Here is a 72,089-nt window from a genome sequence, read left to right as displayed (position 1 = left end):
TGGGATTAAAGAGTGGGTCTTCATAACCAACCTTCAACATAGTCTTATCTCATCCATCCTCAATTACCTCCCTCCAACCTCACCCACACCCAGGAGCCCCCCAGCTCATCTGCCATTTCATGTCTTCTTTAAAAATATTATAAATAGCTCCAATTAATGCTGACCATGTACACGTATGTGTAGCACAAATCCTAATTGGTCTTAACCATAAAAACTTGGAGTCAAATATCGGGGTAAATGTTGAAAGATCAGTAAAGGAGCCAGCCACTTGAGAGACTTCTTACCTCCACCAAATCCTCAGCCTGAAAGAGGACTGAGCTCCTGTCTCCTCCATTTTATATTCCTCTCTCCGCCCAGCCATATCACTTCCTGTCTCCACCTTCCTAGTGTTGGGATTAAGGTGTGAGATCCTCAGTACTGAGATCAAAGGTGTGTGCCACCACTGCCCAGTTCTGTTTCTCTTTTAGCCTGGATCAATCTCGTGTAGCCCATGGTGGCCTTGAACTCACAGAGATCTGTCTACTTCTGCCTCCTGAGTGCTGGGATTAAAGGTGTGTACCACAACTGCCTGGCCTCTGTGGCTAACTAGTGGCTTAGTTCCGCACTCTGCTCTTCAGGCAAGCTTTATTTGTTAGATCATAAACAAAATGTCATCACACATATAGGTGTGGGGCCATTCACTGGGTGTATAGCAAAGCTATCAATGGCCATATCCTCAAAGAAAAGTGACTTTCTGTGTGGTGGTTTGATTGGTAAATGTCTCCCATAGTCTTGGGCATTGGATGTAGCAGGCTTTCATGGACCACCGACCCCCAAATCATGACATGGAGACTTATTATTAAGTATGAATGATCAGCCTTAGCTTATTTTTAGCTATCTTTTTAAACTTAAATTAATCAATTTCTATTAATCTACGTGCTGCCCTGAGGCTTATTTATCCCATCTACATACTGTCCATCCTGCTTTTCTGCTTCCTCCAAGTCTGGCTGGCCCCTCTTTTCTCTCTGCTCCCCAGCCCTGCCTATCCCTCCTCTGCCTAGCTATCGCTTTTCAGCTTTTTATTAAATCAATCAGGTACCTTAGGCGGGTACAGCAACATATCTTTACATAATTAATCAAATGCAGCTTAAACAAAAGCAACACATCTTTACATATAGTTAACCAAATGCATCATAAACAGATGCAACACATCTTTGCACAGTTAGACAAATATTCTATTCCACAACAATTCCCCCTTTTGTCTAAAAAAAAAAAAAAAAAGGAAAGGTCTTTAACTTTAACATAATAAAACTACATACAATACGGACAGTTAGCAAGTAAGAATTACATTTATAATATTCAGGTCCTTTTGCATTTGGCAAATACAGAGAAATCACTCTATTATCTATCTTATCATGATGAGTCCAAAGCTCTGTGCCTAATTTACCTCCTATTATAACTAAGGAAATTGTAACTGTAACTATCTAGTCTTCAACTCCAACAAAGACCAGGAAGGATACACTATTGCCTGAGAAAAAGGGAAAGTGCAGAGCAAGCAACTTCTAAAGAACAGAGACATCTGGCTGCCTGGACAGTCACCCAAATTTCTTCTGCTACATTGGGGTATCCATCTTTGGCCTATAGGTCTAGACTATCTGGCAGGCTTTTCCATGAAGCAGGAATTTTGAAGGACTGTTCTGCCTTGTCTTGTCAAAATTCAGTAGTCTTTTTCCTTTGTGTCCTGCATGTCCAGTTTGGACAGCATACTGTCAGCAGTCGAGGCAAGGGCAGTTTCTTGCCCAAATAGCTAGCTTTGCCACATTGAAAGCAAACTCTATGGGGGTCCTTTAATGCCCATCATCCTTTTATGAAGTAGATTGATGCTTCTAGGAGAAGATGTGTCTTGCTGTCATGAAAAGCCTTAGGTTATTAAACATCTTAAATGCCGTATTCTGTAGGCCTGTTAAGCATTTGAAGATCACCTAGCTATCAAAAATATATCTGTTTAACCTTGAAAACATACCTAACCTGACCACAATCTTGATTGTTCTACATGACTAACTACTAAACTGTATTTTAAACTATATATTACATTTTTAAATGAGCTATATAAGCACAATATTACAACATACATACAGTATAACAAAAATGACTTTAAATTTGCATCAATATACCAAAATCCATGTAAAATTTTTGAGGTTAATAGTTGTCTTTTTATGCTGTATTCCTATATTCCCCCCACCATAAACAATGACAACCATCCATAAACCATTGAATGACCAAACCCACCCACCCCACCACCTCTTGGGAATGTGGGTATTTTGTTCTCTAGACTGCTTCCTGTTGTTTGGGGGTGACAACATCTTTAGGGAACCCTGAAAAAATTGAGAAAATTGTCAAGTCCTGGAAAAACCAGTTGTAACATTTGTTGTCCATTCTCAGAACTGTTCCCATGAAGAGGGATCAGTACATATGTCACCTGTCTTATAGTTTTTCTTGGCTTATTTCTTTATGATGACTTTTCAGAAAGTCTCCCCCAATCAAACCTGAGCTCTAATAACCTCGAAGACATCCACAGCCTTTCCTTTCCTGTGGAAACAAAAGCATAACCCAAAGCAATACATTTTCTGAATTCTGCTGAGGGATATCTTTCTGTACACTGTGAAAATGTGTTGCTATGATTGGTTGATAAATAAAACTGTTTGGCCAATGGTGAGGCAGAATATAATTAGGCAGTACATTCCAACTGGAGAGAGAGGAGAAGAAAGGGGAGTGTGGGGAGATGCTGTGAGCTGCTGCCAGGAGAAGTAAGATGTGAAAGTATCGGGAAGCCACAAAGCCATGTGACATTGCAAAAGTTAATAGAAATGGGCTGAGTTCAGTTGTAAGAGCTAGCCAGTGAGAAGCCGGAGCCATAGGCCATTCAGTTTGTAAGTAATACAAGCCTCTGTGTGTTGACTTGGGTCCGAGTGGCTGTGGAACCAGGTGGGACACAGAAAACTTCCGACTACAGAATTCCATTTTGGAGTATCTAGGCTGGCTTAACTTGGCGGTCTCTTTCACCATCCAGTTCCTATTTTTTCCTATGACTCTCTATACCCATTTTCATTTCTTTCTTAACCACCTACACCTACGCACATTTTTAACACACTGTACCCTGTTGAGAGGTTTTTCTGTCAGGACCTGCTTTACTGTGCACCTGTAGCGTTCTCTGTGAGTCTAAGTTAGACTCACTTAGCAGCTTTGTGCTGGTATCTGACTCTGCCCCACTTGGGTCCACAAGAGTCGAGCTTTACACCCCTTGATCCTGGCTGAGAGCTGAGTTTAACTGGGAGCTGCATTTAACTGCCCCAGCTCTAGGAACTTGGTGCCTGCACTGTGGTGGGCAATTTTACTCAGCTTGCTGTTTCTACTGAACTTACTGTCTGCTTAAGTACTATACTGCAGCGACTCTTAAAGGAGTCGTATCCATCTTTTGTTTGTTTCTTTTCTCTCTGTCTCTCTGTCTCTCTCTCTCTCTCTCTCTCTCTCTGTCTCTCTCTCTCTCTCTCTCTTTGAGCTTTCTCAGGTCCAATGTGGAAATTCAGGCCCCATGTTGAGTTCTAATTGGAATACTTGGTTCCTAACTGGTGATGCTCTTTGGGTAGGTTTGGGAGGTGTGGCCTTGCTGGAGGAAATATGTCACCAGGAGTAAGCTTTGAGAGCTTAAGACCTTGCTGTATTCCTAGTGTGCTCTCTGTTTCCTGATTACGGTTCAAGATGTAAGCTCTCAGTTTTCAACTCCAGTATCTATGCCTCTGTTCTCCCATTGTGGACCATAAGCCCAAATAAACTCTTTCTTCTATAAGTTGCCTTGGTCATGGTGCTTTATCACAGTAATAAAAAAGTAACTACTACATTCTCTCTCCCTGAGAAGCCATCAACTGCCAATAACTCCTCTGATAAGGGTGGGCCTCAGGAGCCCCTCCTCCAGACCTGTTGAATCCTTGGCTGGTTTGAACCACAGTTGCTGTGAGTTGATGTGCATACCAAATACATCATATCTAGAAGGCAGTATTGCACCTCTCTCCTTTTTGTTCTTTAGCTCTTACACACCAGCCCCACTTCTGTGATGTTCCTTAAGGCTTGGATGGGGGCAGATTGGTACAAATGTCTCATCTCTGACTGAACACTCACAGTCACTGATTCTGTTTTTTGTTTGTCTGGGGTTGTTTTGTTTTTGTTTTTGTTTGTTTGTTTGTTTGTTTGTTTGTTTTTCGAGACAGGGTTTCTCTGTGTAGTTTTGGTGCCTGTCCTGGATCTCACTCTATAGAGCAAGCTGGCCTTGAACTCACAGAGATCTGCCTGGCTCTGCCTCCCGAGTGCTGGGATTAAAGTTGTGCGTCACCACTGCCCGGCATTGATTCTGTTTTTTAAGACAGGATCTCTCATCTAGGTAGTGGTGGCGCATGCCTTTAATCTCAGCACTTGGGAGGTAAAGGCAGGTGGATCTCTGTGAGTTTGAGGCCAGCCTGGTCTACAGAGTGAGTTCCAGGACAGCCAGAGCTACATAGAGAAACCCTGTCTTGAAAAACAAAACAAAACAAAACAAAACAAAACAAAAAAACAGACAGGGTCTCTCATTAAACCTGGAAGTTACTAATTAGCTAGACTGGCTGGCAGGTAAGCTCTGGGACTCTGCCTCTTTCTTCTCCCTTCTCTCCTAGCCCCTTTGCACTAGGATTACAGATTTACAAGAACATGCCTGCTTTTTACAGAAGTTCTAAGGATCTAACGGAAGTCCTCATACTTTTGTGGCAAGCACTTTACCCTTTACTCTGAGACATCTCCCTAGCCTCCAAAATGAGTTTTTAAATATATTTTTAAAATGCAATAAGGGACTAGAGAAAAGGCTCAGTTGTTAAAAGTGACCTAAGTTTGGCCCCCAGCACCCACACTGCTTGTGATACCTGTATCTCCAGCTCCAGGTGATCCAATGCCATCTTCTGGCTCCTGAGGCATCCATACTCAAGAAGCATACACACACATAGACATATACATACTCAATACAGATGAATATAAAAAATTAAAATAAATCAAACTTAAAAATACAACGATATATTAGTTTACATGCTATCAATAGTAGATAAATTCATATGAACTAAGATTTCTTTTTCCTTTCTTCCTTCCTTCCTTTCTTCGTTTCTTTGTTTGTTTGTTTGTTTCTTTCTTTCTTTCTTTTTTGGTTTCTTTTGAGACAGGGTTTTCTCTGTGTAGCCTTTACTGTCCTAGAATTTTCTCTGTAGACCAGACTGGCCTCAGCATAAATTTCAATATTGTTATTTACTATTGTAGATAATTTTCATCAATGTAGACTTTTTATTATACAAGTAGATATCTATTGTGTTTATGTGTGTTTTAGAAAGAACACTTAATACTTGCCACTAACAAGTAAGGTGACAACATTATAAACAAAAACATCAGATCACTGGCTTACAAATAGTTATTTCAAATGAAGAAAAAATGAGAATGTGCCCAAAATGGAAGAGAATGTTTGCATAGTAGGACAACTCCTGTTTTGACATTAACCTTCATGCCAGTATTTAACCTGTTTTCTCTGGGGACATTGAACAGGTCAATTTCTAACCATCTTGAGTCTGCTAACAGAAGCAAAGTTATGAAATCCTTAGGTTAGCTTGAATTTGAAATTTCCATAACTCAAAATGCATCATAAATCCTTCTACTATAGCTCTTTATAAAGATCAGTAGGAAGATGTTCCACTGAGATCCTTATGGAGAATAGCAGCAAATGAGGGGGTATGCTAACAAATCTACCTGACAGAAAACAAAGGAATACACATACACTTCACAGTACCAACAGGGAGCTCAGAGCAGGTCAAAAAAAAAGAAGAAACAAAATACCCCCCCCCACACACACAGACCCACCCCACCCCACCTTCACCCCCATCCCCCATCCTGCACAGGCACTTCTAAATTATGTGCTTTTTATAGCACCAATCAAGCTCTGAAATAATTTTATGACTTTGTGCTTTTATAGTTTCCTCCTCTTTAGATGCCATTTATATGCATACAGGTGTTGATCTTGTGAGATACTGGTGTTCTGGTTTGCCTCTGGGCTAGACTACCTGGGAATGAACTGTGCAGGTGCCAGGTACTTAAGCCTTATCTGCCATAAGATCTGGGCCCCAAGGGTAAAACTAGAACAGGTTGCTGGCCACAGACAAGGACAGTGAGCAGGCACTGTAGTGTAGACAACGAGATCTGTCCAAGCAATATGCCAGAGTGAAGAAGTAAGTCAATAAAAGAAGTTCGTTTCTAGACAAATAGAAGAAGGAAACACTTTAAAAAGCAGGATTCCTAAATCTGTAAGGAGTGGCCCAGGGAAGATGGCTCCTTTGAGCTTCATCCAAGAACCAAAATTTAGTATATTATTTAACTAATTCCTGGGGGGAAAAACTTTCTAGATACTTTCATTTGTATCCTGGTGGTTTCCAAGTTGGGGATGAATTTTCAAAAGGCAAGAAAAATGTAGAGACGTTTAGGGAGAAGGACTCCAGAAGACAGTTTTGAGAAGAATCTACCTTGTGCCTGCTATCCAAGCTATGGCTAGAGAAAGGCCTACAAAATATGGAGACTCTCTAATTTATCAGCCAGATATTTTGAGAGTAAAGGGAGATCTGTTGATAACTATAGCAGGATAGCTACTATAAATAAGGACTGTCTCTGGCAACAAAAATGTGGAATTCCCCCAATTCTAAGTATGGCATTATTCCAGTAACACTAAAAAGATCTTAGCTGATGCAATTACAGCTTTGCCCTTCACTTTACCCCAACAAGACTGACTCAGTTTCCACAACATCATTCATTTGTATTTTAACACAGAAGACTTTTTGAATCTTCTCTTTTCCTTGGTTGCCTGCCAGAAGTTGAAAGTCTATCTTTATTGCTGAAGAAACCATACAGTATGGACACACAATTTGCAAGAGCCAAGCTGGATCTGGTCTGGAAGCTTTCTTCCTGAAAATGAGCTCTCATTGCACTGGAAGTTGATATGCAAGCTGCCAGGGGTGGAAAGTCTTACCCAACTGTGATGCCTATGTACCACAACAGTGAACCGCATGGCAATACATACTATAGGAACAATAGTGGCAGTTCTGTCTTGGTAGTAACCAATAGTTGTCTGATTGTACTTAGTGACTGCTCAACAGGAGGGAAATCATGCCTGCTACTGTAAAGCTAGCCAACCACCTATGGCTAGTAAGATTTTGTACCTTAGAGGAGAATGTACCCCTGGCATTTTCCTAGACCAATATAATCCTCAACTTCATCTAAATAGTCACGCCTGTATCACAGATACGAGTAGCTCTCCCTCTCATCAGAAAAAACTTCTTTCTGCACTATGTGGAGACCATGAGTATGCTTTTAGGACTACTGACTGCATGGTCTCCAGTTGTAGTTGATACATTTACAACACAACCCCTGTACCTAAGGGCCAGGGACACTGAGGAAGAGAGGGCAGAAAGACTGTAAGAACCAGAGACTCGGGATGTCTGCTGTGAGATAATAATCTTCTGTACATGATGTGGAAGCTGCATCTGTGGAGTCTCAACAATATGGCTGCGTCAACAAGACCTGAACAACGACAGCACCAGGTGACAGACTACAGCATATGGGGGGAAATCTCATGGGGTCCAAGATGAAGAGCTGCAGGCAATTAACAACTCCTGAGAGAGGGATAAGTAGTCTTCTCCAGGGATTATGCCCCTGAATGGTTATCCGGTACCAACTAGTTAGTCCTAAAATCATATACATATAAGCAGCACTTAACAGACTCAGCAGATTACACTTACATTTATTAGGATATATATGTCACAATAATAATTAAAGAAAATAAGCTCATGAATTTGAGAGGGAGGTATGTTTAGAGAGGAAGGAAGGATGTGGGAAATGATGTAATTATATTTTAATTAAACAAACAAACAAAAGTAACATGTCTAAGTCATTCTCCAAATTTCATTCTGAGTAGAACACAGAGATGGAGCTATTAGCTGCTCCCAAGTCATCCTTCTCCAAATAAGCAAGCAAAGATCACAGGTAGCCAGGCATGTTGTTGTCTGCCTGTAGCCCTAGAACTTGGGAGGCAGAGGTAAGAAGGTCAAGTGTTTCAAGGTCATCCTTTCCTGCAGACAGGACAATTGTTTCTGTAACACCTTTTAGCTACTGATTTTCTTGCCCTCCACAGAACCAACTGGAAGAGCCTGATTGGACCACTGGGTTTTAACAACCTCACATCCCACTCAACATGGTACCATGGGGCACAAGGGAAGATCTGGATAAAAAACCCATAGTTAACCCTACAAAGCATCCTATTGTGCAGAAATAACTGTGACACCATGCTGCAGGTAATGGAGCCCAGTCCACGAAACAAGACTGAGTGTGGACTGTGAGCTTCAACAGGGGAGGCTGCGTACCTAATGAACATGGGAGGCACCCAAAGGATCCAGAGTGTTTTCCATGCTGAAGTGTTTTTTTTGTTGTTGTTGTTGTTTTGGTTTTGGGTTTTTGTTTGTTTTGTTTTGTTTTGTTGGTTTTTTGAGACAGAGTTTCTCTTTGTAGCTTTGGAGCCTGTCCTGGATCTCACTCTGTAGACCAGGCTGGCCTTGAACTCACAGAGATCCACCTGCCTCTGCCTCCCGAGTGCTGGGATTAAAGGCGTGCACCAACATCACCTGGCCATGGCTGAGTTTTTATAAGGGGTAATTGCGTGCAAAGACACCATACAGTCACTAAACCAGGTTTACAAGGACTAGCAGGTTCTACATAATAGTAGTAGCTCATCGGGCAGAATGAAGTGGAGAAGCAGGAATTGAAAAGTATATGGGAACATAACAAGGCTTTCCATCTCAAGATGCCGCATGTTGCAGCTTCCTTGAGATGGAAACAGCTGTTGTACGAATCGTTTTCCTCTGTCCTGTGGGTACCAGGAGTGTTCTTACACATAGAATATTTCTTTCTCAGACAAGTCTGTTGGTAAGCCCTTTTTTTTAAAGCAATTTTACTCTGAGGAAACATATCTCAGGTTTAAGGTGAACTGTATTAAAGCATATTAAAACAACCACAAAATAAATAAGTGAGCAAATTATTCTACCATGTAGTCCATTTTTGTTTAACCAATACTTTCCATCTGCCCCATCCTTGCTTTCCATAGCAGGGTGTATGAGCGAGGCAACAGTCAGTGTCCACTCACATCTTGTGAATCCTCCTACGTGAACTGCAGGATGCCCCTGGAGAAGATTGTAGGTTTTATGTACAGCTGCTTTCAAAAATAAGGTACAAAATAGAACTTGCAATCTGGGCAGAAATCAAATGGCTCCAGGAGTCCTGGATGAGGTGTCCTTGCTCACAACTCTGCCGGGCGAACAAACCTCCCCCAAAGAGAGTTAAGAACGCTACACAGTCTGCCCCAGCAAGGTGTTCTGTGCAGCAGAGCCTTTGACAGCAATGGAAGTGCCTGGCGTCTGTGCAGTCCAGCAGAGCAGCTCATCGCCAGGGCTAGTGGACATTTGGAATTTGACCACCACAGCAGAAGAACCAAGTTTTTCATTTTATTTAACTTCAATTCACTTAAATTCAAAGACTGCTTGTTGGACAGTGCAAAATAAAAGCTAAAACAACAGAGAAAGCAATCAGAAGTCACTTCTGATTCAATGAGAAATCTGGCAATGTTTGATGTGTGTGTGTGTGTGTGTGTGTGTGTGTGTGTGTGTGTGTGTGTGAGAGAGAGAGAGAGAGAGAGAGAGAGAGAGAGAGAGAGAGAGAGAGAATGCATATGTATGTGAGTGCATGTGTGTGTGTGTGTGTTACTCAAGATTGAATCTAGGAACTCTCATATACTAGGCAAGTGCTAATAATCACTGAGCTATCTCTCAATCCTTTTTGTTTTTTTGTTTGTTTGAGACAGGGTTTCTCTGTGTAGCTTTGGTGCCTTTCCTGGAACTCGAATTGTAGCCCACGCTGGCCTTGAACTCACAGAGATCTGCCTGCCTCTGCCTCCTGAGTGCTGGGATTATAGGCATGGGCCACCACTGCCTGGCTCTCAATCCCTTTTTAATTTAAATTTTCAGACAGGGTCTTGCCTAGGCTGACCTTGAACTCGTTCTGTAGCTGAGAGGCAGGCCTTGAATTTGGCAATTCTCTGCCTCTTCCTCCTGAGTAGCTGAGAATTCAGGCCTGTAAACAACTGTAATTGCCGTTGGCATTCCCAAGGGCCTTCCAGGCCCTTCATGGATGGGCTAGCTTCCAGACTCTTCCTGCCTTCTCCCATCAGCTCTAAGACTTTACTTAGTTCCTTCAATTCTCTTCTTTCTCTCTTACTCCCAGTAAAGAGAGCTTTCTGGATTTTTTTTTTTAAAATTCATTGGTATTTTGCCTGCATGTATGTCTGTATGAGATTGTTGTGTTCCCTGGAACTGGAGTTACAGACAGTTGTGAGTTGCCATATGGATGCTGGGAATTGAACCTGGGTCCTCTGGAAGAGCAGTCAGTGCTCTTAACCACTGAACCATCTCTCCAACCCTGGATTCTTTTAAATTGCCCCAACCCCTAAATTTCTAGTGATTGTATTTTATTGAGAAGAAAAGGGCAGTCGGGGAAAAGGTGTTGGGAAATAAACTACAGGGTTCAAAACATATATATATATATATATATATATATATATATATATATATATATATATAATATATATCCTTTGCTGTCCTGATATTAGCTTTACAGACTCTAAGTCAATCAGTAACAAACAAGGAAATGGAGTCTAAAAGTCCCCAAACACTGTGACTTTCCAGTACATTCCTCCACTGCTTTTCTAACCACATCACTTTCCAAGAATGAACTCCATGCTTTTATTGTACTGTTTACACGTTGGGACATTGCTCCTTAAGGGAAGAAGCGAGACAGCCTTTACGTGGTTTGATTGCTCTGACATTCCCCTTTTCTCACTTTAAGAATTGCACAAGGCAGAGGGTCTGAAGTGGGGGTGAGAAAATACTTACCTTTTCCCCCACTAAGATCCTGAGTAATTCTTATCATCAATGTAGCACCATCCCAAGCCACCACGCTATCTGATCACCCTTCTTCCTTTTTCCTCTTAACCTGAAGAGCATCTATGGGTCAGAAAAAAGAAAGAAATCAACCTGTTATTCAATTAAAGGTAAAGAAATTTAGGTAGGAAAAAATCAAATACCCTTCTATCCCTACCACACCCCTGTGTGTGTGTGTGTGTGTGTATGCCTGTGTGTCTGAGTGTGTGTGTGTGTGTGTGTATGCCTGTGTGTCTGAGTGTGTGTGTGTATGTGTCTAAGTGTGTCTGAGTGTGTGTGTGTGTGTGTGAGTGTGTGTGTGAGTGTGTGTGTGTGTGTGTGTGTGTGTGTGTTGTTTTGTTCTTTTGTGATGATGATGATGAGGCTCAGAGCCTCCCACATGCTTGGAAAGCACTTAACACTAAGCTATAGCCCAGCACTAGTAAAGACTTGGTTTTAATCTGGCTTCACAATAGTAGCAATTCTCTAGTCCAACACATAGAAAAATAACTGTAAAATAGCAGAATACACAGTAGAACATGTAAAAATGTTCTAAGACAAAACTATGTCTACTCTGCTCTAAGTACTGAGGATAATATGGACAGTGAGGGAGACACAGCTTCTCCTGCAGTCTCCTGAGAACAGACAGGGAGGAGGCAGGGTGCTTCCTGGAGGAGGGATTGCTGTCTGAGTATCCAAATGAAGTGCTAGGGAAGTTCCAAGGAATCCACCAGGATGACCCCAATTTAGACTCCAAGCAATAGTGGAGAGCGTGCCTGAGCTGGCTTACCCCGGTAATCAGATTGGTGAACACCCTAACTGTCATCATAGAGCCTTCATCCAGTAACTGATGGAAGCAGATGCAGATATCCATGGCCGGGGACCAGGACAGCTCCAGGAGTCCAGTAGAAGAGATGGAAGAGGGATTCTATGAGCAAGGGACATCAAGATCATGATGGGGAAACAAACAGAGACAACTGAACCAAGCTCATAGGAACTCACAAACTTCAGACTGAGAGCTGTGGAACCTGCCTGGGACCAGACTAGGCCCTCTGCTCATGGAAGACAGTTGTGTGGCTGCGTCTGTTTGAGAGGCCCCTGACAGCGGGATCAGGCTCTATCTTTGGTGCATGAGCTGGCTTTCTGGAGCCCATTACCTGTGGTGGGAAGCCTTGCTCACCCTTGAGGCAGTGGGGAGGGGCTTGGCTCTGCCTCAGCTGAATGTACCAGGCTCTTCTGACTCCCCATGGGAGGTCTTACCCTTTTGGAGGAGTGGATGGGAGGGGTGAGGTGGGTAGAGGGAATTAGAGGGGGAGAGAGAAGAGGAATGAGAGGGGGATCTGTGGTTGGTTTGTAAAATGATTTTTAAAAAATTTTAATATAAAAAATAAAATAAAATAAATAGTAAAAAGGGAAAAAAAGAAAGAGGTCATGGAAACTAGGTGTTCCAGGAAGAACAGCATAATGTTAAGTTTAGGAGTCAGCTGCTGGTTCAACAATAAAACTTTGTAATTTGATGTATGCGCTTTTGGGGCTGGGCATAGTGACACATACCTTTCACCTCAGTACTCAGGAGGGAGAGGCAGGCAGTTGAGGGTAAGTCTGGTCTACATCCCTAGTTCCAGGCCAGAGCTACATAGTAACACCTTGAACAGTAACAAAACAAAACAAAACAAAACAAAACAAAACAAAAATGTGCTTTTCATTTTGATATTAGCCAAAATAAAGATAGACAACAAACTGAAGTATATTCATAAAACGGAAAAGTGAAAATTGCTGATCTGTAGCCATGTATGGCAATATTGATGAATTTCAAAACTGCATTGTGGGGAAAGAAAGCAGCATAATATAATATGGATACTGTCCTATCTTTAAATATGTAAAGAATACTGTTGATTGTCAGATACATCTCTGCCCTCCCCACTTCTTGAGATCCACTCTTTCCTTATTAACATATTTTCATATTTTAAATTAATTAAATGTTTTTCCACAATTTTATACATGTAATACATTCTGATTACTCTCATGCCCCACTTTCTCTTATCTCCCTCCCCCCATGCCTGTCAGCCTCCCTTCCTCCTGACAAGCACCTTTCCCACATATATGCTCTTTTGCTTTGTACTGTGACCCAGTGAATTTAACCACCATCTGTGTGATCATGGGTTTGGAACTACCCGTTGTAAACTTTAAGTCTACATCTCATGACAGTGAGTCACCTCCAAAAAAATTTTTTTTTTTTTAAATTTCAATTGATGTTCTCATCTTAGCTGATCCAAGTGACTGAAAATGATGAGTTGTACTCACTGACCCAGTCACTCACTAATGCCTAGTCTAGGGCAGCCATGTCATATAGCCCTATCACATGATCTCTGGCATGTACACCTGACACAGAAGGGCAGATGTAAGTTAATGATAAGTGAGGAAAGGGTGGGCGTGGCTAGTAATGCCAAGACTTGTTAATGAGGAAATATAATTATATGCTTTGTATTTTCAACAAAGAAGACCAGGAAGGGGTCAGCCTACACACTGTTATGAAGGTCACATTCCAGCCCAATTAGACAGTTGATAATACTTATTAATTTAATTCATATCAAACTTTGGGAGGCTGGAGCCGGAGGACTGCTAGATCCAGTCCAAGGCTGCGTGGTGAATTCTAGGCTGAGCTATACCGCAAGACCCTGACGCAAACGCAAATCAATTCGTGTTATTACAGACCTGAGCCAAAAGAGCACCCAAAACATGTCCCAGTCACTTCACGTGTACTTGGAGCTGTCATGTGAACTGCGCGGGTAGTCAGAACTGGGTCTGCAGGCAACGCTTCATCGAGTCTTAGTGAAATGGAGGAGAAATGTCACGAGGTGGTAAATTACTGTACAACAATTGTACCTGAAAGCGTCTTTGTTCGCCAAAAAGTGATTGGCTGCATTTACTTGCTTTGAGTGATAGCTTATTAATTTGAAGCTCCAATTAATATAAAACTGTTTTAAAAGTTTGGAGTAGTACTTAACACACCAATAGAAAATACTGTAGTGTCCAGCCAGAAAACCATGGTAATTCATCAGGAGCCAGAGAGAGACTTGGGCAACATACAAGTTAATCTGAGAAGTTTGAAGTTTTCTTTTTTACAGTATCTAAAGTCAACCAAAGCACCTTGAAATCATACGAATGCATGAGGACAGTAACACCTCTAGTTATGTCTTTTTTTTCCCCAAGGCTTGGTTTCTCTGAGTAGCCCTGGCTGTCCTAGAACTCTCTCTGTAGACCAGACTGGCCTCAAACTAAGAGATCTACCAGCCTTTGCCTCCTGATGCTGGGATTAAAGGCATGCATCACTATCACCTGGCCAGGTTATGTCTTAGTGATAAGATCAACAGAACTCCAACTTGCAATAGATTATCTCTACAGAAACTCTATTGTAAAATAGTTCCTTCAAGAGCTAGAGCGACAGACAGCAGCCAAGAGGACTTGCTGGTGTTGCAGAGAACCCAGGTTTGGTTCTCAGCACTGACATGGCAGCTTACAGCCATCTATAATTCCATTTCTAGGGGTCTAATGCTCTCCTCTGACTTTTGCAGGCACCAGTATAAATGTGGTTTAAATACAGACATACAGGCAAAACATTTATACACACAAAATAAAAAATTTTTAAAGTGAAAATCATTCATTCATATAAAAGAAAATATAGCTGGGCAGTGGTGGTGCACGCCTGTAATCCCAGCACTCGGGAGGCAAAGGCAGGCGGATCTCTGTGAGTTCGAGGCCAGCCTGGGCTACCAAGCGAGTTCCAGGAAAGGCGCAAAGCTACCTTTTCGAGAAACCCTGTCTCGATAAAGCAAAGAAAAAAGAAAGAAAGAAAAAGAAAATATAGGTCTCTATAGAGAAATCTATATAACATCATCTTATATATGAATTAGGTTATAATTATTTCTAGTGTAAAAATATGTTCCAAAGAGTAGAAAAATCAAATCAAGCTTTTGTTAGGAGTTACTTGATAACTTAAATCTCTCTTTGAAAGCTGTCTAAAATGACATTTAAAAAGTCATGATGACCAAAAGATCATCCTAACATTGAATTAGAAAATTGCAGCTTCCTTCTTGTTATCAACAAAGAGATGTGTGTGTATGTGTATGTGTGTGTGTGTATGTGTATGTATGTGTGTATATGTGTGTGTGTGTGTGTATGTATATGTGTATGTGTGTGTGTGTGTGTGTGTGTGTGTGTGTGTGTTGCCGGGGATCAAATACAGGGCCTTGTGTATGCTATATGAGTGCCCCATCACCAATGAGCTACATCTTCAGCCCAACTCTTGGTCTTTAAAAGTAAAGTCCAAACTAGAGGGTGAATAAAGAACAAGAAAATATTATCCAAACTAATTTTGTTTGAAATTAAATCCATTATTGCTGTGGAATAATCCTTCTGTACACTGTGAAGGTGTTGCTCTCATTGTTAATAAAGAACTGACTGGCTAATAGCTAGGCAGGATTTTCAGGGCAGAGAGAATGCTGGGAAGATGAAGGGTGGAGTCAAGGAGTTTGGAGGAGACACAGAGAAGGAGGAGATGAACTTGCCATACTGAGATAAGGTATCGAACCATGTGGTAGAACATAGATAGAAATATGGCTAATTAAAGTTGTAAGAGCTAGTTAGCAACAAGCGTAAATTATTGGCCAAAAATTTATAATTAATAATAAGTCTCGCTGAGCGGTGGTGGCACACACCTTTAATACCAGCACTTGGGAGGCAGAGGGAGGAGGATCTCGGTGAGTTACAGGCCAGCCTGGGCTACAGAGTGAGTTCCAGGATAGGCTCCAAGGCTACACAGAGAAACCCTGTAAAAGAAAGAAAAGAAAAAGAAGTCTCAGTATGGTTATTTGGGAGCTGGCTGCTGGAACACAGAGAATCTCTGCCTATAAGCTATTCCACAGACGATTACACTATCTATGCTTTTAGAAGTTACTTCAGAGGTAATTTTGTCAAATTCAAAAATTATAAAATCTACAACACTTAATTACTAGCCAAAGCTTTTAATTTGCTAAACATCTGTTGAGGATCTATAATAAGATTATGGGAATGGAAATGACTATATTTAAGTTACTTCTCTGTGTCTTGCTGGGAAATTTCCTATGGATAATTCTCTCAGTCAATTTTCTCTTCTGAAAAAAATAGGAGTAATGGCTAAAGAGATGGATCAGTGATTAATAGTGCTGGCTGCTCTTCCAGAGGATTCCAGTTCAACTCCCAGTACCCACATGATGGTGCCATGATGGTTCATCTGTGACTCCTGAATCTCAGAGGAGCCAACAACCTGTTTTTATTTTTGTGTGCATCAGTTATGCATGTGGTGCACAAACATGTGGACAAAACACCCACACTGCTTCAAGCTGCACAGCATTGGGATTGACCTGACTGCGGCAACAGGGAACAAAGAACCAGCAGACACGTCCAGAGAAAAGCTGGGTTTCAGTGGGTGGTGTCCTCTGATGGAGGGGAGCCAGTTGCTGGGAAACTCAGTGTGTTTGTTATACACAGCTGCAGTTCTCCTTCAAGAAGGCAGGTCACCTAGTCTCCGTAAAGGGTTTTTGTAGGGAAGCAGTCTCAGGCTGCAGTCACCCTCAGGAGGAAGCTGTGGTTGGTAGTTCGCGCACATCCTGTCAACATCTGTGCTCAGACCAGGGGAAGGCCTAGCACTTCCCTTGGCTCTGAGGCACTGGGATCTGTGCCGTGACTGTTGCTTAAGTCAACTATACACATTCACTCAGGACTTCATCCACTCCCTACACCCATATACATAATACAAATAAAGACAAATTTTAAAAATAGGAGTAATCATTTACCTCATAAAATTGGTTCAAATATATTAAAGTGGCGAATACATAAAGATTCTCAACAGCAACAAAAACCAGTTGACACAAGTTAAAGAACAAAATGCAAAGAGCCAGGCATGGGGCTCATGGCTGTAATTCCCATCCAAGAAGCAAAGTAGGACAATGGCTGTAAGTTACATTCCAGCCCAGACTACAGAGCGATAGATACCCTTACTCAAAAACCAAAACCAGCCGAGCAGCGGTGGTACATGCCTTTAATCCCGGCACTCAGGAGGCAGAGCCAGGCAGATCTCTGTGAGTTCAAGGCCAGCCTGATCTACAGAGTGAGATCCAGGACAGGCACCAAAACTACACAGAGAAACCCTGTCACGAAAAACAAAACAAACAACAACACCAAAAAAAAAAAAAAAAAAAAAGAAAAGAAAAAAGAAAAAAGAAAACACACACACACACACACACACACCCAAAAAACAAAAAAACAAAAGCAAAACCCCACAACAGTTTGTAGGACATTGTTAAGCATTTCATGACTTTGAATTCATTAAATGGCCTCATTTGTGTACTGGAAATATATTTCAACTGGAAGAGTTCTTGCCTGGCATGAATGAAACACTGGGTTGGATCCCTAGCAGGACATAAAATCTAGCCGGGTAGCTCCTGCTAGCCAGAAATCTCAGTACTCAAGAGATGGAGGAAGGAGGATCAGAAGTTCAAGATTATTCTTGGGGCAAAACAAGTTGGAACCTAGCCTGAGACACAGAATATCATGCCTTAATGTGGGGGTCCTTTTGTTAAGAGTTCATAAAGATTCCTAAGCAAAGACTGGACAGATGATTCAGTGGTAGATTTTTAACTCCCCCCTTTGGGTGGCTCACAACGGCTTGTAACTCCAGCCCTAGGGGATGTGACCCCTTTTTCTGGCCTCTTTGGAAACACACACACAAGAGGCATACACTGACACAGACTCACAAACATACCCCCCAAAAAAACAACCAACCAACCAAAGTTTCCTAGGCAGGGGTGACCATCCCAGGTGTGTTCCCTGTCCTTGGGTGCCTTCCACTCATGTAGCATGTGAAATCCTTCTTCCTTTCTGTCTCCTGAACATTTCTTTTTAGAATTCTCTGTGACTGATTTAACATTTCACCCTACCTCAAATGGAGGGAGCGTCTAACTATGTCATCGATATACTTCCAAAGGGAAGAAGATAGCTCTGTCCAGAGAGCAAGGAGTCTATGTGAGCCAGAAAACAGCTTACAGTGACAAAAGCTGAGTTGACAGCTTGTCTTTATGTCTGGTCATGCCTGTGAACCAGGAAGCATTCAAGTCATGTGCTCTGCTCAAGGAGAAATGCCTCATAAACAGGTGTCAGAGAGGAAAGTACTTGACCAAAGCCAGACAACCTCTGCCACGAAGAGGTGCCAGGAAACTCAGAGTTGCTGTTTCACGCATCAGCAATATAATTACTGAGTCTGAGTGCTAAATAATCACTGAAATAGTAATATTTTGCTTTGTCTCATGAAAGTTGTATTCAGATATAAATACAAGCATGCATAACCCCAAGAACACAGTCACTAAAGGGCAATTAGGGAGTTTCAGCAACCCCAGGTCTGGGCATATAGCCAAGTTGAAATCAGTGTATCAAAGATACGTTTGAACTCCCATTTTCTGTGAAGTATTCTCAATAACCAAGAACTGGAAACAACCAAAGTGTTTGTAACAGCATAGGCATGAATTTTCTGGATAGGACTCCAGTAAGACAGGAAATAATCTGAAGAACTGACTAAAGAGATTACAGGAATTTAAGAAACTTCTTCACAGCAAAGGAAACAGCTAACAGAGTGAGGACACAGCCTATGCTATAGGCCCTACAGGGTGGGGAAATATCTTTGCCAACTATACAAAGAATGACTGAGCTAATTAAGCAAACAGACAGTTCTGTAAAGAAGAAATACAAATAGCCAATGGATACTTGGAAGTGTTCAACATCCCAAAACATCAAGGAAATGCAAATAAAACTGCTTTGAGATTCTGTTAGGCATAGTGGCTCATGCTTCTAATTCCAGCACTCAGGAGGCAGAAGCAGGAAGGCCTCTGTGAGTTCAAGGCTAGTCTGCTCTGTTTAGGGAGCTCCATGACAGTCAGAGATACAGAATGAGATTCTGTCTCAAAGATTCTGTTTCACCCCAGTCAGAATGGACGTCATCAAGAAACAAACAATAGCAAATGCTGGGGTGGGGGAAGATGAATTCATTATTGGTAGGAATGTAAATTTGTACATCCACCATTGAAGTCAGGGGTGATGTTACTTGAAAAACTGAAAGTGGGTCTATTATATTATCTAGGTATACCACACTGGGGCATATGCCCAAGAGAGTCTAAGTCAACATACCACTAACCACACAGCCAGAAATGGAGCCAGCCTAGGTATTCATCAAAGGATGAACAGAATAAGAATATATGATACATATACACAATGGAATCCTATGCATTATAAAATCATCCATTTGCTGGCAAATGGATGCAACTGGAAATCATTATATTAAGTGAAGTAAGCCAGATGCAGAAAGACAAATACTGCCTGCATATATGAAATCTCGATTTAAAATTATGTATTATGCATATACATAAACAACGAGAAACAATGTGTATATAACAGATTAGTGCATAATATAATACACACACAACAAAAATTGATTCAGCCTTTACAAAGAGGAAATTCTGTCATTTCCTCAAGGATGAACATAGAAGACATTAGAGGTGCCTCCTGTCACAGGCTTTTGTGCTTTTGTTTTGTTTTTGTGAGACAGGGTTTTTCTGTGTAGCCCTGGCTGTCCTGGAATTTGCTCTGTAGACCAGGTTGGTCTGGAACTCACAGAGATCCTCCTGCCTCTGCCTCCCAAGTTCTGGGATTAAAGGTGTGTGCCACCACTGTCTGGCAATTTTTTATGGTTATTATTGTTGTATATATTTTACAATTGTCTTTTCCCAATCTAGAGTAGTCTTCATTCCTTTAAGAATGTCTTCCAGGGGCTGGGGAGATGGCTCAGTGGTTAACAGCACCGGCTGCTCTTACAGAGGATCTGGGTTCAATTCCCAGCACCCACGTGGAAGCTCATAATCACCTATAACTCCAGTTCTGGGGGTCTGATGGCCTCTTCTGATCACTGTGGGCACCTTTGCACACATGGTATATATAAGCTCGTATAGATGCACACACACAAACACACACACAAATATGTAAAATATTTATTGGAAAAAGAATATCTTCCAAAAAACACAAGTTTTTATTTTGGTGAAGTCAATTTATTGATTTTATTGTTGTATAGTTGTCTTGTTCACTGGCCTAGTTTAAAAGTCTTTATCTAACAAAAAGCTATGAAGACTCTTCACAGTGAGGCAGAGTGGCAGTGGCAGAGACAGGCAGAGGGCAGCAGAGACATGGTCTCAATAAAGAACAGAAACTGAGCTATTACCCGCTGAGGAGTTAGTGAAAACAAGGAGATTAAGAGCTTGGAACAGGGACACCTTTTAATCCCAACACCCAGGGAAGGAGCCATCTCAGTGGGACGCCACCAGAACGGATCTGAATACCCACCCAGGGCCCAGCTGCCGATCCTGCGAAACCCAACAACTTGGAGGTGTTGGTGAGACTACCCTACTAAACAACCTGCTCAGCTGAGATCCATTCGGGAGAGAATTCAGAATCCTACAGTCTGCAGTCTGAGGAAACAAGATCAGCTGAGGAGTTGACTAATGAGCAAAACGTGACCTGAGAACACAAAAGAAGGTGCCGCCCAGCCACCAAACCAGATCACCAGAATCATAAGACCACCCTACACCGACTGGGAACAGGTAAGCCCCCATCTCTGGACCGGCAGATCAGGTCTCTAGCCCCTAGGCCCTACCCATCAGAGTCCCAGCCACCAGACAGCTACCTTTCCCTGCTCCCCCACCAAAAAACAAAACAAAACAAAAAACAAACCAACCAACCCCTACAAACCTAACAACCATTGAAACCATAAGCACACCCTGCACCACCTAGGAACATCTGCTCCCTGAGACAGAACCCACTAACACTGATTGGACTAAGCTGCTCCCGAAGAAACAGAGCCCAACAGCACCGATTTGACCAGGAACTCCTAGTGAACCAAGAGTAACAATCAGAACAAGAGAGGCACCTTCAGACACAGACACTGCCAACACCAAGCAGAGGAAGAGATGAGTAGACGCCAGTGCAAAAACACAGGCAATAACCTGAAGACCTATATGACAACATCACAACTCCACACCTGCAAGACCTGAACACACCAAGGCAGAAGAAACAGAAGAAATCAACCCTAAAAATGACTTTAAGAAGATGATAGAGGCCCTTAAAGAGAAAAATGGAAAACTCTCTTATAGAGGAAATAAAAATCCCCTTAAAGAAATGGAAAAAAAAAAAAGACTCTTCACAGCTCAGCACTGGTCGTGCAGGCCTTTAATCCCAGCACTCAGAAGGCAGAGGCAGGTGTATCTCTGTGAGTTTGAGGCCAGCCTGGTTTATAGAGAGAGTTCCAGGACATCCAGGGCTGTTACACAGTGAAACCCTGTCTAGAAAATACAAAGCAAAACAGACTCTTCACTGTAGGCAGAAGTTTCTGTCCCTCAAGCTGCTCCCAAATAGCCAGCCACACAGAGACTTAATATTAGTTATAAAGCTCAGCCTATGGCTTAGGCTTGTTACTAACCAGCTTTTACAACCTAAATTAACCCATATTCCTTATCTAACTTGTACTACATGGCTCATTACTTGTCCCCTCATTTTGTACACATCCTGCTTCCTCTGTGTCTGGCTGGGACTCCTCTCACTGCCCTTAACAGCAGTCTCTGTTTGGTTCTCCCCCTAACCTTACCCTGTCCAGTTATTGGCCAATCAGTTTCGTTATTAAACCAATCACAGCAACATATATTCACACAGTGTAAAGGGATATTTCACACTTCACATATGTTTCCATGAGATGATTTTGAAGGTCAGTTCTTACATTTAGGACTAAAATCTATTTTGAGCTAAATTTAGAAAGTGACATGAGGTCCCTGGCATGTTAAAGGCCATCCTCTGATTTCCTGATTCCCTAGGTCTGGGTGGGATTCACTGGGGATTTCCTACACTTCCCAGGTAATGCTGAACCTGCAGAATCAGGGGCCTGGTCCAGGGCTGAATGTTAAAAACACTAAACAAGGAAAGGTTTTCAAGCTTGGCTGTTTATTAGACCTGGGGATGTTTTAAAAATCTGGATATATTGGTCACATCCAGATTAGCAGTATCTAGGATCTCAGTGGAGAGTGGAAGACTAGCTCAAACATCAGTGTCCTCAAAGGTTTCTAAAAGTGTCTGTGATTGAGGACCACTGCTCTGCAATCATCCCCACCACATGTCATCAGTATCCCCATGTATCCTGCTGGCTGTCAAGGTAGTGCAAGGGTCAGGACAGTGTGTAGTTAGAGTTTTCCTGCCTGGCCCACAGTCAGGACAAATCTCTCTCACCTGCCAGGTCCATAGACGCTCAGAACCAACCAAGTAAACACACAGAAACTTACATTGTTTAGAAACTGTATGGCCATGGCAGGCTTCTTGTTATCTACTTCTTCTATCTTAAATTAACCCATTTCTATTAATCTATACTTTGCCACGTGTCTCATGGCTTACCATTACCTTGCATCTTCCTTCTCATGGCCTCGCTGGCAGTTTATCTCCTCCCCCAGCCTTCCACCTCCCAGAATTCTCTTCTCTCTTGTCCCGCCTATACTTTCTGCCTGGCCACTGGCCAAATAGTATTTTATTTATACAGAGCGATATCCACAGCAACAGTGGGTCTCAGCTTCTCTTTTGACATAAAGTTTTCTTCTTTTGTAAACTAAAACCCATGTTTCCTACCCATTTCCTAGAACATAGGTAGGTTCTAACAGCAAATAATATCTTTATCATTGAAAGGATTTCTATGCACCAAACATATTTATAAACCAAGTTGATCTTCAATCTAATAACACTTCTTTTTCTTTCTTTCTTTTTTCTTTTTTTTTTTTTTTGACACTTATTTTCTATTGTTGGGAATTTACACATAGTTTCTGTAGAGAAGAAAAACATTTACCAAAAATATCCAGTACCCTTCCCCGCTAACATATACAGGCAAAAGTACATGCCACACAGGTGTACTTCAAACAAATATTCAGTTTTTCCAGAAATTGCGGTATTAAACAAGAGTCCTTTTCTTTCCCGTTCACATTTCTTTTTTCCTTCACTTTGCAGGGACTGTGAGTGAAGAGGAAGCATCTTGGCAGAAGGATTAGAAAGAAATGTGCTGACAGGCGAGACCACACACTTCTACTCTTCTTCTAGATCTTCCTTCTCTTACAATTTTCCGAGAAACATTATTCACATAAGAAATCATGACATTTTTATGACTGTGTGAATAAGGCAGAGTAGGCATGACCATTAACAGTTTTTTAACTGAAAAACCTACATAAGGCTGGCTGGATAGCCCAATGGTTAAAGGTGCTTGCTGTATAAGCCTGCTGATGTGAGGTCCACCCCCAGGACCCATGTAGAAGCAGACAGAAAGAACTGCCTCCGTGTGTCTTCTGACTATGTGCACACATCATCCAGATACACAATAATAATAAATAAGGGAATTTTTATTTGTTTTGTTTTTTGTTTTTTCGAGACAGGGTTTCTCTGTAGCTTTGGAGGCTGTCCTGGAACTGCTTTGTACACCAGGCTGGCCTCGAACTCACAGCGATCCACCTGCCTCTGCCTCCCAGTGCTGGGATTACAGGCGGGCGCCACCACGGCCCAGCGGGATTTTTTAATTTAAAGAAAAATTAAGAATGCACAGAGAAATTAAGACTGCACAAGGAACTAGGCTATATCACAGGCAAGCACAAATTTTCTGACAAGGGGGATAATAATGTCAGCCAAAAAACCAGAGCTCTTCAGACAGTTCTGGTAATCACTTTTGAGAGTCACTGTACAAAGGAGCACAAGAATAAATACTCCAGAATATTTGGAGATGAAGTCATCTGGCCCATTTTTGCCATTTTACTAGGGGAAACCCTGGTTTCCCTCGGCAGGAAGAAAATATGTGTTCAGTCAGGACATCACTTCACTGTGCCCCTACCAACCCCACCCACCTACATATATTCACAATTCCGTGTCCCCAGCGTTTCCAACCCACGTCCACTCTTCCTCTCCGGCATCATAGATCCATCACAGTCAAGGGCCCAGGGGAGGATCCTGGGAAATCAGTCCTCTCCTCCTGCCTCCTTCTCAGCTAAGCAAATCTGGTACAACTCTTTCTGGCCCATCTCTCTCCTCCCATTTCTTCAGGCACACTGTCTCAGAGCAGGCACCCCCACTGCTTTGCCTGGGTCTGTCCCCTGGCTTCCACTTGTGGTCCAGCTTCAATCTATTTGTGACCCCACCCGTCCTAGAGAGCTCCCCCAACAGAAACTGTGTGTCATGGCATGGTTCTATTTTCTCTTCACGAATCCCCACCACCCAGAGGATAGTCTCAAATTCCAAGCTATCCGACTCATTTATGTTTCACACTCTGCCTCTTCCCACATTTCACCTTACGCCACTCCTAACTTCAGCCAAGTTCTGTAGTTTCGCCAGTGCCTCCCTTGGCTTGGAGACTAATGCTTCCTTTCTGGAAGTGGCCTCCCTCTTCCTTTGCCTCGATGGGATTGACTTACATGGACATTAATAGTTGGCTACAGTTGGCTGCGGCTGGTGTTTTTCTCAGGCTCCTATTTTTACCTCCCTTTGATCCGTGTCTAGCACCGTTTTAAAAGTCCCTGTTTACCTTGACAGTGTTTGCTCACTATGTGTCCCTTGCTCCGTCCCTCCCTGAGGGTAGCAGGAACACTGTCCTATTCAGTGTTTAGTATTAAGCAGTCATTCAACAAACATTTGACAACCTAGTATATGCTGAATTTTTGGTGTGTATGGACAAAATGGTCAACAAAGAGGGACGCTTCCCTGCCATTAACTGGAGAGCAGCATGTGAAATACATAGATAAATGAGTATAAAAAAAAATCAGGTATGGTGGCTTATGACTTTAATCTCAGCGCCAGAGAGGCAGAAGCAGGCAGATCTCTGAGTCCTAGGCGTCTATATGTAAGTTCCAGGGCAGTAGCCAAGGATGTGTAGATATACCCGGTGTCAGTAAAGCAAAACAAAACCAAAAGCTATGACTCAGGAAGGTAGCGCACTCCTTTAATCCCAGCACTCGGGAGGCAGAGGCAGGTGGATCTGTGTGTTCTAGGCCAGCCTGTTAAACAGAGAAACCCTGGAGAGAGAGAGAGAGAGAGAGAGAGAGAGAGACAGAGAGACCCAGAGAGAGACAGAGACCCAGAGAGAGACAGAGACCCAGAGACAGACAGACACAGAGACAGAGACAGAGACCCAGAGACAGAGAGAGACAGAGGCCCAGAGAGCTCGCGCAAATAAATCACAGTAGGAAAGTGAATAGAGGGCTTCTCCCGAGGGAAGTGACATGGAAACCGCTAAGGTCGGAGGGTCTCACGAGTAGGAATATTCAGAAGCTAGGGATAGAGATGACAGGGGTGAGATGACGTAAACTGTGCAGCAGAAAAGTTTTGGTTTGTGCTTCAAGCGTGGAGAGGGGCCCTGTCTGGTTTGCATCTTTACGCAGGTCGCTCCAGTCAGCGACGTGGCAGAGGCCGGAAGGGAAACTGAAACCCAAGCTTCAGTGGCTCGCAATGGGCGGCGGCCGCAGTCAGAGGGAACCGAACGGGAACCGGGGATTTACGCAGTTAAAAAGGCTGTTCCTAGGAGCTGAGCCCGGAGCGGACCGTCGGCCCAGTGTCCCAGCCCAGCGCTCGGCGGGAGGGGCCGGAAGAGGAAGTCGGGGCTGCATCTCAGAGGTCCGGGTACCGCCAGCGCTGCCTGCGCCCCGCTGCCCGCCCGCGGGATGGGGCTGCTGCCCTCGCTGCACGGTCCCGCGGCCGTCCTGCTCTGGAGCTGCTTGCTGGGACTGGTGAGAGCCGCACTCCCCTCCGCTCTCCCCTCCCCTTCCTCCCTCTCCCTTTCCCCTCCCTCCTCCCCTTCCCCTCCCCCCTCTCCTGCCCTCCACCCACCCCCACTCCTCCCCCCCCCCCCCACCCCCGCTCCGGCCCTCCTACTGGGCACACCCGCGGGTCCCAGCATTCCTCACCCCCGCTGTGCCCAGAAATCCTGCGAAATACCCACCCCGGAAGAAACCCGCGGGCTGGAGGGGCTTCTTTCACCTTGGTCCTGAAGCTCTCTCTCTTATTTTTCAGCGTGCCGTTTTCTTTTTAATTAAAAAAAAAAAAATCACATCTGTTTTATTGAGTAGCCCTTTACAGCTGCTTTTTACCCAGAAAAAAAAAAAAGCGGGGTGTGTGTGGGGGTGGGAGGCAGGACGGACTGGGTTCCAGGTGTTAGCATCTGGAGTGCTCTTTAGTTAACTGAGCTCACATACGTATTTCTCTCTATAACCATATGAATATCTGTATGCTTTCCTTCCATCCCCATACAGTTCTGTCTCTGTAAGGTGCTTGTGATTATACTGTGGGAATTTATTTTGTGCTTTTGTTTTCTTATAGGCATACTTTAAAATCCCTTTAAAAAGTCTGGTTAAGAAAAAAATAAAAGATAGGTGCACACATACCCATATTTGCAAAAAGAATGTTTTAAAATTCAGCATCAAGTAATCTGAGTTCTAATTGGTGACCAAGAAGCTAGCTTTCAGTATTTCAGATTTTGTTTCTATTCACTTTCTTTTCTGGAGTTACCGGTTGGAAACATGTGTAAACAATGTATGTAGTCATTTTCCAGAGAAACTAACTTCTCTGAAAGACTGTTTTATTACACTTGCTTTAAAGAGTCAGCGAGAAAGTCTAAGCTCAAAACTGTTTAAAAAAAAAAAAAAAGTAGCCTTTGGTGTTCTCGGAACTTTGCTGGACAGCATTAGGACCTAGTAGAGAGAACTAATACAGGAAGTATTTCCGGGGAGAATGGTAACACAGTAGCATTACTTTGTGTCTTTAAGGTGTGTACTGAGTAATCAGACAAGTGACTTTTAAGCCCCAAAGAACAACTCAGAGGGTATGTAAATGTCCTGGATCTATAATTTATAAGTTAAACTTAGCACTCATTTCATTGAACCTCTCAAGATGATTAAGAAAAAAATGTTTACATACTTATACTTTTACTAATCCTTTCTCAAGATAAATCAATATTTAGCACAGTAATAAATGCATCAACTCTTGGTAAACCACATTGTCAGGCAGTGGTGGCACATGCCTCTCCCAGCACTCTGGTGGTAGAGGCAGGCAGATCTCTGCGAGTTTGAGGCCAGCCTGGGCTGCAGAGTGAGTTCTAGGACAGTCAAGGCTACACAGAAACCTTGTCTTGAAAACACAAAACAAACAAAAAGAATTGATAACCCACATTGTGGTTGTTAGTAGAGAACTTGGAAGATCTGATGGCATAGATACATAGGGTAATGGGCTACATATTTAGCAAGCTCTCTTTAAGTACTGCCCTTTCTTTCTGAAATAGGGTCTTGTGTAGCTGAGGCTGACCTTGAGCTACCCAAGAATGACCCTGAACTTCCATTGCCCTGAGTGCAGGGATTATAGGCGTGGACCACCAAGCTCAAACCCAAGGCTTCATGAATAGTAGACAAGCTCTCTACCAACTAAGCTTTATCCCTAGTCTTCTGAGGAATAAGGGTATTTTCTTTTAATGGTTGGGGTGGATGGGTGATATATTTCCATGGTTGCAACTTTAAACATGTCCCTTTTCTGGACAAACTTCAAGGTTTCCAACTACTTTTGTAGTGGTTTTGCTCCTGATTCTCATTGTAAGTCTTAACTAAAAGCATCCAGGAATACCTGTGTGGTGTAGTTTGAATGTCCTGCTACCTGGACATTTACCTCTTTGAGGTTAGTCCTTTAAACTCAGCTTCCCACAGAGTCAGAGGTTGGACAAAATAAAGACAAATTCTTTGCCAGAATGTCCCATGCATTGCTTTTAGCCTGATTCCACACAGAGTCATCATTCCACCATTCCAGGTTTGTGAGCCTGCCTTTTTACCATCTACATTGCTGTCAGCATTCTGGCCTCCTGTTCTTTGCACAGAATGGCCCTGTTAAGCTCTTTTTACAGCATTGTAGGCTTTCTCTCGCCTGCTCCTCCAAACTTCCAGACTTCTCTTGCAAACCAATTGTTAGTTATTTTGGCGCTCTTACCCCGCAAGGAACACGTCCCGAACACGACAAATCCACAGAAGAGCTGTTTATTAATATAGGATAGAAAAGACGTGACAGGCCTGTGTGAATCACACACGTGGTTAAGGAGACAAGAAAAGAGTCATGCAAGATGGCGCCGGCTTATAAAGGGTGGGCCGCACATGCATACAGGAACTTGTGTGGCTACTCCACACATGCATGTAGATTACATGGCCAGGCGCGCTTTACACAACCATGTAAAGCCACGGAGTCCTAGTCACGAGAGATGTTTGACCCGGAAATGGCTATTTTGAACCGGAAATAACTAGGCGGTCTGCCAGTCAAGCCCAACCGTGTGGACATGTTGTGACTTCCTATCATTAATGCTAATGGCTTATGAGCCATAGTATCAGCTATAGTTATAAGCAACAATCTTCCTTCACGGAACCAGTTTCCTCTGTTCATTAGCTTTCTGTCACTATGACAAAATGCCTGAGAAGTCACCTTAAAAAGAAGAATAAAGACAGGTGGTGGCCATGGCGTTTGAGAGGCAGAGGCGGGTGGAACTCTATGAGTTCGAGGCCAGCCTGGTCTACAGAGAATTCCAGCCAGGGTTACCCAGAGAAAGAAACCCTGTCTCAAAAGCCACCTGAATGTACGCTTTAGCTGCCAAGGCTTCTATGTTTTGTTTATTTTGTGTGTGCTTCTGTGTATCTGTGCACACATGTCCTCCTGTACCACGGCCCATGGTGGAAGTCAAGAGTTCACCTTGCAGGGCTCTGTTTTCCGTCTTGGGTTTCCATGTGGGGCCCAGGTGTGGCGCAGGTCATTAGGCTTGTGTTTTCACCTGCTGGCCCATCTCCCTGGGCCTCTTCTTCCTTGTGGATTTAGAGATAAATGTGTTCACAGAGCAGACGGGAAGAACCCATATTGAAGGAGGTGGGTGATGGGAGCAATATTCTAAACATTTGAGGATGTCTCTACATGCCTCCTGTGTCCCCTTACCTTTTAATTCATTCTTCTCCATCACTCGGTTCCTTTTCCGTCTTTTTTTTTTTTTTTTTTTTTGGTTTTTCGAGACAGGGTTTCTCTGTGTAGCTTTGCGCCTTTCCTGGAACTCACTTTGTAGACCAGACTGGCCTCGAACTCACAGAGATGCGCCTGCCTCTGCCTCCCAAGTGCTGTGGGACTAAAGATGTGCGCCACCACTGCCTGGCTTCCCTGTCTTTCTAGGCAATGAGAACTGAGACAAAAGGAAAGTATTCTAGCTCTTTTTTAAGTTATTTTTTATTGTCTTATTTCTTCAGGGGGGAGGGGCATATGTGTCATGCTCAGGGACAACCCATGGGAGTCATTTCTCTCCCTCCTCCGTGTGGGTCCTGGGATCAAACTCAGATTGTCATTTTTGGTGACAAGTGGGGTTGCCACCTGAGCTGTCTGGCCAGCCCTTCTAGCTCTCATTTATGTTATTTACTTATTTATTTTTGATTGTTTGTTTTGAGACAGGGTCTCTGTATGTATCCCTGGCTGTCCTGGAATTCAGAGAGATCTGCCTGCCTCTGCCTCTCATGCACCACCACTGCCCGGCTTTCATTCTTTCTTATTTTTTGAGACAGGATTTCTTTGTGTAGCCTTGGCTTGTTGTTAGCATTAGTTATTTGGCGCTCTTACCCTGCGAGGAAAGGTCCCAAAACATGACAAATCCACAGAAGAGTTTTTATTAAGATAGGGGGAAAGAGACAGATGTGAACAGGCCTGTGGGAAACACGCGTGGTCAAGAGGGAAAGGAGAGACCGGTGCAAAAATGGCGCCGGCTTATAAAGGGTGGGCCGCGCGTGCGTATAGTAACACATGTGGCTACTCCACACATGTGCGTAGATTACATGCAAAGCCACAGAGTCCTAGTCACGCGAGATGTTTTGACCCGGAAATTACTATTTTGAACCGAAATAACTAGGTAGAAGAGTCTAGGTCCACCGGGCATGCCCAACCGTGTGGGCATGTTGTGACTTCATATCAGACTCTTAAATGGTTTTTTAATGAAAAATCCAGAGCCAGATATCAGGGTGAAAGTTGAAAGATCAGAGAAGCAGAGCAGCCAGCCATTAGTTCTTACCTCTACAAAATCCTCAGCCTCAAGAGAGCAAGTTCCTGTTTCCTCACACCTTATATACCTTTCTCGGCCCAGATATCATCACTTCCTGGGATTAAAGGTACATGTGTGCTTCACAGTACTGGGATTAAAGGTGTGTGCTACCACTGCCTGGCTCTGTTTCCAGTGTGGCCTTGAACTCACAGAGATCCACACGATCTCTGCTTCTGGAGTGATAGGATTAAGAGTGTGTGCCACCACTGCCTGACTGCAATGTCTAATCTAGTGGCTGGCTCTGTCCTCTTGTCCTCACACAAGCTTTTTTAGGGTACACAATATATCACCACATTGGCTAGTCTAGCTCTGTAGACCAGTCTGGCTTTTAACTCACAGAGATCCACCTGGCTCTGCCTCCCGAGTGCTGGGATTAAACGCGTGTGCCGTTACCGCCCAGCAGGCAGTTTTTCTCTTAAACTCTGCATTGGTGTATTTGGATAGGCAGTTGAAATGCTTTATAATTCAAGGTGATTATCTTGTACAGATAATCCTTAGAAATACTCCAGCATCTCCTTAACCCTAGGGAGAGGTAGTAGTAAAAACCTGATGGGGGTGGGGGAGTGGGGGGTGGAGGACACAGAGGATTTGAGCCCTTCCTTCTGCATGGATGTGAACAATGAAGTCATAACTCACAAAGGAGCAGGAGGAAAGCATCGAGCTGAGAGGACAGAGTGGCATTATTACATCACACCAGGAACCCTCCCCGGGATGTAGCCGTCCAGACAAGGCTCCTAGTTAATTTGTAAGAAAGTGACCCATCTTCCTCCCAGAATGAGCTCTAGACAAGTGTGTATAGTTTCATTATTCCTGAGCCATTTAAATAAGAGTAAATAAACTCATCAGAGGACTTGCCCTCTTTAGGAAATGTGATCAAACTTGCATATAAATAGTTGTATTAAAATCCTTAATTGCCGGCAAGCCTTATTATGACCACCCTCGTGAAAGCTGTTGTTTGTATCTTAGACAGCTGCTCAGGAAGCCATCCTGCACGCGTCTGCAAATGGCACATCTTCACTTTCCAAGGACTATTGCATGCATTATAACCCCAAATGGACAAGGCTTCCAGGTTCCCTAGAAAATGCAGTAAGTAAAATAATATTAAATATGAGTAATAACTGTATGTTGTGTGACTCAGTTATGATATTTGTTGATTAAAAAAACTTTATTGTCTTTAGTGAAGTGTTTTCCTCCCCATAAAAGAAGTGATTTAGGGAATTTTTGTTTTTTCCTGACAGGGTCTCACTAAATCGACTTGACTAGCCTGGAACTCACTATTGTCAACCAGGCTGGCCTCAAAGTCTTGGAGGTCTGCTTGTCTCTGCTTCTACATTGCTACCATTAAAGGAATGTCCCACTGTGCTGGGAATGATCCAAGAAAATTTTCTTTTTTACTTTATGTAAATAGGTGTTTTGCCTGCATGTATGTCTTTATAGCACATGCATGCCAGGTGCCTGCAGAGGCCACAAGGTATCAGATCCCTAGAGTTACAGAGGGTTGTGAGCTGACATGTGGGAGCTGGAAATTGGACCTGGGCCCTCTGGAAGAGCAACCAATATTCTGAGTTGCTGAACCATCTCTCTGGCCCCAGATTTAGGGAATTTTGAAATTCATTCCTCTGATCCTTGTTTGTCATAAAGTTAGTTTGTTGGTTAACTCAGGCATAACAAGTGAGCTACATCCCAGCGTCTGAAGAACCCTGGACTAAGTCAGTGTTGGTGTTTCATTGCTAAATGCTGTTAAAACATTGCTTCTTTGCAGACTTCTCTTAGTTTGATGAATCTGACTGGAACGCCACTGTGCCACCCTTCTGATATTCCTCCTGATGGCATAAAGAACAGAGTAGTGGTGGTGCAATGGGGAGTCTGCCATTTTCTTGAAAAAGCCAGGATTGCACAGCAAGGAGGTGCTGAAGCTTTGCTGATTGCCAACAGCAGTGTCTTAGTAAGTGCTAGAACGGAGTACCTTCTGCTGAGCCATAACATCAAGTCTCTCAGGAACCTGGTTAACTCTGTGTGTGTATCCTAGAAGCTGGATTTTTAATATTCTTGTGGATTATTTTTTATTAATAAGCATTCTAGATTTATTAATAAAACACTCTAATCAGAAAGATTTGTCATTTTTGCTGTATTTCTAGAGTTGAGATGACTTGGAATCTTTGAGTTGAGAAATATATGTGTGCTGTGTGTTTATACAGTGTCTATACCATATGATGTCATATATAGTATATATCTGTTTAAGTTCATGTTAAAAGGATTTTGTTTTGAGGACTTATATATTATTAAGAAAGAATAATGAAGCTTTGTTTTTATGATTTGATGTAATATTTGCACTTCGTATAGTAGTATGTATGATTTTTATTCTGTAAATGTATTAGTAGTTAATCAAGTTTCATATTTTTTTCTTATAGCTTCCTTCCTCAAGGAACAGATCTGAATTTCAAAATATGACTATACTAATTGCAGTTATAAGCCAAAAAGACTTTAGAGATATGAAGCAGGTACGTTAATAATTGCACATTAGATGTTTACAAATGGCACAGTTGTTTACATTTAATCCTTAGTGTTGGTTTTCACTCATCCTCCACTTGCTAACAAGAAGCTTGCAGGGCTGAGTAAGCCCCCAGTTGTCCCGCCTTCTCCGCTGTCTGATGAAATGTAGATGCTGCTGCTGTTCCCTAGGAGACTCATCCCTGTGTTTGTCACTTTGCCCTTCAGACTCTTGGAGATAACATTACCGTGCAAATGTATTCTCCATCCTGGCCTAACTTTGACTATACTATGGTGGTTATTTTTGTAATTGCTGTGTTCACTGTGGCATTAGGAGGATACTGGAGTGGACTCATTGAATTGTAAGTTTAATTAAACTTTTTATGGCTTCCTGATAAATGCTTTTACATAATGTTTCATGATAATCTTAATAACAAGAATATTTACATTTTTCACCTCAGTATATAGAGCCATGAGGCCATTAAGACCAGATTGTAGGATTGTCTTTTTTTTTTTTAAATAGGAAAGTTGTAGACGCCTGAGTTATTTGTTCATAGGGAAACACTTACCTCACATCAAATACTCTGTGGAGGCTGGTGAGATACTCAGTGGATAAGTGTTCACTGCACAATGAAGTGTTCACTACACATAAAGGTGGACACAGTCGTATGTGTCTGTAGTCCAAGTGCTCCTGCAGCAAGATGGGAATCTGTGGGATCCTGAAGGCCATTTAGACCTGTCTCAGATAGGGGAGACGAGGGTCAAGGACTCAAACCCGAGGTCATCTGACATCCACACATCTATTGTGGCAGGTGTGGACTCACACATGCACACACAGCAGCATACACGCACAGTACAGTTTCCCAGCGAGAGCTGGGAACATAGCTCGGTCGTAGAGCTTTTGCCTAGTGTGTTGAACACCTTTGGCCTGGTTGTGTGAACCACTGCACTCCCGAAAGAATACAATTAATGGTAATATGTAATGTATAAATCGGGCAGTTTGTTCCCTTTCTAGAAATGGTTTAAGAAAGCCATTGTATGGTCATTCATGCCTGTAATAATCACAGCACTTGAGAGGTTGAGGTCATCCGTGGCTACATACTGAGTTCTACACCAGCTTGGGCTACATATGACCCTGTCCCAATGCACCCCCCCCCCCAAAAAAAAATGAAGTGCTTTCTATCAGGTATGGTGGTGCACACCTGTAGTCCCACTGCTTGGGAGTCTGAGTCAGGAAGATCATGACTTTGAAAGTGCCCTGGGTTACATGTTAAGTTTAGGGCCAACTTGTGCTACATAGCAAGATTGTGTTTCAGAAGAGGGACTGCTCATGCCCTTTAAGACGTGGAATATTAATATGAGAATCATTATGGCTTCCATGTCTACTACTGTGAATATTTTTTATTTATTTTCAGTGACAGATACCAAAGGCTGGCGCCTTTCCCCACTTAGGTACCACATTACTAAAACTTCTGTTAATGCCCCAACATCCTGGATCTAGAGTTCTAGGGCAGGGGTTGGTGTCTCTGCACCAGCTTTGCCCTGTCTCCAGGCCACTTGTCTAGAGTGGCAGATGCCACACACTTGTGACCATGACAGTAATCTGTAATTTCCTGATGGGAAAGTAGTGTGTTGGTTAACAGTTACAAATGTGAAAATGTTTAGACGTAAAATTTTATTTAGTCTGCAATCTCCAGTGAGCCCAGACTTAATATGATCAGAGCCTGAAGATGCCCACAGGAAGGTGAACTGGGCAGAGGTGAAGAAACAAGGGCTGGGAACATGGGATAGGTTCTGTGTAACCAGGAAGAGACTGTGTGACAGCAGAGACAGCCAGCAGCCCACTCACCAAAGGCTCCTGCTGCCCTTTTCTCTTTGACACCTGTCTCTGCCTTGTATTAGTGAGGTGATACTTGGGAGGATTCACAGAATATAGCAAAGGTAAGACAGGACTGTGTCTGGTAATTTAAAAATTCTTCCAAATTCATCCATGAGCACAGAATGGACATCTAGTAAATACTGAGTTTGCTCATAGGAGAATTCAAAGTTTATACTTGAGAGGAACTAATTTTAGACTTTATGTAGGTTGATAATATTGCTTCTATCTTAACATGTATTATGTCTACATAAATAGTTCTCCAAACTTGGTGGTATGAGCATCCGCAAACCTTAATTTGTTAATATAATAAATGTCAACTGTTCTAACAGTTTTGTTTTCATTTAAAAAAAAAAGTCTTATTTCAAAGTTGTGTAATAACAGATTATCTCTGGAGAGTAGGGATATAGGATGTTTTAGTTTCTAGATTAAATATTCCTTTTGGTACTTTTTAAAGTACATCACCTCTGTAATTAAACTTAAATTGGTGTTAGAGAGATTTTTAAAAAACAACTGCACTTGGTGAAGACTTGCTGATGTTTGTGTGTATTTACACAGGGAGAACATGAAGACAGCGGCAGATGGCGAAGATAAAGAGATGAGGAAAAAGAAGGAGGAGTATTTAACTTTCAGCCCTCTTACAGTGGTTGTGTTTGTGGTCATCTGCTGTGTCATGATCGTCTTACTCTATTTCTTCTACAGGTGGCTTGGTAAGAAGCTGGGTTTTCCTGGCAGTGGGATCAGGACCTATCCCTGAGCATGAGCTGGCCTTTGGAGCCCATTCCCTATAGAGGACACCTGGCTCAGCCTTGATGCAGGGGGAGGGGCTTGGTCCTGCCTCAACTGAATGTACCAGGCTTTGCCAACTCCCCTAGGAGGCTTTACCCTTTTGGAGGACAGGATGGGAATGCAGGGGTGGGGGGATAGGGGGGGGGGGGGGGTGGAGGAGAGCAGGAGGAGGGCTGAGAGGGGGAATCTGTGGTTGGTACGTAAAATGAATAAAAAATTTTCTAGGGCTGGAGAGATGGCTCAGCCATTAAAGGCTAGGCTCACACTAAAAATATAAGAAACTTGAGTTTTATGTGTGCTGCATTGAACATATATCCCCCCACACTCGATTTACATTGCTAGATTTGTCTTTCCCTTTAAAACATTCATCTGAAAATTATGGTAAATAAAAAAAAAATCACCTGAAAAACAAGTAAATAATTTGCTTAATGTACAAAAAAATGTCAGGCTTCAATTACTGAGATATTTTAAAATTCAAACAAAAAATAACTACACACACACACACACACACACACACACACACAACACACACACACACACGCTTCCTAGTATATATATCCTCAAGAGGCTGAGGTAGGATGAGTCATGTGGGCGTGAGGCCAGTCTAGGATACATAGTAATTTCTAGGCCAACCTAGGCCATAGAATTGTGCATTAAGACCCTATCTCAAAATACTAAATTATTGAGGCTAGAGAGGGTTCAACTGTTAAGAGCATGTACTATTGCTCTTGTGAAGGATCTCTAGGGAGATCCAGTACCGCTGGGCTCCTTGGAGCAAGCACTTGTACGTTCATGTACATACCTATATGTAGGTACACATATATACACATAATTGAAATTTTTTTTTTTTTTTTTTTTGGTTTTTCAAGACAGGGTTTCTCTGTGTAGCTTTGCGCCTTTCCTGGATCTCGCTTGGTAGACCAGGCTGTCCTCGAACTCACAAAGATCCTCCTGCCTCTGCCTCCCGAGTGCTGGGATTACAGGCATGTGCCACCACTGCCCGGCTGGAAATAAAAATCATTTTAAAAGAGGACATCTATCCTACCCTAAAGTATATTTTCATTTCTAATGAGAAAATTTCTTGAATTTATTACATTTACCCTGTTTACAAGTGAAACTTGTGATGTGAGAAGAAAATCGTTCAACCTCCTAATTATCCCAGGACATAGTACTAAATTAAGATTGGCCAATGTCTTGTGTAATATTTTGAGATTTTTGTTTACCCAAAATGAGTCCTGCATGGCTTAGATAGCAGCTATTTTCTAGTGAATTATAATAATGGACAGGATTGTACTGAATTGCCAAGGCTTCCCTCGCCATTCTATAATTAAGATATACTTATGAAAATAACTGGTGTTCTTGAGTGTGCTTTCCCGTAAACTTCTTACATTTAAAAGAAAACTAACTGGAGCTGTGTTATGATAATAAAATTCCTCTTCATGTGGGCTCATTTTCTAAGTGGTAGTACACTGTTGGATGAGACACTAAAGCCCCATAATGGCCTCTGGAAACATGCTGCCTACCAGACTGTGAAGACTTGGGTTGGGCATCTCAGCAGAAGATATACCAAAGTCCAGTTGACAGTCCATGAAGCGTCTATCTTTCTGTTCCTCTTACCACACATAACCTATGATCACAAGTGGTATGTGCAGTGCACATTCACTTTATATATACATGCGCTTATCTAATCCTTAAAATAGACCCCTGTACTTCTCATGAACTTGATGTAGTAGATACGAGCAACAGGACGGCTCATCCAGCTTCACTCAGAACCTGGACAGCCCAAATGTACTGTACCTAGTCTCTGTTTCTCACCTCCACCACTGAGCTACTGTCTTCTGAAATCAAATAGACCTTGAAAACTGAGGTGCTGCTTGGTTTTCTATCACAATATTTTCCAGAAAATTCAGAAGAGAAACATTGTAAGGTATAATAAACCCACCTCCTTTATAATAACACAGAGGTAAAATACCTTTAAATAATTTTCAAGTAAATCTGGGCAATACAGAATGCTTGTCAAATTTTACTGCCTTGGTATCCTATCGCAACAAAGAAGTTTCTTTGAATGGATTTGAGCGTGTGTGCGTGTGCGTGTGTCTGTGTCTGTGTCTGTGTGTCTGTGTTTCCCTTGAGGCAGCATCTTGCTGTATAGTTCTGGCTCAACCAGTACTTTCTACACAGTCCAGGCTAGTCTTGAACTGGTGGCTACCATGCCTGGCTGGATTTGTTTTTGTTTTTTATTTTGGTTATTTGTTTTTGTTTTTTTGAGACAGGGTTTCTCTGTGTAGCTTTTGGAGCCTATCCTTGAACTCCCTCTGTAGACCATGCTGGCCTCGAACTCAGAGAGATTCTTCTGTCTCTGCCTCCTGAGAGCTGGAATTAAAGGTGTGCACCATCACCACCTGGCCTAAAAAAACAAAAAACAAAATCTGATTAATAGTTTATTAATTCAAAGCCAGGCCCAGTGGCACATGCCTTTAATCCCAGCACTAGGGTGGCACAGGCAGGTAGATCTCTACAAATTTAAGCCTACATATGTATATATAGCAAATTTCAGGCCAGGCAGGTCTACAGAGCAAGTTCCAAAAATTTTTGTTTCTTAATCCAGCTGGGGATATAACTCAGTTAGTAGAGTACTTGCCTAGTATGCACAAAGTCCTGGGTTCAATCCCAGGTGTCAAATACTGGGTATGGTGGTACACACCTGTAACCTCAGCACTTAGGAGGTGAGACAGGAGGATCAGAAGTTCAAGGTTTTCGAGGTCATAGCAAGTTCAAGGCCAGTTTGAGCTACCTGAGACATGTCTCAAAACAAAAATGGTCTGGAGGAAGAGCTCAGTTGGTAAGATGCTTACTATGCAAACAAGGCCAGAGTTCAATCATAGAACCCATGCAGAAAAATCCCCTTGTCTTGTAATTCTAGCACTGGGCAGGTGGAAGCAGGTTGACCCCTGGAGCTTGCTGGCTAGTCAGGGCAGTCTGCTTGGCAAACTTCCAGGCCAGTGACTCACCCTGTTTCAAAAATAAAGCAAACAGAAAAAAACAAGACATCTCTACACATATCCAAATACACATCCGTATGCATGTATACACCTATATACATACAAACACACATACACATATGCACAAAAGTTCATCAGTCCTGTTCTGATGTTTAAATTAAGTGTTTATAAATATCTGTAATTCACTTCACAGAAATCTGTAACAAACATGTCACTTTGAAAAATCGAAAATGTAGAACCATCTTCAGCCACTTAACATTTCTCTAGCAGTGTGTAATGGAACTAAAATCACATGTAACGTGCTTCACTTTAAAAGTCAAGTTATAAATACTTGCAGCTTAGCAACTCTTACACATAATATTATAGTTACTATATTGAAAATATGATATAATAAAGGGAGCTAAAGAATTAATAACTGTCTTGTTCTTTTCTAGTTTACGTTATGATAGCAATTTTCTGCATAGCGTCGGCAACGAGTTTGTACAACTGTCTTGCTGCATTGATTCATAGGATGCCGTGTGGACAGTGCACGTATGTATCGCTTGGAGAATGCTGTAATTAGTATTTGAACTTTATACAAGAAAACTGAGTGTTGCTTTAAGTCTGTATATTCAATATACATTAGATTTATTTAAATCTAAATTTAAAGCTAGTAATGTGTTTGGGATTTTTAGATTGAATTCCTGAGACACATTTGAAGTGTTCAGTAGCCATATGTGGCTAGTGGCCATCAATGCTGGAAAACATAGAGAACATTTTCATTACCATAAAGGGTTTTGTTGAACTGGTTATTATGCCTCATTGATTTTACATAAAATCATGACATCTAGATTAATATTTCAATCATTTCTTGTTTGTCATGTTTCATATCAAATGAATATTGTATTTTATCTACAGCACAAATGAACTATTTTGATTTATTTTTAGGATTTCCTGTTGTGGCAGAAACATTAAAGTGACCCTGGTCTTCCTCTCTGGACTGTGCATCTCAGTCTCTGTCGTGTGGGCTGTGTTTAGAAATGAGGATAGGTACGATGCCTCTACTTTATTTGGATTTAAAGATGCACGGTGTTTATTTTGGATTTAAAGATGCACGGCTTTACATCTTTCCCTGACTCATATTCATTATGATTATTGTGGAATTTTTTGTTTTTATTCCACAACATATCTTAAAACAAGGTAATTTTATTTTGTTTTGTTTGTTTGTTTCTCTGTATAGCCCTGGCTGTCCAGGAACTCGCTCTGTAGACCAGGCTGGCCTGGAATTCAGAGATCCACCTGGCCTTGCCTCCCAAATTCTGAGATTAAAGGCATGTGCCACCTCTGCCTGGCTGTTAATTTTTTTAAGAAATAATTTACTTAACAGGATCTCTGTATGTGCCCCTTGCTAACTTGGAACTTACCATGTAGACCACTCTGGCCTTGAATTTGCAGTGACGTGCTTTCCTCTGTCTCCTGTGTGCAGAGGTTATAGGCATAAGCCGCCACCAAACCTAGCAAATGAATTAGATCTTAGACTAATGATCTGCACTTGTACAGGGAAAGAAATTGGGTTATGCTTTAAACACTTACTTGGACTTTAAATATGCTTAATTATGGTATGTTACTGGAATGCCTTATAACCTTAACAAATGGTCTCTGAATTGATAATGCAGTGATCTCCAGAATATATTTTTAATTGAAAAGCTGCCATATTTTCAGTTCTGTTAATGTGATAAAATACCCTGCCAAAAAGCAGCTTAGGGGTGAAAAGGTATTTTAGCTCACAACTGAGGGTGATAGTCCATTAATTGCTGAGAAGTCAAGGTGTCAGAACTTGAAGCAGCTGATCATATCACACCCACAGTCAAGAGCAGAGAAGTGAGCGTGTGGGTGCTTGCTTGTCTCAGCCCTGTGTCTACATCTCTACAGTCCAGAACCTAAACCCAGGGAATAGTGCATTCAGGTATTTCCACCTCAGTTAACCCAGTTAAGAAAATGACTCACAGACATGCCCATAGGCCAACACAACTCTCTTAGTCAGGGTTTCTGTTGTTGTGAAGACACCATGACCACGGCAACTCTTGGAAAACATTTAATTGTGGTGGCTGGCTTACAGTTCAGAGGTTTAGTTCATTATCGTCATGGCAGGAAACAAGGCAACCTGCAGGCAGACATGGTTCTGGAGCTGAGAGTCCTTACATCTTGATCTAAAGGCAACAGGAGGTGAACTGAGACACTGGGCAATATCTTGAGCATATATGCGACCTCAAAGTCCAACAGGACCACACCTACTCTGATGAAGCCACACCTCCTAATAGTGCCACTCCCTTTGAGGGCCATTTCCTTTCAACCACCACACCAACCCAGACAACTCCTCCTCAGATCCTCCTCCCAGATGATTCTGATGGTGTCAGATTGACAGAACTAACTACCATAAAAGCAAAAGGTAAAAGAATATATAGAATATTTTGCCTTTCATATTAGAAAGAAGGGGATATACAAGATATCCATTTACTGAGAGGAACAGATATCTCTCTTAAAAAATTTATTACATGCATTTAGTGTGTGTGTGCACACATGTCTCTCACATGTGTGTACATGCCACAACATATGTGTGGCAGTCAGAGGACAACTTGAGTCAGTTCCCTCCTTCCACCCAGTGGGTCTCAGAAATCTCAGGTCATCAGGCTTGTGAACAGGTACCTTTACCTGCCCAACCATCTTGCCAGCACAGTATCTATCCATGGCAGGTAGGAAAACCTGAAGAAAGTATACACCATACATTTAATGACTTTAATAAAACTATTGATGACCTAGGCATCTTTTTATAATTATCAAAGTTACTAATTTTTTCACTGGTTGCTAGTTATGCATGTTATCTTTTTTTTTCTTTCTTTCTTTTTTTTTTGTCGGATCGAGGACCGAACCCAGAGCCTTGCACTTGCTAGGCAAGCGCTCTACCTCTGAGCTGAATCCCCAACCCCTTGGGTTTTTTGTTGTTGTTGTTGTTGTTGTTGTTGTTGTTTGTTTGTTTTTCAACACAGAGTTTCTCTAAGTAGCCTTGGCTGTCCTGGAACTCACTCTGTAGACCAGGCTGGCCTTGAACTCACAGAGATCTGCCTGCCTCTGCCTCCTGAGTGCCGGGATTAAAGGTGTGTGCCACCAATGCCCAGCTACATTTTAGTTTCTAATAAGTAAGTTGTATAGCTTTAACTTTGTATTCAACTGGTCTGGATTATGAACGCGAGTATTTTGTTGGCAGCTATAGAAGGGGACACGCAAAATTGCCAAGATTAAGATGAATATGGACTCGCATCTGACATGTATCTGAGGTAGCCTTTGCAGCTATCATTCTGCCAGGAAAGTGACTTGCTAAGCAGGGAGGGTAGGTGGAGACAGTTCATAGCCATTGAGTGGCATAACCATAACCATCTGTTTATTTAACTTTCATCTAAAAGTGACGGAATGGAATAATACGTTAATCTCTCTCTCTTTAATTATAGATGGGCTTGGATTTTACAGGATATCTTAGGAATTGCTTTCTGTCTCAACTTAATTAAAACAATGAAGTTACCCAATTTCAAGGTAAAATATATAGCTGTAATAATTTTTCTCTTTAAAACAATGTGATTGAGGTATAACTTGCAGACGGTAGAACGTGTTCATTTAATCACACTGTTGAAATGCTCTGCATGTCCATGTAGCTTCTGCAGCTTCCGTCCAAATGAGCTGCGGGCCATTCCGCAGTCTTCAGAGAGCTTATGCTGCCTGTCTGTGCTCGCTTCTCACCCCGAGGCAAGGGTGGCTGCTGGGTCTCTAGCTGAATGTTTTCATCACCCATACTCATTTAACAAAACTTCATAAGACTAAATATCAGGGAAGATCGTTCTTTAATTCAATGACATGTTTAAGGAAGTGGGATACAGGCAGTAAGGATTTTTAAGCGATGTATTAAATAAAATTATGCATAGTAATAACCATAAATGCCTTTTTTTTTTTTTCTGGAGCTGAGGATCTAACCCAGGGCCTTGCACTTGCTAGGCAAGCGCTCTACCACTGAGCTAAATCCCCAACCCCAAATGCCTTTCAAAATAGTGTTCAAATGTATATTCTCATGCTTTCTTGTATTTGCAAAGTAATTTGATGTGTTAGTTTAGATGTGGGAATTTTGATATTTTAAATCCTTTTTTTTCCCCAACAGTCATGTGTGATACTGCTAGGCCTTCTCCTGATCTATGATGTATTTTTTGTCTTCATAACACCATTCATCACAAAGGTATGACCATATGTGCATTTTAAATTTATGATGAAACATTCTAAAAGATGAAACTCTTTTTTAAAAATCCATTTGTTTGCTTTAAGACAAGTTTTCTCCGAATAGCCCTGGCCAGTAGAGAACTCTTATGTACAGCAGGCTGGCTTTGAACTCAGAGATCTACCTGCCTCTAGATTAAAGGCATGTGTTACTACACCCTGTACTGTCACACACAGCTCCTTACTTTTTTTAAAGTTTATTTTTATTTAATGTGTCTATGTGAGTATCTCTGTGTATGTATGTGTACCCCATGCTTGCCTGGTGCTCATGATGGCCAGCAGAGGTCATCCTTTCCCCCAAACCTGGAATTCTAGACTTTCTAAGCTACCCATTGTGAGTGTAGGAACCCAGGTCCTCTGCAAGAGCAGTGGGTGCTCTTAAAGCTGAGCCAACTCAAACAGGACAGTAGTATAGTACACCTTTAATCCCAGCACTCTGGAGGCAGGTGGATCTCTAGTTCGAGGCCAGCCTGGTCTACAGAGTAAGTTCCAGGACAGCAAGGACTAAACAGAGGAACCCTGTCTTGAAAAACAAAAACAAACAAACAAACAAACAAAAGGCTGATCCATCTTGCCATCCTTGAGAAGAAAACTTTAACTCTCTTCAGAGACTGTTGGTTTTGCAGATTGTTTACTTTGGAGTGAATTTTAATTCCCTGAAGGGAATTGCCTTTGAAATTGGCCCTTTAGTAGAGGGTATTTCAAGCTTTCAATTGCTTATTAGAGAAAAGAAAGAACTTCTGATTAGTGTAAAGTGAGAATGTCTAATTTTTCTTTCCTTTTAAAAGTAAATTTTCAGGCTGGAGAGATGGCTCAGAGGTTAAGAGCACTGACTGTTCTTCCAGAGGACCTGAGTTCACTTCCCAGCAACCACATGGTGGCTCACAGCCATCTGTAATAAGATCTTGTGCCCTCTTCTGTATGCATAATAAATAAATCTTTAAAAGTAAATCTTCTGTCGACTGTGGACAGCTTAGAGAGAGGGGGATGTGTCATTTCTGAGAACTAAAAGAATAGCACACTAACTCTGCAGCGCTCGAGTGTCCTAACCCGGCACCCATCCTGTGTATCACAGCTGCCCCTATGCCCCAGGTCTGGGCTCCTCGTGAGAAGCTATGCTAGCTTTGGCTTCAGTGGCAGAGCCCAGCTTCATCTTGTTTGTTTTGGGGTTTTTTGTTTGTTTGTTTGTTTTTTTGTGGGGAGCTTGTTTTGTTTTTTGAGACAGGGTTTCTCTATGCAGCTCTCGCTGTGGTAAATACCGAGAAGGTCAATGCATATTTTTTCAAATAAGGTTACTTATATTTGGTAGAAAGCTAAATTTAAAGGGTTTTGTGTCTCTTTTTTTCCTGATGTTGAAAATGACTAAGAACCATAGTATACATAGTAAAAATAATTAAAATACTTTTGTTCTGTTTTTTTTTTTTTTTTTTTTCCGAGACAGGGTTTCTCTGTGTAGCTTTGCGCCTTTCCTGGAACTCACTCTGTAGCCCAGGCTGGCCTCGAACTCACAGAGATCCACCTGGCTCTGTCTCTGAAGTACTGGGATTAAAGGCGTGTGCCACCACCGCCCGGCAAAAATCAAAATACTTAAAGTTCATAACCTAGTAACATGGTGGATATCAGTGAGTATAATCCAGATCTCCAGGTACACTTGAATAATCTGTGCTTGGTGTATATGCCAATCTGATAATTACTGAGCTCCAGTGAAGTGGAGTGGTGTGCTAGATGAATTTTGTTTCAGATGACGGCAATTTCTGCTGTGTCTGATCTGAGGAAGAAGCAGTTGATAGCCCATGTTCAGCTGGCAGCAGGCTGTGTGCCATGGGCTGTCAATCATCCTTGCATGGTGGCAGGTGGTTTTCTTTAGATGACTGAGAACATCTCTTCCTTCCTCCCTTTAGAATGGTGAGAGCATCATGGTGGAACTTGCTGCTGGGCCGTTCGAGAATGCTGAAAAGGTGGGGATGGTGTGAAGAGCAGTGCCCACCAGTTAGTGTCTGCCTGTCTGTTTCATAAAATGCCTCCCTCCTGTAACTCATTGGTCATGGGTGCATGTTAAGATATTATGAAACTTATTTCTCACAAATATAGCCATTTTCTTAGTTATTCTAAATTATTAAATACCTATTGACTTGGGTTTCATCCTAGAATGATGGAAACTTGGTGGAAGCCACTGCTCAACCCTCAGCTCCCCATGAGAAAGTAAGGATTGTTTTCAGATACGTTCATTGGACTTTGAAATCATACCCTTGGAGAGGAGACTCTTTGGGTGGGAAAAAAAATACAGATTGACCGAAACAAAACAAAACAAAACAAAAACATATCAAGGTCTGAGTCCTATTCTTGGTAAAAAGAAAAGAAAAATTATAAGGCCAGCTGTGGGGGAGTGTGTTAGTACTGTCCATCCTCCATGTGTTGGATTTAATTTCCTAAAACTACATGTCTTATTTAAGTTTTTTTGTACAGTGTATATATGTATTATGTTTGTGTATGTTTATATGTTTATGTCATCTTATTCCAAGTTTTCTTTTCAATAGTCAGGTTAAAAAAACATTAAAACAATCACTACAGTGTCACTCTCTCCCTTCCTGAAAGAGAGACTGGGAAGAGATTTATTGATCTATTCTCTCTCTCCCTTTCTCATTCCCTCTCCTTCTGCCTCTCCACCCTTCCCCCCTCCTCTCTGGTTCTCTTTCTTACAGTTGCCAGTACTTATCAGGGTGCCAAAGCTGATCTGTTACTCAGTGATGAGTGTATGCTTCATGCCTGTTTCAATATTAGGTTTTGGAGATATTATTGTACCAGGTGAGTGAATACAATCATTTTTAGCAAAACTATACTTATGGTTTTAAGGTTCATATTCACAGCGTCTGGTAAAAGTTACAAGGCTCTTCGTTATTTTGGCTGTCATTAGAACTGGGATCAATGACAAAGGTTAAAAAAAGAAAGCCTTTTGAAGGGTAAAAGAAATCACCACTCAAAACAGCCAAAGCAAAATGTCTGCTGGCTGAAAAGTATCTTGAAATGGCAAGAGTCCATTGAATCTTCTCCAGCAGAGCATATTTTGCGATCCTTCCTAAACACAGTTTCTTTCCCTCCTGTTCGGTAGCAATAGTTACATTTTAGGAAGTGCCTTAGCAATGTCCGCAAGGTAGAGTTGAAGAGGAGAGCAGCAGAACCACAGTTTTAATTATGAAGACAGTTGATCAGGAAATTGACCACAGTGGCCTGTAGGTTGGAGGCAGGCTGTTGGAAACTTAGAGGTTGGGAGAGGCAGAGAGGAGTGGCCGGACTAGGCTAGGACGCCAGATGTGAGACCTAGGCTAGATAATGGGGGAGTTAGAGAGGGGAGGAGCAAGTGGCCTCACCTGGATAGCCACTGGAGACAGACATCTAAAAATAATTAATAAATTCGTACACCGTGAGATGCCTTCTTTGGTGATGTTCAGTAAATGTCTTCTGAAAATGAGTATCGAGTTGTTCCTGCACATTTGCATGCACAAAGGAGAGCTTGTATTTCCTTGTTTTTAAAATTCTTAGTGTTGGGCCTGGGAAATGGCTTGGCAGTTAAGGGACTTGTTCTTGCAGAGGACCCACGTTCAATCCCAGGACCCACACAGTTACTCACAACTCTGTGACTCCAGTTTTAGGGGGTAGCATACCCCTTCTGATAGGCAGTAGGCACACACATTGTGTCACACATACATGCAGGAAAAGCATTAAAACTCATGAAATAAGTGTTTTTAAATAAAACTACTTGCATTTAAACTTAAGATGCTGGTTGTGGTGGTACATGCTGGTAGGATTTACTGAAGGAGGCAGTGACAGGTGGATCTTTGTGAGTTCAAGGCCAGCCTAGTCTACAGAATGAGTTCCAGGACTCGAAAAAACAAACAAACAAACAAACTCAAGTCATTCTTCTAAATATAATTTAAAGTTACTTTTCTTTATGTAGTTCCAATATATTTTTAAACCCATGTGTATTTATTCATTTAAAAAATGAAAACTTGTATATTATATGCAACATACATTTTATATATATGCTGATTGACATGCATTACCTCACTTTTTTTTTTTTTTTTTGTCTGTCATGAGAACCTTGAAATCCACTCAGCAGGTTTCCAGAATACTATATCGCTATTAACTACCCTCAATGTGCTGTTTGATGAGCCGCTGGAATTTATTTCTGTCTGAGGGAACTTTGCATCCTTTGGTCGGTATTTCCTTCCCCAAACACTCCTCAGTCCCACCATTCTGTTCTACTCCCGGGAGTTCAACTCTTTCCAGTTTTATTTACAAGTGAGATAGTATAGTATTCGGTTTTCTATGGATGACTGCTGGTTGCTTGAGAGAGTCTTTCAGATCGATCACAGTGCTATAACCATGGACACAAGATTCTCTTATTTCAGCTCCTCACCGCGTGCGTGCTTGCGTGCGTGCGTGCGTGCGTGCGTGCGTGCGTGTGTGTGTGTGTGTGTGTGTGTGTGTGTGTGTGTGTTTGGTGTATGGAGGCCAGAGATTGATAGCCCTCGCTTTCCACCTTTTTCATTTTTTTTTTCTTTTTTTTTTGAGACAGGGTTTCTCTTCATAGCTCTGGCTGTTGGCGAACTCTGTAGACCAGGCTGGCCTTGAACTCACAGAGTCTCCTGCCTCTGCCTCCTGAGTGCTGGGATTAAAGTTGTGCACCACCCTGCCTGGCTCTCTAAAATCTGTGTTTTACTTTATTTATTGTGTCTATGGGTGTTGTGCCTGCATGTATGTCTATGTACCTTGTGCGTACAGTGCCTTGTGGAGGTCAGGAGAGAGTATCAGATCCCCTGGGACTGGAGTTTCAGATGGTTGTGAGCCACCTTGTGGGTGCTGGACATTGAACCCTAGGCCCCTGGAAGAGCAGCCAGTGCTCTTAACTGCTGAGCCATTTTTCCAACTCAGTCTTTATTTTTTGAGATAGTATTTCTCACTGAACATGAGCTTGCTGATTCAGCTAGGTTGGGTGGCCTTTGAGATCCAGGAATTCACCTGTCTCTCCCCCAGTACTGAGATCACAAACATGCTATCACATGTTGGTGCTGAGAATCCAAACTCAGGACAATGACAGCAGTAAGCCCTTTATCCACTGAGCCATCCCTGCAGCCCAATTTCCTTTTTCAAGGACGAATAATCCTTGATTTTGTATGCACACTACATTTTCTTTAGCCAGTCACTCAATAAGCACGGAAATTGATTTTATGTCTTGGCTGTTCTGAACATTGAACATGTCTTTTTAGCATACTAATTTCACTGCCTTTGGATTTTTGCCCAGTAGTGGAATTTCTGAGTCACATCATAGATTTGTTCATTTGTTTAAAACATCTTTGCTATGTAGCCCAAGCTGGACTCAATCTCCTCCTCCTGTCACGAATTACAAGCTTATGCCACCATGCCTAGCCTGTTTTTAATTTTTTGTTATTTGTTGTTAGGACCTTAGGCCTACTAGGCAAATCCAAGAAATATCAGCGTAGTCCTTTGCCCATTTTCTCATTGGGTTAGGTTTTTTTCTTACTGTTGGCTTGTTTGGGATCCTCACATGTGTTAGATATTAGCCCTTATCAGATGTGTTTGCAGATACTCCCATTGCATAGGCTGTCTCCTCATTCTATTGATTGCTTGCTTTGCAGAGGGGAAGATTTCATGTAATTCCATTTCTCTCTCTCTCTCTCTCTAGACACACACACACACACACACACACACACACACACAAACACACACATTAATGAAACATAAAAATATTTTCTAACAGAATATTGAGCAGCTAATAAAGATCATGTTGGCTTAGGAGAAATGCTTAAAGTATGGTGTCAACATATGGAAGATGGTTCATAATTTAAGATAATTTAATCCTCTCATAGTACAAAAAAGGAAAGTGAAATGCAACTGGTATTTTTGCCCATTATAATAGTTGAATTTGTAATGTTATTACTTTTTTAAGAAAGTAACGTGGATTTTCTTTTAGGCCTATTGATTGCATATTGTAGAAGATTCGACGTTCAGAGTGGTTCTTCTGTATACTATATTTCATCCACAATTGGTAAAATTTGTTTCTTTTTATTGTGTTGCATTATAGTGTATGGAAAAAAGCCAAAGGACTAAAAATAGTAGTCTCCCTCTTTTTATGACTTTCAAGTGAAATGTTATAGGTCATGTGCATAGCCCTAGGTGTAAAGCTATAAAATAGCATTTAAATATTAAGTTATGAGAGCAGATGTCAGGCTGGGGAGCCGGTAGCTCAGTCGGTTGAGTGCCTCCCCAGTATATGTAATCTCTTGGGCTTGGCCCCCAGCTCCACATATACCAGTATGATGGCACATACCTGTAATCCCAAAACTTGGGAGATAGAGGCAGGAGGACCAGGAATTAAAGATCATCCTCAAACTACAGTAGTCTGAGGCCATCCTTGAATACATGAGACCTTGACTCAATAATTAAATAGTAAATATTAAAGGCTCACACAGAAATATGTCCCCCAAAATAGAGTTACTAACAATACGAGCTTTGGTTTTAAGAGCTAAATTATGGTGGGGAGCTTAGTGGAGGGACTTGACCAGCTTGAGTGTGGCTCTGGCAAGCCTGCCCTTCTCCCATTCCTGCTTAAAAAAAGAAAAAAGTTTATTACCTTCCTAAAGTTAGCACTCAAGATCTATTCCTTATTTGGCCACTTCCTCCTCCTGAGGCTGACTACCAAAGTCCAGATATCAAAGTATTGAAGTCCAGCAATCAAAAGCCCCCTTTGGCCACCCTAATTAACATGTCCAATCAGTATTAAACACCTCATCCTAACCCTGGGTTTCCCCTTTTATGTTTATAAACCACCATTTGCCTATAGGCCCTGTCTGTCTCTTCTCTGTCCAGAGGCGGTCTTTTGTCCCTCCTTTGTGCTGAAGACTTGGCCTTGGGGTCCTGAACAGATGCTTTCCTTTCAATAAGTACCACTCTTTTTTTTTTTTTTTTTCCTGAGACCAAGTTTCTTTGTGTAGTACTGGCTGTCCTGGAACTCACTCTGTTGACCAGACTGGCCTCAAACCCAGAGATCTGCCTGCTTCTGCCTCCTGAGTGCTGGGATTAAAGGTGTGTGCCACCATCCAGTAAAGTACCACTTTTTAAAAAAAAATACATGGAAATAAATTAAGCAACAAATCTAGTAAGAGTTCACAGAGCACTTACTTTAGCAATTATATATAAACCAAAGCTCATTCAAATAACCTGTAAGGATAGTTAAATTATTTTATGATTTTAAATAGTGAAATGTTGGGCTGAAGAGTTGGAACAGCGGTTAAGAGGACATGTTGCTCTTGCAGAGGACCCATGTTCGAATCCCAGCTTCTACTTGGTGTTTCACAGTTGCCCATCACTTCAGTCCCAGGTGTCTGACTCCCTTTTCTGACCTCTGAGGTCACCAGGCACGCACATGGTGCACATACCTGCATGCAGGCAAAACTCTCATACACATATAATCATAAAATAAACCTGAGCGTGGTGCACACGCCTTTAATCCCAGTTCTCAGAGGCAGGTGGATCTCTGAGTTCGAGGCCAGCCTGGTCTACAGAGTGAGTTCCAGGACAACCAGGGCTACACATAGAAACCCTGTCTCTGACCTCCCTCTACCCTACTCCCCCCAAAACCCAGAGATAATTAAAACCAAGAATAGCGGCGCACACTTGTAACCCTAGTGCTCCAGAAGATCAGGAGTTCAAGGTCATTCTTGGCTGTGTGCCAAGTTCAAGCCTGGATTGCATGAAACCCTGTCTCAGTAACAAAAGCAAATAAATGGGACAGTCATTTATTATATATCATACTCTATAATTCATAAGAATTTTAGAGACTTTAAACTAAAGGTTGAGGTTCCACCAGGAGCACGCCTATAATCACAGCACTTGGGAGCAGAGGCAGGTGGATCTCAGTGAGTTTGAGGCCAGCCTAGGCTACAGAGCGAGTTCTAGGACAGTCAGGGCCACGTAGTGAGACACTGCCATAAAAAAAGTTGAGGTGTTATATATGTTTATTAAAATACCTGGAACACAAGTAGCATCTAAAATGTATGTGTATGACATGGTGGGTTTTTTTTTTGTTTTTTTTTTTAGCATAGTGTTTTGATAACAATGAGTTTATATAAATGAATCAATGTTGTAAGTCGTTAGTTACCTGGTACAGCAGGGCAGCCATCACTTCTGTTTCTGTTATTGACATGTTAACAATAGGGAATTTTAAAGAAAAAGCTCTGCCATCTCTGAATATTCTGAATGGGTATTTCAGCCCCCATGCACCAGAAGCCCTGAGTGCTTGAGCAAATGGCCTGAGCCCGAGCCCGAGCCACAGACTCCCTACAAGGCTTTCGAGTCCACGTGGAGTCCAGTTAGCAGAGAAGGATGACAGTAGAAATGGCAACCCCAACAGCATGCAAGAAAGCTGGGGGGTGGGGGGATTGGGGGGTGCGGAGAGGACCAGGGGAAGCAAGGAGAGAAAGAGGGGGAGGAAGGGGAAACAGATGCCCTACATAGAAGTAAGAAACGAGGCCTGAGGCAGGAAGTACAGCATCCTCCAATGGCAGTAACATCCTCCTCTGTACCAGCCAGCTTCCAAATCATGACGCAGAGATTTATTATTAGTTTTGAATGCATGGCCTTCACTTAGCTCCTTTCTGGCTAGTTCTTTTATCTTACATTAACGTGTTTCTCTTCATCAACTTTTGCTTTGTGGCTTTTTACTTTTCTTTCTGTATATCTAACTTTGACTGCTTCTCGTATCTGGCTAGCTGGCTTCTGGCCCTGGGTGTCTCCCTCATTTTCTCCTCCTTCTCTTGTTCTTCCTTTTCTTTTTTTTTTTTTTTGAGCCTAGATTTCTCCTCCTATTTATTCTCTCTGCCCACCAGCCCTGTCTATCCCTTCTCTGCCTAGCTATTGGCCATTCAGCTCTTTATTAGACCAACCAGATGCCTTAGGCAGGCAAGGTGAAACAGATGCAACACATCTTTACATAATAAACACACATCCTTACGTTAAACACATGCAGCATAAACAAAAGTAACACACCTTTACACAGTTAAAGTAACATTCTGCAGATACACAAATGTAACATATCTTTACATAGTTAAAGCAATTTCCACAACACAGTACCAGTCAGCATGATGGAGTCCAGAATGCTCAGTCAAAAGGAGAGTATTTGTCAATTCTGCTGTGTGACTTTGGGCAGCTCACTCAACCTCCCTGATCTCCCATCATCTCGTCTTTACACTATGTAGCTGGGCTAAATTGCCTGTAAAGGTCTTTATAGCTTCCAGGGCCACTGCCAGGCAGCCAGATTTGAGAAGCAGATATAGAGAAAGAAAATGAATGAGAATCTGCATTCATATACTATCCCAGATCAGTAGGAAACATCCAAATGGTGTTTGACATGTACTTGGTAAGGAAGTCTGTAGTCTGTACTGGAGCAATTTTAAGATTTGGTTTATTTCTGACTATGTGTATATGTGCACCTCTGGTGATGCAGATGTCTGAAGAGGCCCTCTTGGAGCTGGAATGGCAGGCAAATACAAAAGCCCACCTCCCTCGGCAGGTGACCCACCTGCCTATAACACCAATTCTAGGGCCTCCGGCACCTCTAACCTCAGGAGCCTTTACCCACAGTCACAAATCCATGCTCAGATACAAACACATGATTTTAAAAAATAGTCTTATTTAAAGATGTCTTGAGAAATATTTGAAAACTATTATTTTAGTGGGGAAGGATGAACCCACTCCTGGAAGCATATACACCTGACGTTGCTTCTGTGTTCCCACAGCCTATGCTGTTGGCATGATCATTACATTTGTTGTCCTGATGCTGATGAAGAAGGGGCAGCCTGCTCTCCTCTATCTAGTACCCTGTACACTTCTTACTGCCTCAGTCGTTGCTTGGAGTCGTAAGGAGATGAAAAAGTTCTGGAAAGGTAGCAGCTATCAGGTATGTGCTTATACTTTGTAATTCACTGGCTGTTGTGCTATAGCTTGTTTATAGCAAATTTTTCTGTGTCAGAAACTTAATGTGACCCCAGGATGCCCCGAATTCTTCCTGTTCACCCATATTGGCATCTGCCTGCTGCAGCTTGGGTTCTCGGTGCACACTGTAAGTGAATGCTGAGGCCCTGCAAAGTTATTGTGGCAGGACATTGGGAAAGCAGAACGCTGCAGCATGCATTCAGGTCCCCATAAACATCATGCAAGATGCAACTATGTAAAATAAATGTGGAATGTGGAAACTGACAGTAGAAGTTGGTAGTAAGAGACCTAAGATTTTGAACATGAAAATACATGTTCTTTCCGCATTTGAATGTAGCAAACTAACTTCAGTTGGGTACTCATGTCAGGCTTAAATGGATCCAGATTGTCCTTTCTTTAAAATCCCTATAACAAGGAAAATCACAATTTCAGAATCTGTTGTGTCTTGAGTTTTTGTTGTTGTTGTTTTTTGTTTGTTTGTTTTTGTTTTGGAGCTGAGGATCAAACCCAGGGCCTTGCACTTGCTAGGCAAGCGCTCTACCACTGAGCTAAATCCCCAGCCCTGAGTTACTTTTTAATAGAGGTTAAAAAGCCCTCCCACCCCCTCCTTTTTCTTTCCTAAATGTTCTTAGAAGTCCATAAAAGTTGGTTTGCATTGAAATTGAAGAGAGTTGAGAATCCCTCTCCTACTCACTTAGGCCACAGCACTGACCCCTTCCTTCCCAAAGGCATTTTATAAAGCAGCTATTTCTGATTTGTTCCAGTAAATTGAACTGCCCCCTCCATCTGCCCTCATGCTTGGGTATCAGTAGTCACGTGAACAGAGTAAAACTTGGAGTAGGTGGCTGTAAGTGTTCTTACAGGAGAAGCAATTAAACATCTCACACCATCCTGTGTAGTGTTTGAGAAGAGATGGCCAACATTATATTGCAGGCTTCTATAACTGGAAAAGGCACTGGTTTAGAATTCTTTCTGGTAAATATTGCAGTTTCTTTTTGAGATTTAAATAGTAATTAAACCTACCTTGCCTGCTTATCAGTGCTATTGGCTCAGCCTGCATTAATGTATACAGAAGGTATTTATGGTCACAATGTCCTTCATTAAACTAGTAAGATAGCTGAAAATTTTCCCTGAAGATGACACTCACATCATTTTTTCCCCCAGTGCTGGAGATCAAACCTAAAGCTCCCATATGATTGTGTGTGTGTGTGTGTGTGTGTTTAAATAAAAGAGTATTGAGTCATATATAGTGGCCTACACCTCAAATCTCAATTTGCAATCTCAAATCTTGGGAGATGGAGGCTGGAGGATGAGGAGTTCAAGGCCAACCTCAAATACATAGCAAGTTAGAGTCCCTATTTTAATCACCCTTTTATTTAATAAGATAAAGTGTATCCTAAACTACTAGTAAATTTTGAATGTCTTATCCTCAAAATGGCTTTTTATGCTTTTTAATAGTTTTATATTTCTGCATTTAATGACTATTTATTGAACAGTTCAATGGGGGTAAGTATGATTTCATATATTGCCTCTACAGGATGAACAAGTTACAAGCAGGCCTCCTCCTGTTGCCTTGTGAAACTTACTAAGAAATGCAGACAGGGTCACTAGCAATAAAGTGTGATGAATGCATTGATAATGGCAAAGTGTCATGGCGCCTAGGGATGGGACATCTAGGGCCAAGGATTCAGGCAAGTCAATGGGTGATTTGGAGAAGGGATTCTAGAAACTGTTAAATCTCACTTAAGGGGGTGGAGAGATGGTCAGAGGTTAAGAGCACCAACTGCTCTTCCAAAGGTCCGGATTTCAATTCCCAGCAACCACATGGTGGCTCACAACCATCTGTAATGAGATCTGGCACCCTCTTCTGTATACATAATAAATAAATAAGTCTTAAAAAAAAATCTATTAAAAAAATCTCACTTAAAACTGGGCTATAGCGGTGGTGGCGCACACCTATAACCAGCACTTGGGAGGCAGAGGCAGGCAGATCTTTGTGAGTTCAAGGCCAGCCTGGGCTACCAAGTGAGTTCCAGGAAAGGTGCAAAGCTACACAGAGAAACCCTGTCTCAAAAAAACAAAACAAAACAAACAAAAAAAGCAAAAAAACAAAAAACAAAACTGGGCTATATGTTCATCTTAAAGGAACCATATCTTCAGAAGTTCCAAGCGAAGAAAGCTGGTACGTTCTGGGAACTGAATGGAGCTTGGGGGAGTTCTAGTGTTGAGTATGGATGAAGGACATTTTCTTAGTTATGGTTCCTATTGCCGATGAGCAACTCTTAGAAGGAAACAATTTATGGCTGGCTTACAGTTTCAAAGGTTTAGTCCATTATCGTCATGGTGAGAAGCATGGCAGTGTGTAAGCAGACATGGCGCTGGAGAAGGAGCTGAGAGTTTTACATCTTGATCCGCAGGCAGCAGGAGACTGCCACACTGGGCATAGCTTAAGCATAGGAGACCTCAAAGCCCACCCCCAAAATGACACACTTCTTCCAGCAAGGCTACACTTTCTACAACAAGGCCACGCCTCCTAGTAGTGCAGTCCCTCTGGGCCAAGCATTCAAACACATGAGTCTTTAGGGCCATTCCTATTCAAAACACCACACGAGGGTAGTAAACTTCCTTTTGTCTTCTGTAGAGGGATGGTTAGTCTGCTAAATGATGCTCTCAGCAGTTCCTAGCTTCCTTTTTCTCACTATTTTTATGTATTTCATTTATAATTTCTTGTAAAAAAAAATCTTTTTCTGGCTGTATATTAATATTCACTGGGTGGTAGTGGTGGTGCACACCTTTAATATCAGTAGTTGGCAGAGGCAGAGGCAGGTGAATCCCTGAGTTTGAGGCCAGCCTGGTCTACAGAGTTCCAGGACAGCCAAAGCTGTACAGAGAAATCTTGTCTAAAAAAAAAAAAAAAAAAAAAAAAAGAAAAGAAAAGAAAAGAAAAAACTATTATATTTGCTGTCATTATTTATTATTTATTTTTACCCAGATATTTCTTCTTAAGGGGTTTTCTGGGAAATGGTAAAATGGACATGAAAAGATGTTCATTACAGCACATCTGGTCTTCTTTGTTCTGCTTAGTGAATATAAGTTAATGTCATTAGCAGTTAATGTTCCAAAAGTCTGTCTATAGACTTTTACTTCAGTAATTTCTTTCTGTGTGTTTTAATGACAAAGTAATATATATTTATTTATTGGTTAGTTTTGGGTCTCCTTAAGACAGGGCCTTACTCGGAAACCCAGGCTGTTTTAAACTCAAATGTAGTGCCTGATAACCTTGGACTTCAGTAGTCCTTCCTCCTACCTGACCCTCCTGCATACTGTGATTATAAAATTCTGGCACCATTCCTCAGATTGTGTTTGTATTTTTAATTAAAAAATTTTTAAGATGTATTTATGCTCAATGGGGAGGTACCTGCAGAGGCTAGAAGATCCCTTGAAGGAGAGTTTACAGGTTCATACTTAGGAACCAAATTCAGGGTCCTCTAGAAGAACAAGTGCTCTTAACCACTGATCCATATTTCCAGCCCTCATTTTTTTTATTTTTCAAACAAGACATACAAAGCAGGGCTGGAGAGATAGTTCAGAGTGTGCATTGATCTTCTGAAGGGCCACAGCTCACTTCCCAGCACTGTGATCCAGGGAGCTCACAACTGCCCGTAACTCTAATTCTGGGGAATCAATCCTACACAGCTCAAAGGGTTCCTGCTCTCTTGTGCACATATCCACATACAGATCTATAGTTAGAGTTTTCCTGCCTGGCCCACAATCAGGAAAAATCTCTCTCACCCGCCAGTCCCACAGTCACTCAGACCCAACCAAGAAAGCATACAGAGACTTATATTGTTTACAAACTATATGTCCGTGGCAGGCTTCTTGTTATCTACTTTTTTATCTTAAATTAACCCATTTCTATAAATCTATTCTTTGCCACGTGGCTCGTGGCTTACCAGTACCTTACATCTTGTCCTGGCTGCGGCTGGCAGTATCTCTCTCCTCTGCCTTCCTGTTCCCAGCCTTCTCCTCTTCCTTGTCCCGCCTACCCTATCCTTCCTGTCTGGCTACTGGCCAATCAGCACTTTATTTATTTTAACCAATCGGAGCAACACACTTGACATACAGAACATCCCATAGCACTTCCCCTTTTCTTTTTTTTAAAAAGCAAGGTTTTAATTTTTATATAGTAAAATTTCAGATAATAAAACAATTATCAAGCAAGAATTACAGTTACAACATTAAAGAAGATATCCTATCTATCTTATATTTATGAGCTTAAGGTTTTATATCTAACTTATCTTTTATCATATGGCCAATCAGCACTTTATTTTAACCAATCGGAGCAACACATTTGACATACAGAACATCCCACAGCACAGATCCATTATTAAAGATAAAATAAATCTTAAAAAATATACAGGAGCTAGAGAGATAGCTTAATGGTTGGGAACACTTGCTGTTCCTGCAGAGGACCTGAGTATAGTTCCCAGGAACCATGTGATGTCTCACAATTGTCCTTAACTCCAGTTCCAGAGGATCCAACCTGTAAACATACAGGTAAAACACTCATACGTACAAAATAAAAAGAAATAAATACTTTTTAGAAAGAAAAACAAGTGTCTCAAATCAAGCAGAAGGCCCTTTTAAGCTACCCTAACCCTCTCCCAGTCTTTCAGGAGGGACAGCTACCTTGAGCAATTCCAACTCTTTTTATGCTATCTCACACTGGAGTTAGTTGATTATTTTAGAATTGCTGTATACATAGAAGCATTGATGCTGCATTTCTTTGGAGATCTATTCCTTCTATGTTTCTGTAGTTTCTTCTAGCGTTTTATTTTCTCTTTCTATTATGCTGTTGAGAGGGGATGGTGGTTGATCTTGAAGGAATTCCACCAGTGAGTACTCATGCTTGTCATAAGCATATGATGTTCTGCACTGGACCATCCAAGTTTCTTTCTTTCTTTTTTCCAAGATTCTGAGACAGGGTTTCTCTCTGTAGCCTTGGCTGCCCTAGGACTTGGTTTGTAGACTAAGGCTGTCCTTGGAGTTACAGAGACCGGCCTGCCTCTGTCCTCCCAGTTGCTGGGATAAAGGTGTGCTCTGTGTTAGACATACCTAGTCCAAAATCCACAGTGTTGTGAGATCTGAAATCAGAGGTGTGCTGGTTTGAATGAGAATGGCCCATAGGTGCTGTGCTTGAGTGCTTCATCCCTAATTGATGGAACTGTTTGGGAAGGTTTGGGAGGTGTGGCTTTGTTGGAGGTGTGTCACTGGAGCCAGGCAGTTAGCTCTCCCTCTGCCTCCTACCATGAATCAAGATGGAGCTCTCAGCTGTTGGTGTTACCATGCCTTTGCTCCAATCCTCTGAAACTGTAAGCCCAGTTAAATACTTTCTTTTGAAAGTTGCCTGGGTTGTCACAGCAAAAGAAAAGGAACTCATACAGAAGTGGAGTCATCATGCCACAAGTAGAAAAATCCCTCACCTGAATTGATGTGATGAGTCACAGTCAAAATACAAGTGCACTAAAAATAATGTGTAAAATTACTTCTGGCTCTGTGTATGAGTTGTATGCAAAATACAAGTTAGTTTCATGTTTGCATCCTATCCTCAAAATCATCTCTCTATGGATAGGAAAATAGACCAAAATTTTTCAAAATCTGAAACATTTTCAGTCCCAAGTATTTCACATGAGGGAATCTTAACTTGCAGTTAAATTAAGGAACAAAGGGTAGGACTTCCCACTGGAGACTTGTTCAGGGGGTGTTGGGAGCAGGCACAAAGCGATTGAGCCTGCAGCCTCACACATGCCAAGCAGTCGCTGTACATTTAGCCATACCCTATTTTTACTGGCCCTGGTGGCCCTGGTGGCCCTGGTGGCATAAGGTGCAGACGACACTGAGTGCTGTAGTACTTGACTGGAATTTTTCACCCTCTTTTGTAAATTCCTCGCAAATGAAGTAAGATTTTTCTGCAGTTTGATTAAAATATGAATTTGGAAAAGTCAGTTACAAATTCTTTTCTGTAGCTTCAAGGCCAGTTCAGTTTCTCTTCTGGGTATTTCTAGAGCCCCAGTATTCAGTTCTGACCTCACTTGAAGCCATAGTTCTAACTAATGGGGAGGGAATAAATGATTGTTTTTCCTTAGAGATAAAATGAAGTAGAGCGTAGCATTTGTGAGGCGGTGTTTCGTCTCGATAGTAAATCAAGTGGAGTAAGGTCCGTGCAGTAACTACAAACAAGCCGTTTACTCTGATGCTCTCAGCTTGTTGACGTCCCGGGAACAGTGTGTCTGTTAATGTCACTAGTACTTGTAATTATTTTTAGAAGTCACAAGCTGTAAGTCACGAGTCGGGATACAAAGCTGCTTACAGTAACTGCTTGAGGACCAGGAGCTCCAGTTACTCAGGTTAATTTTTTAGGCAGTTTCCAGAGATCAATTCTAACCAAGTAGAGCTTTGAAAATGCCAGATTAGCTGGCCCAGTTTCAAATGACAACTTTTCAAACAGATTGCCTATTTACAAATGTGAAATACTGGTTTTGCTAGTTAATTTTATTTGTTGTTTTGATTTGTTGAGTTTTTAAATTCTTGACCTTTTTGTTTGTTCTGTGTATTTCTCTATTGTTGTTGCTGAAATCTTAAGAGAATAGGATGTAGAAATGGTAACTTTTCAATTAGTAGACTTTGAAATTGTTTTGTTGTTTAGCTTTGTTTTATGGAACACAGGGAGAGTGTCTCACTATACAGTCTAGGCTGCCCGAAATTCAGACCTCCTCCTGCCTCAACTTCCTGCATGCTAGGATCACAGCCATGTACTACCATGACTGATATATTAATTATATATCTATATTTAGGGCTGGGATTATAGAGCCCGATGTGATACCTAAGAATTAGGAAAGCAGAAGCCTGTTATAAAGCTGGGTACGTAGCGCTTACTCCTTAGGATGGTTGCCAGATGCACAGACCACAGAGAAGAAAAGTGTTGTGTCTTCCCCACCCCCTACCATCCTGTCTCATGCTGCTCCAGGTCTCCCACAGCTCTGGCCTTCTGTCAGAAGAAAGGGACCCTAAATGTATCTCTATATGTATGTCTATAATTTTAATGTGATTAAAATTAACTATTCCACAACTTTGCCTTATGTCTCATGTTGTGGAATGCTTTATGTTACCTATCTTGATTGGCTTTTATCTGTTTTTAAAATCGTTTAAGTTTATTGTGTATTTTTGTGATGCTGTAAAAAGAACTTAGGGCTCCCATATGCTTGGCAATCCCTTTATATCCTCATCCTTTGAATTTTTTTTTTCCAGGAACTCAGGGCTCCCAGATGCTAAGCAATCCATTTATATCCCCATCCTGTGAATTTTTTTTTCCTAGAAGCGTTATGAACATGGAACTGCCTTAATCTAGGTGTTATCTTTGACAGGTAAAGGGCCAAATAAATGGCTATGGTCTTTGCTGGCCGTGGTTGCTGACAGGTGGGCTTCACTCCAAGTGTCCCCATTGGTTGAGGTGCCTGTCAGCTGAAAGCCTCAGCTCAGAGGCACTCTTATTTGGCAAGTCCAGAAATTCCATGTGCAATAATCCCTCCTTAAAAAAAAAGGGACATTTGTATTTCTGGCCTTTCCATCTTCTTATTCTTAGTAATGAAGAAAGAAAAACATATATAATGATACTGAGATCTAGTCATTAACTGGTCTAAAAGTCGTTGACAATTTTTACAAAGAGATCACTTTTTTTTTTTTTTAATTTTACATTATCAGCCACGGATTCCACTGTCCTCCCTCCTCCCACCCACCCCCCATTCCCACCTTCTCCAAGGCAAGGACTTCCCTGGGGATTCAGCTCAGCCTGGTAGATTCAGTTGAGGCAGGTCCAGTCCCCTCCTCCATTCACCCAGGCTGAGCAAAATGTCCCCGCATAGGCCCCAGGCTCCAAAAAGCCAGCTATTGCAGAGATCACATTTTTTATTTTTAAGTAATTTTATCTGAAGAACAGGGTAAAAAGATTTGAAATATTTAAGCACTTCCTTTTCTGCATTTCCAAATATTCAAATCATTTTTTATAGATTATGGGTAGAATTGAAGTTAAAAATATTCACTTGTAATGCCTTTAAAACATTCTGTTAGTGAATCCGCTTTGATTGTTTTCAAGTATTTTATAAGTATTCTTGTTTGCATTTTTTGATTTTCAAGACAGGGTTTCTCTGTGTAGTTTTGGAGCCTGTTCTGGATCTCGCTCTGTAGACCAGGCTGGCCTCGAACTCACAGAGATCCATCTGGCTCTGCTGGGATTTAAAGGCGTGTGCCGCCACCACCACCACCGCCACCCAGCTAATATTTTCAAACATTTGTGTAGCATTCTTTTATTTGCTTGAGTGGTTGTGGTGGGGTTTTTGTTGGTTTTGTTTGCTTGTTCTGAGAGGCATGTGAGTGTGTGTGTATGCCTGTGTGTCTCGAATAGATTTGCTGTGTAGCCCTGGCTTGCCTAGAACTTGCTGTGTAGACCAGCTTGGTCTGAAACTGTATAGAGAGCTGACTTCCTCTGCCTCTGAAGTGCTGGAATTCAGGGCAGCTTCCTATACTGTTCTACACAGTCTTAAGAAGGTTCAGAGTTGCACAGCCAACAGTCATTTCCACACTAACTCTGGAACATTTCAGTTTTCCACTTACACAAGGGCTCGCTGCCTTGTACAGTCTTCTTTTGAAGCGAAGTTTCCACTGCTACAAAGGGCAGTATTCACACTGGGAAACAGAGATAAATGGAAGACCCAGAAAATGCAGTATTCATATGGGCCGCAAGTCTTAGAATTCCTCCTTCTGAGAAGTTAAACACGATGTTGACCTAGACAGTGTTGCAGAAGGGATGCTTGGCTCCATAAGGCCCTCGATTTTTAAAGTTTATTTTTACTACTTTTAATTAAGTGTATGTATGTGGGCCTATACACGTGAGTGCAGGCATGATGCCAGAGGCAAAGGCTCTCCCTGGGGCTAGAGTTAGATGCAGTTGTGATCTCACCGGAGTGGGTGCTGGGGACCAGACTGAGAGCAGTGCTCTTAATCTCTGAGCCATCTCGCTCTTGCCCCGAGATTACTCTCTTTCGGTTTTGAGATAAGGTCTCTATGTAACTGGCTGTCCTGCAACCTACTGTGTAGACAAGTCTGGTTTCGAACTCACAGAGATTGGCCTGCCTCTGCCTCCTTAGTGCTAGGATTTTTTTTTTTTTTTAAGGTGCGTAGGGTGGCTGAGGAGATAGCTCAGTTGGATCTCGAGGGGAGGGAAGCAGGGAGGAAGTGGGGGAAAAGAGGAAGGGAAAATAGAGGAAGGGGATCAGGATATATCATATGAGAAAAGAATATTTTCTTTTTTCTTGGCTTTTTGAGACAAGGTTTCTCTGTGTAGCTTTGGAGCCTGTCCTGGAACTCATGCTATAGCCCAGGCTGGCCTCAAACTCACAGAGGTGTACCTGCCTCTGTCTCCTGAGTGCTGGGATTAAAGGTGTGTGCCACCACTGCCTGACAATCTACTTCCAATAAAGGGGGAAAGGGTGGGTGGGGAGATAGCTGAGCTGTAAAGTGCTTCCTGAACAGGTGTGAAGGTGTGAATTTGGATGCCTAGCACTCATTTAAAAGGCCGCTGAAAAGGGCTTGAGCTTGGCTCTTGCCTTTTTTTTTTTTTTTTTTCTTCCCAGAGCTGAGGACTTAACCCAGGGCCTTGCGCTTGCTAGGTGTGAGTTAAATGCACACCCCCACACTTGCCTTTTAATCCCAGCACTCTGGAGACAGAGGCATGTGGATCTCTGTTAGTTTCAGGCTACATAAGTGAGACTATCTCAAAAAAATCAAAGTAGGAAAAAGAAAAGAAAGCTAAGTGTGGATAGGTTGTTGAGACAGAAGGAACCCTGGAACTCTCTGGGCAACAGTGCTTGTCTAAGGTGGAAGGCAGCTAAGGAAGATAACCTCATCCATGTGCATATGTGTGCCTGTTCACCCATATGCACACACGCAAACACAAGCATCACACAAAGCCAGAATACTTTGCCAAATCAATGAAGACTGGAAGGCTGGTTTAACATCTGCATTTCCTGATATCTTTTATTTATGCCTAGGTGATGGACCACCTGGACTATTCAACAAATGAAGAGAGCCCAGTGTCTACTGATGGGCAGGCTGTGCAGCAGTGATTACGTGGACCTACAATGATGTGCTATTGATTTTTACAAATAGAATTGCCGACCGCCGCCGCCGCCACCGCCACCCTTTTTTGGTTTGTGGGTTTTTTGGGTTTTTGTTCTTTGTTTTTTTTTTTGTTTTGTTTTTTTGCTTTTTGAGACCGAGTCATGACTAGAGCTCACTGTCCTGCCTCTGTCTCCCAAATGTCTGGGACGATAGCTGGGCAGCACTGTGCCCAGCAAGTTTTAAATCAAAATTTGAACTAAAAATTGGAGACATCTGTGGTGATGTTTGTTAATCCATCTATTTTTATGAGCTGGTAAAATTCATCACTCATAGCAAAAATGCATTTTCTTTTAATTATGTTAAAGCTGTGCCTTCACAATCAATGAAAAATATAGGGTTTGTGTAGTTTCCAAATGTATTATATACATTATATTTTTCTAAAAAAGCCACCTTGACCCTCCCCTGTACTTTTCTTACTAAAACATTTCTCCAAAATATAAGCATAGATTGTTTATAATTATCAAAGCAAGTTTCTTGAGAAAATGTTTTCATCAAAGATTTATGCAAATCTTACCCCTCTGCAGGAGTCACTGCTTAAGGCTGTGAAAGAAGGAAGTTCAGCAGCAAAACTGGGGCTTTAGATCATGTAGAGGTTTAAAACCTACACAAGGGAATACATAGAAACACATCCCTTGATGGTTTAAATTTTTTCTTTACCTTGATTTTTATTTCATGTGTATGGGTGTTTTGCCTGTATACATGTCTGTCTGTGCACCATATTCAGGCCTGGTGCCTGTGGAGACCAGAAGAGGGTGTTGGATCCGTCAGGTCTGGAGTTACAGATGGCTGTGAGCTGCCATGTGGGTGCTGGGACTTGAACCCAGGTCCTCTGGAAGAGCAGCCAGTGCTCTTAGATGCTGAGCCATTTCTCCAGCCTTGTAGTTTTAAGTTTTTAAAAAATTGTAACCCTTTTTAAAACTTGATGAGCTAAATCACTTCAGGCTGCATATGTATTATATTAGACTATTTTTTAGATAGAAGGAAACGTAATATATAGAAATAATCATTAGAAGGATACAGAAACTGAATCTAGTTTATATCAGTACACCATTTACTTGAAGATAAGGATTAAACTTCTGTACTTAAGTTTTATTTTGGTTTTCTGATCTTTGAAATTTGATTCCATTAGATATTATAACTTATTGTTTGCCTCGACCATCCTGCCAATCTCCCCCTTGTCAGTTTCCAGTCCTTTTCCCTAAGTGAGCACTGCTGACCTTGGAGGGATGTGTGCTGTTCAGAGTACAGATGTACTTTTATTCGTCAGTTTTCTCACCTCCAAAATGAGTGGTTCGAGCAGTTATCACTCAGCTAACTTGCAACTTGAAAAAAAAATAATTTTCTTCTCATTCTTTGCAAAGTCTCAGGTGTTTTTCTAGAAATTAGAGGTGAAATTATCTTTCAAATTATTTTACTTTCATTAAAAATGTACCAAGTGACAAGTTGTTATAAAGCTCAGGATTTTGCATTTCTGTGTAAATAATGCACACGCTATGTGAACAAATCCAGTCTTTCATGTTAAGGCCAATTCAGCTTATTCAAAGGTAAAAACTAGTGCATTGAAAAAAATGGGTTAGACCTTTGATATTTGAACTAAAGTTCAATTTGATGCGTTTGTTTAATTGTTAACTTTTACGGAGTAAATGACAGGGAAGCTGTACCACAACTGCTTCTTCTTTCTACTGAGTTCAGGAGGGGGGGGGTCTTCTGTTTACAGCAAGTGAGCTATCTGATGAGAGACGATAAGTGCCATTTTATAATTCCAACTGTACTTTCACTTCCAATGTCAATAAAATGCTTGCCAAAATACAGCTGTTTTACTAACATCTGCATCCTCATTCAAGTCTGTGACAGTCAAAAGCACCAATTAATTTTATGAAGAATGTTAAAGAAAGTTAATCCTTTTAAAGCTATGTTGAAAGAACACAATTTCTCAAAAATAATTTAGTTTTATTAATTTGTAACTAATATTTCTTAAACTAAACCATTGCTCCAGGAAAAAAAAAAATTAACACATCTACAAATCTGAATTCTGACTTATTTGAAACAAAGTGTATTTTACCCAACCACTATGTTGTTGTGATTAAAGTCTTACATATAGGCTGGAGTATAGCTCAGTGTTGGAGTACTTGCCTCCCGTGTTCCAAGTGCCTACCCCAGCGCTGCTTGAGTAGCTTACTGAGTAGCTATAAATAACAAAAAGAATTTCCTAGAGTCTCTGTAGCCTTACTGCCAATTTCATATGTACTTAAACAACCCTCTTAGCAACACAGATGAAAATAGCTGCTTAGAGAAAATAAAATACACAAATACTGGGTCTTGGAAATAAAAATGAGTAGATACCAGAGATGAAAATTTGTCATCTCCTTCTCTCTTGACTACCTGACACCAATAACTTTTAAGAGGTAGGGAAGTTGGATTTTTTCCCCCCTTGAACACACTTTAAAAACAAAATATATTGTATTTATTAGCACATTGCAAAATATGTGCTAGAAAGTTCCATACTAGTGGTTTAGCAAATAGTAATCATTGATCTTAAATGCATTTTATTTTCTTCCAGCTTCTAAGTTTTGCTTTGAATTAGCAATTTCTTCATAGTAGAATGTACTTTAATACCCTTCCTTTCTTTCTTTCTTTCTTTCTTTTTTTTTTTTTTTTCTGGTTTTTCAAGACAGTGTTTCTCTGTAGCTTTGGAGGCTGTCCTGGATCTCCCTCTGTAGACCAGGCTGGCCTCAAACTCGCAGAGATCCACCTGCCTCTGCCTCCCGAGTGCTGGCATTACAGGCATGCGCCACCACCGCCCGGCTTTAATACCCTTTTGAAGGAAGATACTTTTGTTCTGTATGCTGCTGGCATTCATGTGTTTTAGTTACATGTGCAGACAGGTTCTAGTACAATGGCATATTTTTAATAAATACTAATGATCTTTCTAGTTTTCTTTGCTCTTTCAATGTCCACAGTTTTGTTTGTTTTGTTTTTCCAGACAGGGTTTCTCTGTGGAGCCCTGGCTGTCCTGGAATTCACAGAGATCCTCCTGCCTCTGCCTCTCGAGTACTTGGATTAAAGGCGTACGCCACCACCGCCCTGCCAATGTCCACATTTTTAAAGCTATTTTTTAAGTCAGGCTCTAATCCAGGGTTTTGCATGCTCTGAGCAAGTGCTGAACCACTGAGCAGCATGTCCAGCTCCTCAGTTTGTGCTTCAGGTGGAAGTGGAAATTATAGCTACACTTGATGAAAACATATCTAATCTTTTAAGCTGATTCTCTAGAACTTTGGCTTGATTCCAGTCCGTGAACTTTCAGAGCTGGGAGTTGTCTTCCTGGCTGATACTTCCAGTACTTAAAGAAGCTTTTGTAGTTTTCCATGAATAAGAAAAATAGGTTGAATCAACTCAAGGTTGCAGTACATGGCCAGTTGGCTACGTAGTGGTTTTGACTAGGCATTAAAAATATTATAAACAGCCGGGCGGTGGTGGAGCACACCTTTAGTCCCAGCACTCAGGAGGCAGAGCCAGGCAGATCTCTGAGTTCAAGGCCAGCCTGGTCTACAAAGCGAGTTCCAGGAAAGGTGCAAAGCTACACAGAGAAACCCTGTCTTGAAAAAACAAAACAACAAACAAAACAAAATATTATAAACAGCTTTGCTATTCCTTTGAGACGTACAATTTAAAAAGCACCTAAAGTCTGTCTGGGTAGCCTGCAACTTCCCAGTAGGACAAGTGAGTGTAAATTAAGTAGCCTTTGCCTCTTTTCCCCATTGTACCTTTTTAAGAGACATAATTGGATTTTTACTCCTTAGGTGATTGGTTTGTATATGGGACTCTTACTTTTTCTCTAATACTTTTCTATGGAAGTTAGTGTAAATTGATACTTTTATAACACTACTGGCCTTTACTTTTTATGGACCATGATTTAAGACTTACATTTTTGGAGTGTTAATTTTTCAGTCAGTTAAGCTGTCTTCATCATGTGCCAATTCTGATAAGAAAAACAACTTTTAGTGTATTGACTTTACTGCAGTGTTAAATAAATTCTATTTTAAAATAAAAAATTGAATTTGTTTTATTTTGTGTGGCAAAAGAAATCATCGAAAATGAACCAAAGGCACACTAGATTATGTCTATATATTATGGGCACTCACAAAAAAGAACAACATGAATTTTTATGATTGTTCAGGTTTGACAATTTATCTTTAAAACCCAGATTCTGTAGGTGAGACTTACTTGGAAATTATGTTGATACCTAACAGTACTTCGCAAATAATTATTAAAATATGTGTAGATTCCTGAAGGGCCGTGGTGGGTGTGGTGGCGCACGCCTGTAATCCCAGCCCTAGGGAGGCAGAGGCAGGTGGAGCTCTGTGAGTTCGAGGCCAGCCTGGTCTATAGAGCTAGTCCAGGACAGGCTCCAAAAGCTACAGAGAAACCCTGTCTCGAAAAAAAATGGAAAAAAAAAGAAGAAAAGAAAACAACAACAACAACAACAAAAAATGTGTAGATTCCTTTTGAGACAGGAGCTTGCTTGTTTGTAACTCTAGATCCTTCTGCATCAGCCTCTAGACTGCTGAGAAACAGGCTTGCACCACCATACCCCACAGGATCTTTTTGTTATTGTTTGTTATGAGTGTCCCTGTTACTGTTGTTTTTTACTCCTTTTCGGGGGCCCGCCACCCAGCTCCCAAATAAATCACAGACTGAGGCTACTCTTAATTAGGAATGCCTGGCCTTAGCTTGGCTTAGTTTCTAGCCAGCTTTCCTTAACTTACCTTTTGACTCTGGGCTTTTCCCATGTTCTTACTTCTGTAAATCTTACTCTTATTCCATTGCTGGTTATGTAGCTGGGTGGCTGACCTCTGATATCCTCTTCATTCTCTGGCTCCTCCTTTTCAATACTGGGCCCAGATTTCTCTTGTTTATTCTCTCTGCCTGCCAGCCCCGCCTATCCTTCTCCTGCCTCACGATTGGCCATTCAGCTTTTTATTAGACCATCAGGTGTTTTAGACAGGCACAGTAACACAGCTTCATAGAGTTAAACAAATGCAACATAAACAAAAGTAACACACCTTAAAATAATCTACTACATGTATCATTCTATAGGCCAGTCTGGCCTTCACCTCCCAAGTACTGAGATTATAGATGTATGCCACTATTTTGGGCAACAGCAGGCATTTTTGTTCGGTTGGTTGGTTGGTTGGTTGGTTTGATTTGATGTTTTTAGGAAGTATCTCACTTCAGGGCTGAAGGAATAGCTCAGATGTTGAGAGCACTCACTGCTCTTGCAGAGGACCTCAGCACCAACATTAGGAGGCTCACTACTACCTGTAACTCCAGTCTGGGGGATCCAACACCCTCTGTCCTCCATGGACACCTGCATACATGTGGTGCACATAAACTCAACACAGGCACACACACATCCCACATGAACATAAATAAAAAGAATAAATTAAATATTAAAAGAAAATGCCATGTCAGGCCAGAAAGTTGGCTCAGTGACTAAAACTGATCCCTTGACCCACAGTGGAAGGAAAAAACTCACTCTAAAAATGGTCCTCAGCCTTCCACACAGGCAGCGTGGTGCCTATGTGCCCAAGCATACATTATATATGCACAGACAGCAATTTTTAAAGACCTTAAGTATCTCACCTTTTAGGAACATTCCAGGTGCTTCTCCCTGTTGCTACTGCACTATTTCCTTTTTTTGTAGCAACTTGAGATCCATCACCAGGAACCAGGCAGGTTCTCTGAGTTACATCCTCAGCCCTGTACTGTATTGGTTGAGATTGGACTACATGTGTGTCTGTAGTCTTGAAATGATGAGAAAATTCTTTTCTTCCATGCATGCCCTTGATAGGGGGGGACCTCATCCCACTGGTCCAACTATCTGGAAAGATACAGAGTACTTCAGAGAGAAAGAGAGATGGCTAGGAAGAAGAACTTTGTCCCTCTGCCTGGATCCAGGTGGCCTTTTGCAGTTTCTATTTTATGCTTCTATTAAGTATGCAAAGTACAAATCATAAAAGTCCATTGTTATTCTCCTAATTAAGGTCCTCATGTTAGACTAGGGGTGTAACTCAATTTGTACAGTACTAGGCAGTGCATTTTGATCCTTAGCACTATGTTATAAAAGTATTCATACAGCCGGGCAATGGTGGCACATGCCTTTAATCCCAGCACTCGGGAGGCAGAGGCAGGTGGATCTCTGTGAGTTCGAGGCCAGACTGGTCTACAGAGAGAGATCCAGGAAAGGTGCAAAGCTACACAGAGAAACCCTGTCTCAAAAAACAAAAACAAAAACAAAAAACCAAGAATATGTGGGTTGGGGATTTAGCTCAGTGGTAGAGTGCTTGCCTAGCAAGCACAAGGCCCTGGGTTCAATCCTCAGCTCCAAAAAAAAAAGTATTCATACAAATAACTGGTTTACTCATATTTCCTATAGAAGGTTGAAAGGTATATGGCAGAAAACAGTTAAGTGTAGTATAGCCAGGCAGTGGTGGTGCACGTCTTTCATCTCAGCACTTGGGAGGCAGAAGGAGGTGGATCTCTGTGAGTTTGAGGCCAGCCTGGTTTTCAGATCGAGTTCCAGGACAGGCTCCAAAGCTACACAAAAGAACCCTGTTTCAAAAATAACCAACCAACCAACCAAACAAACAAACAAACAAAAACTCCACAAAAAATGTAGGTAGTTTGAGTTTGTTTTATGTTTAGATTTAAACAAATTTTATTTTAAAAAATTACATTAGTTTGAAATACATTTTGTTATACTAGAAAATGGGAAGCAGAATTAAATTTTATATTAAGGTCATTTCCACTTTTAAAATCCCATAAAGTCTAGAGTCTTAAGGCTTCTTTCTGTTGTCCCAAATGATCCAGATCAAATGAAATTGAAAGTAGGTGGGTGCAGCCTAGTGAAAGAGTTTGTGCTTGGCATATGTAAGACCCTTGATTTGCTTCCCAACACTAAAGCCAATCAATCAAAAGTAACAATGTTTACCCAAGAACCCCCCAAAATAGAATGCATGAGAAAAACATGAGTTCTAGGGTTGGGGAGTTAGCTCAGTGGTAGAGTGCTCGCCTAGCAAGCACAAGGCCCTGGGTTTGATCCCCAGCTCAAAAACAAACAAACAAACAAACAAACAAAAGCCGACCAACCAAACAAAAACCCCTGAGTTCTAGTTTGGTGGTCCAAATGAGAAAGGCCCGTGTAGGCTCCTACGTTTGAATGTTTGGTCCCTGTTGGTGAAACTGTTTGGGGTGAATTAGGCGGTGCAGCCTTGTTGGAGGAGATGTTATCACTGAGGTGGGCTTTCAAAAGCCTGCTCCATTCCTAGTGTCTCTCTTTGCTCCTGTTTGTGGATCAAGATGTGAACTCCTAGCACTGTTCAAGAGCTAAGCCTGCCTGCCTGCTGCCGTGCTCTCTGCCATGGTGGTAATGGATTTATCCTCTGAAACTGTAAGCAAGGCCCTAATTGAATGCTTTCTTCTGCACACTGCCTTGGTCATGGTTTCTCCATAGCAATATAAAAATAACTAAGACACAGAGAAACCCTGTCTTGAAAAAAACAATAATAATATAAATAAGTAAATTATAAAAAAGTAAATAATAAAAAATAAAATAATAAAAGTAAATAAGTAAATAATAAAAATAAAACAATCCAGAATAATTTACAAGACCAAATGGCATTAAGTGTAAAGCCAGATAATCAAGTTTAAACAGACTTGTTCTTTTATATGTCTTATTTCCTGAGTTCTTTCAAAAACATTGATGTGTTAAAGTGGTAAGTAACAATTTACTATTAGAACTACATATTAATATTTAAAAATAGTGAAACTTAAAAAGCAATAACAATTTCATGATTCTTAATGTCTTAAAATTACTCATGATTGTGCATCCCTCATTTTTAAGAAGTTAAGTCTTTGCCTCAGACTGAAATTTAGGTATTTTAAATATAGATTAAAATTTTATACAAATGGTGGGTGGTGGTGGTGATAGCACATGCCTTTGATCTCAGAACTCAGGAGGCAGAAGCAGTCTCTGTGAGTTCAAGGCTAGCCTTGTCTACAAAGAGAGTCGAAGGACAGCCTGGGCTGTTACACATAGAAACCCTGTCTCAAAAACAAAAAACAAAAAACAAAAAACAAAAACAAAAAACAATTACACAAATGATTTTGGGTCCTTTTTTTTTTTTTTAATTCTCAGGAAATATATCAGGTGATACAGGGCTAGCTACATCATTAAAATTAGTAAAATACTAAGGCTTATATAGGATGATGTCTTTGACCCTTCTAAATAAGCCAAAATAATTCATTCATGGTACACTCAATATGCAGTCCCAGCAATAATAATCTTCATTAATGTGGTGAGACCAAGGCCCAGGGATGAATACAGACCAGAACTGATACAAATGTTTTTATAACAATGGTGGGGGGTGTGGAGGGGTGAGAAGGACTTCTCTCAGAAAAAGTGGGGTTCTTATAGAGCCCATGAGAGTAGTTACCTGGTCTTGCTTTCTGGGCCATTTGTGTGATGTGGTACTTGAACAGAGTTCATCTTGAGGTAGTAAACACCAAGTGTCCTGAGACCAGCCATTCGGGATGCAGCCTCTAGGGACCGTTAGGCTGGAATTGTTTATATAAGGCATAAAGACACTGAGTCAGGCTTCCAGCAGTTAGGGGCCAGCTGCTGGAGAATGAGGGATGTTTTTATTTTTGGCCTTTTATCTTTTTGCCTCTACAATGAACATAGAAGCTTTGCTAAGTTTGAAGGGAAATTTCTCTGTATGGCTACTGGTAATTCTGTTTGTTTGTTTATTTATCGAGACAGGGCTTCACTGTGTGGCCCTGGCTAACCTGGAACTCACAGAGATCTGCTTGTCTTTGCTTCCAGGGTGCTGGGATTGAAGGCATATGCCACCACATCCAGCTCTGGTAATTTTTTTTAGATTTTTGTCTTAATCTTGCCACTGAGGGAAGACTTTTAAAACTTTAAGGAGAAGGCCAAGGGAGTAACTTGGTGATAGAGAACAAGTTTAGCACATGTGAGTCCCTGAGAGAAATCTTCAACACTGAACCAAAAACAACAAAATTTTTAAAAAGATACATTTCTC

General features: G+C 41.6%; 1 protein-coding gene across 2 annotated transcripts; it reads left to right on the top strand.

Moving 5' to 3' along the window:
- Positions 1–25,579: 25,579 nt before the first annotated feature.
- Positions 25,580–63,032, top strand: Sppl2a (signal peptide peptidase like 2A). Of its 2 annotated transcripts, XM_036186007.1 has the most exons (16): positions 25,580–25,921; positions 31,252–31,371; positions 32,048–32,230; positions 32,697–32,786; positions 33,004–33,137; positions 35,210–35,361; positions 38,877–38,973; positions 39,370–39,471; positions 41,928–42,009; positions 42,626–42,700; positions 44,640–44,696; positions 44,887–44,940; positions 45,441–45,543; positions 48,731–48,805; positions 52,554–52,714; positions 62,856–63,032. In XM_036186007.1, the coding sequence occupies exons 1-16, from the start codon at positions 25,856–25,858 to the stop codon at positions 62,928–62,930; spliced, it is 1,626 nt and encodes a 541-aa protein (XP_036041900.1). In that variant the 5' UTR covers positions 25,580–25,855; the 3' UTR covers positions 62,931–63,032. The 2 variants fall into 2 exon arrangements, with proteins under 2 accessions (XP_036041900.1, XP_036041901.1); XM_036186008.1 differs by lacking the exon at positions 44,887–44,940 and having other exon boundaries at positions 25,586–25,921.
- The last annotated feature ends 9,057 nt before the right edge of the window (positions 63,033–72,089 follow it).

This window comes from Onychomys torridus, chromosome 4 (genome assembly GCF_903995425.1).
Source record: "Onychomys torridus chromosome 4, mOncTor1.1, whole genome shotgun sequence".
In the NCBI taxonomy this organism is placed as follows: Eukaryota; Metazoa; Chordata; class Mammalia; order Rodentia; family Cricetidae; genus Onychomys; species Onychomys torridus.
The sequence above is the reverse complement of the archived record's forward strand: the minus strand, read 5'-3'. Positions and strand labels throughout refer to the sequence as shown.

Bases quoted from the DNA above. Each gene is read 5' to 3' on its own strand.
- Sppl2a (XM_036186007.1), top strand. From the start codon at position 25,856: ATGGGGCTGCTGCCCTCGCTGCACGGTCCCGCGGCCGTCCTGCTCTGG. The intron at 39,472-41,927 runs GTACGATGCCTC...CTTTAATTATAG, and splicing joins GTGTTTAGAAATGAGGATAG to ATGGGCTTGGATTTTACAGG. The intron at 42,010-42,625 runs GTAAAATATATA...TTTCCCCAACAG, and splicing joins TGAAGTTACCCAATTTCAAG to TCATGTGTGATACTGCTAGG.